This window comes from Cololabis saira, chromosome 4 (assembly GCF_033807715.1).
Source record: "Cololabis saira isolate AMF1-May2022 chromosome 4, fColSai1.1, whole genome shotgun sequence".
NCBI classification, from domain to species: Eukaryota; Metazoa; Chordata; class Actinopteri; order Beloniformes; family Belonidae; genus Cololabis; species Cololabis saira.
The window spans coordinates 1,332,956-1,393,903 of record NC_084590.1 but is presented as its reverse complement, the minus strand read 5'-3'; the positions used below and the strand labels follow the sequence as shown (position 1 = coordinate 1,393,903).

The following is a 60,948-nucleotide window of genomic DNA, read 5'->3' as shown; positions in this document are numbered from 1 at the left end:
CACAAGGAAAGATGAGAGAAACAATGGAAGTGGGGTAACGGAGTGGATGGGCATTAAAAAGCCTCGTCTGTTTTATAAATGAAAGCAAAAGAGACAAGATGAGAGAACAATATGACAGATAGAAGTGAAAAAGAAAGCATGATGAAAGAATGTCAGATGGAAAAGATATTTGCAAGTGTCCTGTGAGACAAGCTGAACTATATTTCTCTCTTTCTCTTTCTCTTCTAAAAAGGATTTTATTTAAAAAAACACTGGACTTAAAACATACTTAAAAACACAAGACGTTTCGGTGTTCATCCAAACACCTTCATCAGTTGTTTGGTCCACAGGAAGTAGCTCTGGCAGTTATAGACACAAAGGAGTCACATGACTAAGGTCACATGACTGGCCAATGAGTGAGCCAGAGAAGATGGTGTCCCAGGAACCTAAACAGATGCCCCTCCCCCCGCCTGTGAGGTGGAGCAAGTTGGTTGGTCTGTTAAGCGCCGGGGTAATGTCTTCAAAACAGCATGAGGACAAATTATGTCTCAGTCCCCCCCCTCTATTTAAAGAGGGTCACTCCACTTTCACGTAGATGGCTTCCCTGACGCCCCTCTCAAACCATCCATCCTCTCTGTCCAGGACGTGGACGTCCTGATCCCTAAAACTGTGTTTTTCTTTTTGTAGGTCGGTGTAGACTGCAGAGTCTTGTCCTGAAGATTTCTCTCTCCTGTGTTGCGACATGCGTTTGCTGAGCGGCTGTTTCGTCTCCCCAATGTAACGCCCTTTGCACTCCTCTGTGCATTTCACTGCATACACCAGGTTGCACCTTGCCTCTGATGTTTGGGAATCTGATCCTTAGGGTGGATCAACCGCTGTCTCAAGGTGTTTTTAGGTTTAAAGTACACAGGGATGTTGTGCTTGGAGAAAACTCTCCAACTCCAAACTTCTCAGACAATCCAGCAACATATTGAACGACAGCATGACATTTTCTGGGTTTTGGAGTTCTGGTGTTTCCTGGTTTTGGATCTTTCTGCTGGTTCTTTTGTGTTTTGGTGAAGGCCCACTCAGGATAGTGGCACTGTTTTAACTCTTGCTTTAAAGCTTGAAGGGCTTGGACCATTTATTATAATAATAATAATACATTTTATTTGAAGGCGCCTTTCTGAACACTCAAGGTCGCCGTACAATAGTTAAAAACAGTGTAACACAATAATAAAAGCTAGGGGGTAAACAAATACTCAGATTAAGTTAAAAAAAAACACAACAACGACACAGTGCAAGTGGGGTCAGAGGGAGAAGGCAGTTCTGAACAGGTGGTTTTTCAGTTTGGTTTTGAAGTGAGGGAGTGAGGTGGTGTTCCTGAGATCCGGTGGTAGGCTGTTCCAGAGACGGGGAGCAGAGCGGCTGAATGCTCTGCTCCCCATGGTGGCAAGACGGGCAGGTGGAACAGTCAGGTGGATGGAGGAGGAGGATCTGAGGGTGCGTGAGGGCGTGGCGACGTGGAGGAGGTCCGAGAGGTAGGGAGGGGCAAGGTTGTGGATTGACTTGAATGTTAGGAGAAGAATTTTGAAGTCGATTCTGTGTTTTATTGGAAGCCAGTGGAGCTGTTGTAGGACGGGGGTGATGTGGTTGATGGATGGGGTCCTTGAGATGATGCGGGCAGCTGAGTTCTGGACTAACTGTAGTTTGTGGAGGAATTTGTGAATGACACCGGAGAGGAGAGAGTTACAGTAATCAAGGCGAGAAGTGACGAGGCTATGCACAAGAATAGAAGTGGAAATGAAGGGCAGGTTTGAGATAGGATGGAAATTATTGAAGTTGGTAGGGTCTGCACCAGGTTGTTTCAGGATTGGGGTTATTGCAGCAATTTTGAATGATGAAGGAACGGATCCAGTGGTGAGAGAGGAGTGGATGATGGCAGAAATGAGGGGGACCAAAGAGGGGAGGCAGGATTTAACCAGGGCTGTCGGGAGGGGGCCCAGTTGACATGTGGTGGGCTTGGACCTGTGTATGAGGTCAGAGATCTCTGAGAAGGTGGGGAGCTCAAAGGAGGAGAAGGGGTGGGTGGGCGGGTGTCGATCGGAAGTGACGCTGAGGGAGGTAGAACAAAGGTCCTGATGGATTTGCAGGATTTTGGTGTTGAAGAAAGACAGTAGAGAGTTACAGAAGGCAGTTGAGTAGAGATGGGGTGGTATAGAGACTGGGGAACGGGTGATATTGTTGAACAATGAAAACAGTGACTTGGTGTTGCCTGCGTTTGAACAGATTATGCTGGAGTAGTAGTTTGATTTGGATTTGGCAATACAGTCCCGGTAATGCATAAGATGATCTTTGTACATTTCTTTGTGGACAGACAGACCAGTTTTATTGCGAAGCCGCTCGAGCTGCCTGCCTTCGGCTTTCATGAGCCGAAGGTCAGGCGTAAACCAGGGAGCAGAAAGGGTGAAAGAAACAGATCTGGTTTTTAGTGGAGCGAGAGAGTCGAGAATATCATGTAGTCCTGTATTGTAATGTGAAACCAGCTGTTCAGGGGTGGTTAAATCTGCAAAGTCCATGAAGTTGTCGACACTAGAGGAGAAAGAATCCAAATTTATGTCTTTAATATTGCGGAAGGAGATGAGACGTGGGGACTTAGTGGTGGACAGAGTGAGATCGATGTTGAATGAGAGGAGGAAGTGGTCGGTGATGGGGAGTTCAGCTGCAGCACAGTCAGAAGGGGTGACACCAGAGCAGCAAATTAAATCCAAAATGTGTCCTTTGGAGTGTGTGGAGAAGTGGGTGTGCTCAGAGCCGGATTAAATAAATGGACTACACTAGGCAGACTGTGATTTTCGGGCCCCCCTTCATCGATGTTATTTATGAAATCTTAAACTTACCAAAGTTACTAATAAAACTTAATTCACATTTTACATAGCAAAGTCATAGTCAAGTTGGTTCTTTGTATTCCAAAATAAGTCATGTGTTGTATATTAAACAGTCTATCAGACTATTTTTAGATTTTTATTATTTATACGCAGAGCCGGATTAAATAAATGGACTACACTAGGCAGACTGTGATTTTCGGGCCCCCCTTCATCGATGTTATTTATGAAATCTTAAACTTACCAAAGTTACTAATAAAACTTAATTCACATTTTACATAGCAAAGTCATAGTCAAGTTGGTTCTTTGTATTCCAAAATAAGTCATGTGTTGTATATTAAACAGTCTATCAGACTATTTTTAGATTTTTATTATTTATACGTTATTACAATGCTCTATTAAATGCTATTAAATTATCCTTATCTTATCGATTGTGAGCATTTTGCAGAAAATCTTAATTAAATGTGTTGATTAAATTGAATAGTTAAATAAGAAGTCAAATCTACAAAGACCAATACAATTTGCAGTAAGACAAAGTGTGCTGTAGTATGTACCGTATGTCTGTATGTGTATATGTATGTATGTGTATGCGTATGCAGAGCCGTTAGAGAGATTTGCGAGGCCCTGTGTGAAACAGCCAGGGTGGCCCTCGCGCGTGAGCGTAGCGAGCGCGCGCGAAATTTTTGGGTTTTTCGGGTCGGATCTGGTGTCTCTATGCGCAATTTTAACTCTCCAATTAGCAAAATACTGGATACCTTCCCCTGCCTCATCATCATCTGGGCTTACCTCGACGCGGGGCCCCACGGCTGCTTGAGACCCGAGCGGATCGGTGATTTTTGTAACAAATTTATCAAACGTGCCTTTCAGAGAGGCATTAAACTCTTCCATTGTCTTTAGTTTTTTTCTTTTTTCATCCCCTGATCGAAATTTCCTGAATCTGTCTCGTTTTCTCGACATTGTGTGACAGTTTGTTCCACCTCCACCCGTCTGGATCAGAGCAGCTTGTGTCTGCGCTTGGTCTGATCATTGGATTGAACAACAGACACGCGTCATCATTGCACATATATTTATTGATATGCACAGACTAGTACACATTTAGGTCTGTAATGGAACGTGACTGTTGATATTTATAAAGAAAAAAAAAAAAATAGGGGAAAAAAAAACGGCCCATAGCGCCAGGCCCCTTGGGGCGCCAGGCCCCTTGGGGCGCCAGACCCCTTGGGGCGCCAGGCCCCGTGCGGTCGCACGGATCGCACAGCCCTTGCGGCGGCCCTGTGCGTATGTATGCGTATATATATATGTATGTATACTAAATATAGTAATAATGCACATATATATATGCCTTAGGTTTTTACCGGCATGTTATCAACCATTAATATGTGTGCAGACAAAAAAAAAAAAAAAAAAAAAAAAAAACATTTTTTTTTTTTTTTTTTTTTTTTTTTTTTTTCCCCCTCTGTCTGGGCCCCCCCCCCTGTCGGGCCCTAGGCACGTGCCTACTCTGCCTCTCCGTTAATCCGGCTCTGGGTGTGCTGCTGAAATCCAGAGCTCTCAAGACAGAATGTAAAGTCTCTGGTGAGAGGATGGTTTATATTGTCCATGTGTATGTTAAAATCTCCCAGCAATATTGTGTTTGGTGAGAGAGTGGAAAGGTGTGTGAGAAAAGCAGCAAAGTCATTTAAGAACTCGCCATTTGGTTTCGGGGGGCGGTAAACGGTTGCAATGGTTGTGGGAATAGGTCCAGACAGTTGACATACTGTGGATTCAAAGGAGCTGAAGGCAGGGACAGACAGCGGCGAGACTTTCAAGGTCTCGCGGTAAATTATCGCGAGACCTCCTCCCCGGCCGGTACAGCGGGGTTGACAGATGTAAACAAACCCCGGAGGAGTTGAGTCATTGAGTTGGGAAAAGTCATTGGGCTGTTGCCATGTCTCAGTTAGACAAATTAAATCAAACTTACGGTCGCTGAGGAGATCCTGGATGAGATGCCCCTTGTTGGTGAGTGAGCGGATGTTTAGCAGACCGAAGTTGACAGCGGCGGTGCCGCGCTTGACAGCTGAGTTAGCCGACCGGGCTAGGCTGGCTAGGATGCTGTGGTTAGCAGATCGGCCGGTGTGGAGTGGGGAGCGATGGAAGTTGGACCAAATGGACTTAATTGGGTTCGAGGAATCCTCTCGGAAGCACCGGCCGGACCCCCGGTGGATGTATCTCCACTTGGGCAGGAAGGCGATGTCCGGGTGGAGGTGTAGTCCAGTCGGCGGAGGCTCGCGCAGATGGAAGCGCAGTCTCAGGAGCTCCACCGCTGAGTACTGGAGCAGTCTAGTCACGGGCTGGCGAGCGAGCAACAGGAGAATCCAGGCAAGCACGGACCAGATGTAGATCCCGTCAGACCACATTGTTGGTGTGGACTCGGGCAACGCGAGGTGAGCAGGTCCTGATGGGGCTCGGCAGCCGACGGAGCAGGGCAGGTGAGCAAGCGTTGCAAACACAGCCACGTAGGAGTGACAATCGAGCCGCTTAGTTGTTACGAGTAAGTAGTGAGGACTTTTACCCGAGTGACCACAGATGCACAGTCAGATGTGGGTCGTGAGACAGCGAAAAGACAAATAAATTTTGAAATGCCGGTGAGCAGCGGCAGCCAGTCGCGCCAGCGTTCACTCATCCGCCATCTAAGACCGGATCTAAGAAAAACAGTTTTCTGAACTTTATATGGTGCTGTTCTTTGTCCCTTGCCTCTGGGTTGGTGGGCACGGTCTCTGCCCGATGTTGTAGGGTGCGGATCACTCCCTGTTTGTGCTCCAGAGGATGGTGAGAGTCAAACATCAGGTACTGGTCGGTGTGCGTGGGTTTTCGATAAACCTCCACTTGAAGCTCTCCTTCTCTTCCCAGGCTTATACCACATTCTAAGAAGGGAAGTTGATTTTCCCTCATCTCCTCTTTTGTGAATTTGATGTAATTATCCACAGAGTTGATGTGGTCAGTGAAGGGCCCGATTTCATTGGTCTTCATCTTCACCCATGTGTCGTCCACATACCTGAACCAGTGAGTGGGACGAGCTCCACTGTAAGTCTCCAGTGCCCTCCTCTCCACTTCCTCCATATATAGGTTGGCCACAATGGGAGACACAGGGGAGCCCATAGCACAGCCATGCTTCTGTCTATAGAAGACCTCTTTATATTTGAAATAGGTGGTACTCAAACATAGCTCCAACAGGGTGCTCACCTGGTCTGGGTTGAGTTGTGTTCTGTCCCTTAATGTGTGGTCATGGCTCAGTCGTTCCCCGCACTGTCTCGACTGCCAGTGCTGTTGGTACGCATGTGAACAGGGATGTCACATCGTATGACACCATGGTTTCATCTTTTTGCATAGAGAGTCCACTGATTTTGTCCACAAAATCCTTAGAATTCTGTATGTGGTGTGGCGTGTTACCAACCAATGGGGCTAATACAGTGGCCAGGTATTTTGCAATGTTGTATGTAACTGAGTTAATGCTGCTGACAATTGGTCTGAGGGGGTAGTTGTCCTTGTGTATTTTCGGTAAACCATAAAGACAAGGTGTGGTGTCTCCTGGGTACAAACGATAGTATAGCTTGCGGTCTACAACTCCTTGTTTTTCAAAAGACTGTAGGCAATTGATTACCTGTTTCTTGAATTTGCTGGTGGGGTCTCTCTTCAGAAGTTCATATGTGTTATGGTCTCTCAACAGGCTGGTTACCCTGGAATGATAGTCGTCTCTATCCAGCAACACTGTACATCTCCCCTTATCTGCTGGCAAGATAGTGATGTTGTTATCCTTGCTTAGAGATGTCAGGGCCCTTTTTTCTTGTTGGGTGAGATTGGATGGCGGGGGTTTTGCGTTCAGAAGAGACATGGAAACCTGAGCACTGAGCTGTTCAGCCTCATCCTCAGGGATGTTATTGTTCCGGATAGCTGACTTGGTTGCTGTGATCATGTCTACCACTGGGATGTGGTCCGGTGTTGTGCAACTCGGGTAGCTTGGCTGGTCAGTTATCGAAGGCTAATGATAATTCTATTAAAGAATTATTAATAATTAATAAAGTTGACTATTTATCAAATTGAATTACCAAAATGATAATAATTCTCGTAGGGGCACCACCCCGGGGCCTTAATCCAGGGAAAAATGATAACTAAACAGCAGAAAATCAGTCTCATATGACTAGGATTATCCTGCATAACAGTAAATCTTACTATCACTTCCAGAATAACAATTGAAGGAGTGCAATTCGAGCTCTGGCTCTCTCAAACAATCAGTTCGTGACCAAATCTTGTATGAAATAACAGAAACCACTCATTAAAAATCAATCAGAATGTATTTACATACGGGTATCAAAGAAGATGTAAATAGATACCCAAATAATCCTGACGGCACACTACGTATTATAAAACCATTAATTAACTAAAAAAAACAACAATCAATAAAAATGAAATGACAGTTAAATGCATGGAATGAAAAGAAAAGAATCAAATGTAATAATAAACATGGTATCAACGAACATGTACGGTTTAAAACACTGTGGCTGCATAAAGATGGCTGCCCTATTTAAAGATGGCGGAACCCTCTTTAAGCCACGTGCAGATCTAGACCGGATGTTACTCCCGGTGTTTTAAACGTGACTACGGCAGAAAACAGCGCTCCAAAACATAAATGACTAGCAGGAAGTGGTGAGTACAAATTAATGACACCAGTCATGATGATAATGTTATCTCAGCTCTGAACACAGATTTAGCTCTGAAAACGTTCTTAAGTTACTGACAACCAGGGGTCACGACTTCACACAGTTCTGAACCGCTCTTAAATCCTACTGATCACTGCTCACGGGCACACGTCTCCTTTGGGATCCGGATCGGGTGCCTGCGGGTTTTATCGACTGGGTTCCCGGTCCCGCTGGGGTTTCGCAGTCAGGCTTTCACGTCCCGTCCCCTCCCCTGAAACGGATTAGACAGCGGCGGGGCCGCCTCGTGCCGGGCCGTGGTTCCGGACCAACGGAGGCTCACACGCATTCCTAGGCGCGGCGGGTGGACCGGTCTCTCCTGCCGTGCTTCCCTGCTCGCCGGTCGCCGACGCGCGGCCGTCCAGGCCCCGGAAGAGCTCACAACCGGGCGAGACGACGGCCGTCCGTCCCGATCCCTGCACGGTCAGCAGACAAGGGGCTCGGAGCGGGGAGGGGGGCTTCAGTCGGAGCGTTCAGTCGCAGCTGTGTCCCGATCTAATTGCCGGGAGCGCGTGGGCGTCGTGAGCTTGGATCTGTAAAACTTAAAGAGGACAGAGTTTTAGTGAGAGGTCGGAGCCTCCTGGGACCGCAGGTCCAACGGAGCGGGCCTTACACCTCCCCCCAGCCGGGGGGAGGAAAGGAGATGGGACCTTTGGCCCGGATCCAGAAGGTCCAGCAGCTGCTCAGGATGAGAGGTTGATCGGAAGAGAGAGAAAAAGGGAGAGAGGGATGCAGTGCCGCTGTCTGCGCCGTGGATCCTCGCTGATCCTCCGGCCGGACCACGCTGCAGACCTCCCCTCTTATCCCCCCCTTTGGGGGAGGGGGGGGGGGGTCGTGGTCCCTTCGGCCCGGAGCCAAAAGGGCGTGTTGACCCACCGGTTGATGAAGGAAAAAAAAGAGAAAGATGGAGGAGCAGCGCGGCGTTTTGATCCTACGCGCGCTGCGGTGACGTCATCGGTGCCTCGTTGCGATTGGATGCGCGCCGCTTGTAGGCGCCGCCCCCCCCCACGCAAGGCATGCTGGGGGTTGTAGTTCATGGCAAGGCGGCCATTTTTGGAGGCACATTACAGCCGATTTCCAGCTGAGCAGTTTCAAAGTTGAATATACACAAGAGTGAAATGGACCTGTCGTATCCTTTCATTTAATAGCTGTTTTTGTGCTCTCTGTAAAATACCTTTTGTTTTGTGGCCTTTGAGGGATGATCTGAGGCGCAAGCTTTTTGGTGTGATCCCATGAAGCCGGCATCTTAGGTGGAAGCGCACATGGTTCCTGTAATCTGCCACTCTTCTTGCTGTTTTCACAAATACTCCCTTAGCACCTTCAGGCTGTCCTTGCCAAAATGCTCAGTAATATGTCTGTGGAGATTCATTTATCCAGGTAGAAAGTTCTTCTAAAAAGGATTTTATTTTAAAAACTCTGGACTTAAAACATACTTAAAAACACAAGACCTTTCGGTGTTCATCCAAACACCTTCATCAGTTGTTTGGTCCACAGGAAGTAGCTCTGGCAGTTATAGACACAAAGGAGTCACATGACTAAGGTCACATGACTGCCCAAAAAGTGAGCCAGAGAAGATGGTGTCCCAGGAACCTAAACAGATGCCCCTCCCCCCGCCTGTGAGGTGGATCAAGTTTGTTGGTCTGTTAAGCGCCGGGGTAATGTCTTCAAAACAGCATTGTAAGATTCTCTTTCTCACTCACTCACTCACTCACTCACTCACTCACTCACTCACTCACTCACTCACTCACTCACTCACTCACTCACTCAGTCACTCAGTCACTTCATTTCAATTTTATTTATATAGCGTCTAATACAACAGATGTTGGCAGGTAAAAACTCTCCTAGTGGGAGAAAAACCTTAAGCCAAACGGTGGCAAGAAAGACTCCCCTTTAGGAGGGAAGAAACCTGGACCAGGACCTGGATCATAAGGGGGGGGGGGGGGGGGGGGGGTAAAAACTCTCCTAGTGGGAGAAAAACCTTAAGCCAAACGGTGGCAAGAAAGACTCCCCTTTAGGAGGGAAGAAACCTGGACCAGGACCTGGATCATAAGGGGGGGGGGGGGGCGTTGGGGGACCGCAGGCGCAGCTCCCGAAGCTCCAGCCTGCAAACATGCACAAAAGAGAAAAAAAAGGGGGGCCAGCACAAGAAACTACAGGGGCGATGGACAAAAATGATAGCTATGGGATACTTATGGCCCTTTTGCACTAGTCCTTACTCAGCCCGACTCGGCTCGTCACGCCTCTACCCGCCTCTACCCGTTTTGTCCCCGTTTGTTTTTCCACAGCCAGGTGAGAAGTGGGCAGGTTGGGGTGAAGGTGCTGTGACGTACTCGATTGCGCAACCCGCTTTGTTCATGTCGGCGCTGATCAGAAATCAGCTGGAGCCGCGAGCGGCTGAGAGTAAAACAGCCCGTCTACATCCCTTTTTTTTTTTTTTTTTACCTTGTCTGCACACATATTATTGATTGATACCATGACGGTAGAAACCAAAAGTGTATATATGTGCATTATTACTATATGTAATATATACATATATATACGCACACATATGCGTACACATACATAAAACACATACATGTGTGTGTGTGTGTGTGTGTGTGTGTGTGTGTATGCATGTGACTAAATGACTATATGTGTGTATGTGTGTGTGTGTGTGTGTGTGTGTGTGTGTGTGTGTGTGTGTGTGTGTGTGTAATAAACCAAACAAAGCTCCACCTGAAGTGTATCTATAGTGGGGGAGGGGGGGGGAGCAACCCAGCCACCCGCGAGACCAGAGGCCGACAAGGAAGAGCCCGGAACCCAGGCCACCGGCAACCCCACAGAGGGGAGAAGTAGGAGGGAGGCAACCCACCGCCTGCGAGGCCCCCCCCCCACCCGGCGGCGGCCGAGGGGGCCCGCGGGCGGGGCCCCCACGGCGCAGAAAGAAGCAGCCAGGGATCCCGCGGCGGCGGACCGCGACCCAGGCAATCCCCGGCCACCCGGTCCGGGCCGGACACGCGGCCAGGAGGCCCTCACCCTTCAGGCCAACGACCCCCACCCGGCAGGGGGCCAGCCTGCCCGGAGAGACAGAGCCGCCCCGGCCGCCGACGCGGGCAGGTGCACCCGTCCCCCACGAAAGTGGCCCTCCAAGACCAGAGGGGCGCCCTGCCGTAGAGGCAGCGGGGGGGACCGGAGACGGGCCCGGAGAGAGGGAACCCCCCAACAAGGCGACACCCGCGCAGGCCCGACAACGGAGGGCCCCAGACCCTGACAACATAAGACATAGATACCTGGGAATGGCGCCACCCCGCCGCCGCGCCCCGCCCCGTGCACCCCCCGGTCAGGGGAGGCCCGATCCCCGGACCCGGCCCCACCCCCCCCCCCGAGGCCACCCTGGCGGACACCCCAAGGGTCACGGAGTCCCCACATCCGCAGGGGCACTTGGCCCCCCGCCCAGCGACGGAGGACCAAGGCAGCAATGCCCCCCCAGCGCAGACAGCCACCCCCCACCCAGGCAGGACCGGGCCCTCCGGGTGGGACCCCCACGTCCACGGCCCAGCCCCCCCCGGGAGGCCCGGAGACGCCCAAGCCACCGCCCCCCGCCCGAGCCCTCCCCAGCCACCCCCCCCCACCGCCATGAGGTACCCCCCCCCACAGGCCCCCAAGGCCCCCACCGGCCAGGGACAGGACCCCGCGGCCCCACCCACCGCCCCCCAGGGGCCACCAGAGGCCTGCGCCCCAGACCCCCCAAGCCGACCCCCAACCCCAAGGGCTACGAGATCACCCCCCCCCCCGCCCCCACTAGGTAACGAGGCCAATAATCGGGGACCACAGAGAGTGCAATTCAGCCGAGTGTTGTTCAGTGGAGGCAGACATTATCTCACTACTAATATGATCTGATAAAAGATTCCTAAAATGGTTAATACATAAACTGGATTTTTGTTTCCAATTTACTAGAATGGTTTTCTTTGCGATACATAAAGCAGTGAGAACCCGGTGTGTCCAATTAGGTTTTATTTGAATGTCTCCCAGGTGACCTAATATACATACCGTGGGGCACACTGGGATTCTGTGGTCGATCCATGTGGATAAATCCTCACAAATCTCCTTCCAGAACCTCTGTACCGGTGTACAGAACCATAAAGCATGCATATAATTATCTGGGGTGTTCTCTGTGCACTGTGAACAGATATTAGAGGTGACAAAGCCCATCTGGAACATCCTTTGTCCAGTATAATGTATTCTATGAAGAACTTTATACTGTATAAGTTGTAAGTTTGGGTTTTTAGTCATAGTAAACGTATTTAAGCATATTTGTGACCAAGAAAGCTGGTCGGTATTCAGAGAGAGATCCGCCTCCCACTTGGAGATCGGGAGAGAGACTGACTCGTCCAGTTTAGACACTAACCTGTAAAGTTTTGATAACAACTTTAAATTGCTTAGATTTAATAAATCTATTATCTTAGCGGGAAGTTGTAAGTCTAATTGTCTAATTTTGTATGTTTTATTTATTATGGCCTTGAGTTGTTGATACTCTAAAAATTTACTCCTGCTAACTCCGTATTGAACCATAAGTGTATTGAAAGGTACAAACTGTCCTCCTACAATTACGTGCTGTAAATACCGTATTCCTTGATCTCTCCATTGAACGAAGTTAACCATCTTTTTATCATTTTTCACGATGTCTGGGTTGTTCCATATGGGTGTACGGTCACATGGAAAAAGTGAAATTTTAGCTACTTTAAGAAATTCCCACCAAGCTGATAAAGGTGTGCTAATATTAATGCTTTTGAAACATTGATGACGTTTGATACTTTGACTAATAAATGGTAACTCTGAGATTTCTAGTTCGTTGCAAAACACTTGCTCTGAGTCCAGCCATTGACTATCTAAAGGATGATCTTTTGACCATTTTACCATATACTGTAATTTATTGGCAAGGAAGTAATACTGAAAATTAGGTAGCTCTAAACCTCCATATTCTTTAGATTTCTGCAATGTCTTTAAACTAATGCGTGGAGTTTTATTTTTCCACAGAAATTTTGAAACACCTGAGTCCAGCGATTTAAACCAGGAAATAGGGGGTTTGAATGGTATCATTGAGAAAAAATAATTTACTTTTGGTAAAACCATCATTTTAATGGTGGCTATTCTACCCATGAGTGAAATGGGGAGAGAGCTCCATCTAGCAAGATCATCTTCTATTTTCTTTATAAGCTGAACATAATTTAATTTTATTAACTCTGACAGCCTAGGGGAGATGTTTATGCCTAAATGCCCTTTTTTAATTCTCTCCTCAGCCACCAGGCTTGTGAACATCTGCACCTCAGAGTTGGTTCACCAAACAGACGTTTTGCGCTTTATAATAAAATCGCAGCGAGCCGCGAGTCGGGCTCGCGCTGACTCCCGCTTCCTGATTCAAACGTCTGACGGCCCGGCCCCCCGACCAATCAGTGGCACGGAGGGTGATGACGGCCCCGCGCCCCGACCAATCAGTGGCGCGGAGGGTGGTGACGTCAGAAATAGTCCCGGCTCAGCCCGGATAGAACCTCGCCAGAATGGTTACAGAAAAAGTATCGGCTTGGAGCGGCTCTACCCGTCTCAGCCCCTAGTGCAAAAGCGCAAGACGGGCCGTGGCGGGTAGAACCGAGCTGAGGCAGGACTAGTGCGAAAGGGCCATTACAATAAATAGAAATGGAAATGGAGAAAAGAGGAAGGGAAGAGGAGAGGAGAAGAAGGGTGAGAGGCACTGCCCAGTGGATTATGTCGGTGCCCCCTGCAGCATAGGCCTATAGCAGCATATCTACCACGAAGCTATATTATATATAACTATTATAATCTTGTTCTATAGCTGCAACTATGACTACTGACTCTAACAGACTAGAGTTTACACTACCTAAAGATTTACCAACACCAGCTAGAGGTTTACTAAACACTAACTATAGGCTTTATTAAACAGTTTTGTTTTAAAGGTGGAGGTGGTGTCAGCCTCCTTAACCCAGAGCCAATGGAGCGACGCTAACACTGGAGAGACGTGGTCTCTATTGCTGATTCCTGTCAGTACTCGTGCTGCTGCATTTTGGATCAGCTGGAGCCTATTCAGCAAATTACTTGGACATCCTGCTAATAACACATTACAGTAATCTAGTCTAGAAGATACAAACGCATGAACTAGTTTTTCTGCATCACTCTGCGAGAGGATTTTCCTAATCTTTGCAATATTACGGAGATGGAAAAACGCTATTTAACAAACCTGATTAATATATGGTTTAAACGACAAATCCTGATCGAAAACAACACCAAGGTTTTTCACAGTTGCACTGGAAGCCATCGCAACACCATCTAATCCCTTCCTAAGATGCTCTGGACCAAGAATGATAACCTCTGTTTTATCTGAATTTAGAAGCAAGACATTTCCGGACATCCAGTCCTTGATGTCCCTAAGACATGCCTGAAGTTTAACGGTTCTGTTTCATCCGGCTTCATAGACAAATAGAGCTGCGTATCATCAGCATAACAATGAAAGTGTATGCCGTGATTCTGGATTATACTTCCCAATTGCTGCATGTATAAACTGAACAAGATTGGCCCTAGCACTGAACCCTGCGGAACACCATAACAGACCCTTGACTATTCTGAAGAAACCTCATGTACATGAACAAACTGGAACCTGTCAGATAGATATGATTTAAACCAACGTAGAGCTGTCCCTTTAGTATATAGTCACATAACTGGCTTGAAACTGCCTTTTCCAAAATTTTAGATACAAATGGAAGGTTGGAAATTGGTCTATAATTAGCTAAGGTGTCTGGGTCAAGAGAAGGTTTTTTAAGTAAAGGTTTAATTACTGCAACTTTGAAAACCTGTGGTACATATCCTAAGTTTAGGGATAGGTTGAATTGGTCCAGTATTGTCACACCAATAAGAGTTTAAACATTTTTGAATAATCGAGTCGGGATGGGGTCTAACATACATGTGGTTGACTTAGCTCTATTGACGAGTGAGGTCAGCTCAGGGAGGTGTATAGGATCAAAACAGTCTAGAGTCAAGTCAGAGCCTAGGGAAGTCGCTAAAGCTGAAGAAACGCCCACAACCGGCTGGTTGATTTCTTCTCTAATTCTCGTGATTTTACTGTTAAAGAAGCTCATAAAGTCTTCACTACTGAGAGCTGCAGGAATGCACGGCTAAACAGAGTTGTGACTCTTTGTCATCCTGGCTACAGTGCTGAACAAAAAACATGGGTTACTTTTGTTATTCTTTATCAACGTTGAATAATAAACTGTTCTGGCTTTGCGAATGGCTTTTTTATATACTATTAGAATATTTTTCCATTCACGATAGGAGTCTACAGACTTACAAGAGTACCACTTCCTTTCCATTTAACGCACGTTTTGTTTCAACATGCGGATATCTGAATTATACCAGGGAGTTAAGCTCCTGTTGTTAGAAACCCTCCTTTTCAAAGGAGCAACTTCATCTAAAGCTGAATGCAACAAATCAGCAGTGTTACTAGCAAGGAAATCCACCTGCCACCTGCCACCTGCCTGCTGTGCTGTTGCCGTCCCTGACCCACCAGTCTGGCCCTCGGCAGGAGGGTCCCCCCTGATGAGCCTGGTCCTGCTCAAGGTTTCTTCCCTCCTAAAGGGGAGTTTTTCCTTGCCACTGTTTGGCTTAAGGTTTTTCTCCCACTAGGGGAGTTTTTACCTGCCATTGTTTATGTAATAACTGCTCGGGGGTCATGTTCTGGGTATGGGTCTCTGTAAAGCGTCTAGAGACAACTCTGTTGTATTAGACGCTATATAAATAAAATTGAATTGAATTGAATTGAAATCAACATCAGAGGTAGAACCCAGATCACTGGCCTCGACTACATCACTATTTTCCACTGTCGTAAGATGAGTAATGGCCTCCTTGAATTTAGCAATAGCTTCATCAGACAAATATCTGCTAAAGTAATACCTCCTATTTTGCACTTCAACATCAACAATATTAAATTCAAACGTTATTAAATAATAGTTGGATAAAAGGCAGTTTACAGGTGAAACCAACAGATCAGTTTCAACACCGTAGGTGAGAACTAGATCGAGAGGATTAAAACAGTGCGTCGGTTTGTCCAATTTTTGTGAGATACCCATTGATTCTAGAAGAGAACTGAAAGCTAATTTAAGATTATCGCTTTCAACATCCATATGAATATTAAAGTCAACCACTATGATGAATTTATCTGTACTGATCAATAATCCAGATAGGAAATCTGAAAATTCAGACAGAAACTCTAGATAAGCACCAGCAGGGGGCCGGTACACTACCACTAACACAACTAGCTTCTCTGATTTCCAGCTCGGAAATTTCAGACTAAGCGTGAGGCTTTCAAATGTATTATAATTGCACTTAGGTTCAGTTTTTGTTTGGAGACTGGAGTTAGGAATTGCTGCGACTCCTCCGCCTCGGCCCATGCTTCTAGGAATGTGATGATTAAAGTAGCCGGGCGGAGTTGATTCATTCAAACTAACATACTCTTCCTCCTGTAACCATGTTTCTGTTAAACAGAAAATATTACCCCTGCTCTCTGTAATTATATCGTTTACTAACAGAGCTTAACGATCGTATATTTAAAAGTCTGCATTTAATTTTTCGGTCTCTTATTGGTACCAAATGTGCATTGATTTTAATCTTTACAAGGTTATTTTAGTTACCGCCTCCAAAACGCCGTACCTGGTGAACTTTTGGAGGGCGGGGAACTGCAACCACTTCTATTTTGCTAGACACCTGGTTAGAGTCGCCAATTACATCATGCAATCCTACAGTTTTAGAGTCGCCAATTACATAATGCAATCCTACAGTTTTATTGGCAGGCGTTGGTCCTCGAGAAGCAGCAGAGAAGTGTGTAAGACTGCAGCTTTGCATCCTGGCCTGGACCTGCCCCAAATTACTAGAGACAAGAGCTGCACCATTCCGGGTGGGATGAATGCCGTCTCTTCTAATCAGACCAGGCTTTCCCCAGAACGTCTCCCAATTGTCAATGAAGGCCACGTCGTTTTCTGAACACCACCGCGACAGCCAGCGACGGAGCGAGAGCATGCGGCTAAACATGTAATCGCTGGTCAGATTGGGGAGGGGACCAGAGAAACCTACGGAGTCCGACATGGTTTTGGCGTGGTTACACACCGAGACAATATTCATTTTAGTGACTTCCGACTGGCGAAGACGGGAGTCATTAGCTTCGACATTGATGATAACTTTACCAAATTTACGATTACTCTTTGCCAGCAGCTTCAAATTTGCTTCAATGTCGCCTGCTCTGGCCCCCGGGATGCACCTAACTATGGTCGCTGGAGTCGGCCTCACATGCCTGACTATGTAGTCGCCAATCACCATGGTCGGCTTCTTGTCGCTGAGTGGGGAAAATCGGTTAGACACGAGTGGTGGTGTTCCGTGCGCCCTTTAGGACTACGCTTCCTCCGAACCGAACCACTCACACACACATATAAAGTAGGGAGTGAATCCTAACTACATTTGACAGAGACTGTAAATATTCTGAAAATGTTCCCCTTATTTAACAGAAAAATTAATGTGTGATAGATAAGACCAGAACCATTTCAGGATCGTACTTCTAAAACCACACAACACAAAACACATGATAAAATAATGTTGTAGTAATTTTTTTTTTCCCATTCATCTTCTTCCGCTTATCCGTTCCCAGGTCGCGGGGGCAGCAGCCTCAGCAGGGATGCCCAGGCTTCCTTCACCCCAGACACTTCCTCCAGCTCCCAGCTCTTCCGGGGGGAGTCCGAGGCGTTACCAGGCCAGCAGAGAGACATAGTCTCTCCAGCGTGTCCTGGGTCTTCCCCGGGGTCTCCACCCGGAGGGACATGCCTGGAACACCTCCCTGGGGAGGCGTCCAGGAGGCATCCGGTACAGATGCCCAAGCCACCTCAGCTGACTCCTCTCAATGTGAAGGAGCAGCGGCTCGACTTCGAGTTCCTCCCGGGTGACCGAACTCCTCACCCTATCTCTAAGGGAGCATCCAGCCACCCTGCGGAGGAAACTCATCTCAGCCGCTTGTATCCGCGATCTTGTCCTTTCGGTCACTACCCAAAGTTCATGACCATAGGTGAGGGTAGGTGCGTAGATTGACCAGTAAATCGAGAGCTTCGCCTTTCGACTAAGCTCCCTCTTCACCACGACGGTAATGTTGTAGTCTATTGTGTCAATGGGCAACAGACAAGTCCAACAGCAGCAGGGTGGCTGAGTTACTAGAAGATACAGTTAAAAACAGGTCTTTAAAACTCTTAATAGGGTGATCATTTATATCATTAGGGCCCAGGCACTGACAGTGTGAAGGCCCTTTTTTTTATCCATTACAGTCATATAATTAAAGCTGCAAGCAGAGATGTACGGGCCCTTGCACCCTTGTGCACGTTCAGGCGTGCTGCAGTGGAAGCGCTTGTATGACTTGCATGTAGATTCTTCAGGCCTGGACATTTAGCGGATGACACCAGCCATGACTCTCTATGTCAAACCATTCAAAAGTTATGGCAGAAAGTAGGAACTATCAAATATGGACCAATCAAATGAAGGGGGGGGTGCGCTTTTTGGCGTCTAGCGTTGCAACGGTAATGCTTTTGACTGAGAAAAGTAATGTGCGTCGTCGCATGATCGAGACGCACATTTTGATGCACCTGGGTGCACGTAACGGTTCATTAACGGACAAAGAAATGGCATAAATTGCGCCAAAATTACACGATTAATTCAAAATGGCCGACTTCCTGTTCGGTTTCGGCCATGGCGCCAAGAGACTTTTCTTTAAAGAGGACCTATTATGAAAAACACATTTTTTCTTGCTTTAACATATATAAAGTTGTCTCCCCTCAGCCTGCCAACTCAGAGAAGGAGGAAAGCTACTAAATTTTGCAGTGTCTGTACAGCCCCCCGGATGAGCCATCCAGTCTGATGTGGCTTCTACGGGCCATTCAGATTCTGCTCATTTTCGTTACGTAACCAAAATGCAAACCACGCCCACAACTATAAAACCGTGTAACTGCATGCAAGCGTCCAACTATCGCGTAGCACTGCGTGACATCGGACGCTCTCTGTCCATCTCCTTCCAGCCGGCTGCCACTTTATTGAGGTTTTTGTAGTGAAATGAGGAGGTATCATAGAGATAACTTCTCATTTCAACTAACTGGATCAGCCGTTCCTCATCCGTGACCGTTTCCTACAGTGCTTTCAACCGGCTTTCAACGCGAGCGACAGGAAGAAAATAGAAGCAGGGCGTCCGACAAATGTTCAGCTTAAAACGTCGTGCTGCGACGCGTCGCACTGCACCGCGCTGCACAGCACAGCGTCGCTGCGGCCACTTAGGACAGTCCAATAGAAAATAAAGCAATGGAATTTATTTTGTCGCTGATGCAGTTATCACACGGTATAACTCCGCCGGCCGGAGCTTCCGCCATTTTTTCGTAGCGGTGTATCGCGTCATTCAGGCAGCCAATCAGCACAGTGCCTCATTATCATAGCCGCCCCAACCACTCAGAATCCGTCATAGAGAATGAGGTTAGAGAATGAGATGATAAAGACATGGTTTAGAGACTGAATTTCTAATTTATTTAGCAAAAACTGTAGGAAATGCAAGTAAACCTGCCCTCTGAGAACGGAGACCTCTGTTAGGAACTTAAGGTACTATCAGGTCTTGCAAATATCGCGGTGCTAGGCAGTTTTGGGCTTTATACTCAAGTAATACAATTTTAAATTGGATTCAAAGTTTTATGGGGAGCCAAAAGAGTGAGGCTAACACTGGAGAAACAGTCTCTTGTTGATTCCTTTCAGCAACTTGGGCTGCTGCATTTTGGATCAGCTGGAGCCTATTCAGCAAATTAATTGGTCTTCCTACTAATAATACATTACAGTAATCTAGCCTAGAAGATATAAACACGCAAATAAGCTTTTACGCATCACTCTGGGAGAGGATGTTCCTAATCCTTGCGATATTACAGAGATGGAAAAACCCTGTTTTACAAAACAGATTTAATATATGGTTTAAACGACAAATCCTGATCGAAAACAACACCAAGGCTTCTCACAGTTGCACTGGAAGCCATCACAAAACGATCTAATCCCTTCCTAAAAATGCTTGGGACGAAAATAATAACCTCTGTTTTTTCGGAATTTAGAAGCAAAAGATTTCCGAACATCCAATCCTTGATGTCCCTAAGACATGCCTGAAGTTTAGCTAACGGTTCTGTTTCATCTGGCTTCATAGACAAATAGAGCTGCGTATCATCAGAATAGCAATGAAAATGTATGCTGTGAATCTATACTTCCCAAGGGCTGCATGTATAAACTGAACAAGATTGGCCCTAGCACTGAACCCTGGGGAACACCATAGCAGACCCTTGACTGTTATGAAGAAGCCTCATGTACATGCCTAGTACGGATTTAGTTTTAGAGACCTGGAATGGTTGCTGTTTGTGTCTCTGCCTGATTTCTTTTTTTTTTTTTTTCTTGCAGATTCCAAAGGCTTGTGTGCGTATTGTGTATTTTCCTGTGTTTCTCTCATTTCAGACTAGCAGCGGATGCCGCCCCCCCGATCCCCCATCATATCTTCTTCTTCTCCTTTCGGCTTTCCCTTCAGGGGTCGCCACAGCGAATCAGTTGCCTCCATCTGAGCCTGCCTTCTGCATCCTCTTGTCTTACCCCAACTACCTTCATCTCCTCTTTCACTACATCTATAAACCTCCTCTTTGGTCTTCCTCAGTTCAAAACTCAGCATCCGTCTACCAATATATTCACCATCTCTCCTCTGGACATGTCCCAACCATCTCAGAGAAAACTGGCTTGTAGGCTTCTGGCCTGGTATTGCTGGTACCTCTGAGTAAAATAAAAATAAATAAAAATATCTCAAAACCATCTTCGTCCTCGTAGTTTGTTGGACTGGTCTGCCTCCTCCTTTTCTCTTCCATGCATGTTTGTAGGTCAAATTTTAAGGAGTTGCATGCTGTCCTGCAGTCCCATCCTCTGATCATCCCCCTGCTTGCTTCCACTTGTCTGTATGGATGTCTGGTGGATGCATGCTGAAATCCTGACCTGCAGTTCCGTCCTCTGAGACCTCAGTGTCTGCTGTCTTCACCTGTTTATATAGTCATACTTGTAGTACACCAGTTAGCCATTGTTTCGGTGTGTCTCTCCTTTCTCAGTTCTTCCATCTCTCTGTCTATTCTCTCTTTTGCTGTTCTACCCCGCTGGCCTCCGACAGGAGGTTCCCCCCTTAAGAGTCAGGTCCTGAGTTTTTACCTGCCATTGTTTATCTTATGTTTATGTAATAATTGCGCCTAGAGACAACTTCTTTTGTAACAAACGCTATATAAATAAAATTGAATTGAATTGAATTTCACATGTAACACCTAGCTCTGAGGTCTACATACCTGTTCATTAAGGATCAAGCTGAAGAACAGGAGATGGAGTTCTGACTGTTCTATATCTGCAGGGATTTCTTTGGGCCTTGAGGGGTGACATCTGCTGAAAATCTGAAATGAGAGTAAAACAGGAAAACACACAACGGGCCTTTGGAATCTGCAAGAGAGAAAACAAAGAAACAGAAACGACTTCAGTTCTCTAAAACTGAATCAAGACTAGGCTACTCCAATTATCTTTCCCCCAAAACTGTGGGGTGAGTATGTAGGTGAGTGAGCAGGTGTGTATGTCTGTGTAACTGTGTGTGTGCAAAATGAAAACAAGGTTTTACCTGAACTGCAAGTATAGTGGAGGAAAGAGGGCACAACCTTGCCACCCGTGAGACCAGAAGCCGACAAGGAAGAAACCCGAACCCGGGCCACCAGCAGCCACACGGAGGACCAGAAGAGGGCGGGAGGAAATCCCCCGCCAGCAAGCCCCGCTCTCTCTCCCAGCAGGCGACAGAGGGAAGCCCTGGGGCAGAGCCCCCTTGACCATGGGAGAAGGCAGCCAGGAAACCTATGGTGATAGACCAGGACACAGCCGAGCACCAGCCACCGGGCATAGGCCGATCACCTGGCCAAGAAGTCCACACCTTCCAGGCCCACAACCCCCACCCGGTGAGAAGCCAACCTGCCCGGACAGATGGGGCCACCTTGACATATGATCATGTCAGACCAGTGGTCTACTTTCAAGTTGAAACTTTTTGATTATGTCTGTCACTTTGTGGTAGCCAAGGATCCTGTAATCTAAAAGATTTTAAATATTTTAAAAAACTAACTGAGAAATAATGAAGACTAGTAAAAAAAAAATGATAACGCCAATTTACCAGCTCTTTGGTAAATTGCTCAGCTCTTACTTCGAAATTACCCAGTTATTCTGAGTTTGAGTGAGGGAGGAGATGAGCCATGTGGTGTTTTAGATAAACAGAGAATTCTCTCACAAGCAATTTCTTCCCAAATGATGCCTCTCAGCTGCCATACCTCACACACACACTCACTCTCGCAAACACACACATACACAAGCACAAAGAGAGGTTCAAACTCTTACAGACAAAATAAAATAAAATGGAAATAATCTTGTCTGAACCTTGTATGCATTCCCACAGCTTGTCTAAACCTAGTCATGCATGCACTCCCACAGTACACCTGGGATAGATCAGTCAGGAACTGCCGGCCATTTAGGTATTGATAAATCAATTTTTTTGTGTTGGTTTCCTGGTTAGCTGATTTAGACCAGAATCTTCTCAGAAAAGACTAAACAGCCTCATCTGCAGCTCTGATAAATAATATCTGTACAGTCTAAGATAAATAATGCCTCATCACACTATTGACTTAATGGTATGCCAATCTATTGTCCTCTTAATATTCAAATTTGCTGGCTATACTGTCATAATTGTTTGCTTCTAATTTCCGTGACCCATATCAAGCAAACCACATGTAACACTGCAACTCCATCTTTAACAAATAAAGCTGATGGACTCACAGTCCATGAGTTGGCAGTCAATGAATTGCCTTTGCAAGTGTGTGTGTGTGTGTGTGTGTGTGTGTGTGTGCGTGCGTGCGTGCGTGCGTGCGTGTGTGTGTGTGAGAGAGAGAGCGAGAGAGAGAGCGAGAGAGATCTCTGCCCCATGTGTGGCACTTTTATTGATGCAATTTATCATTTCCTCTCTCCAAAGTGAATATTAAAGCTCAGGGAACTTCCCAATCAATCTAAACTATGAAGGAGAGAAATATCTTATTTGTGAGAAAAAAAAGAAGTAATCGTGTGAAAGGATAAGAGGTAATCGTCGGTTATAAGGGAGTCAAAAGGGATTGTGTTCAAGGACTCAAAACCGAGTCCGATGACACAACCCACGACTCTGTATGTCTTACCACTCAAAAGATATAGCAGAATATAGGGACTATCAAATATTGACCAATCAGAAGAAGGGGCTAATTCAGGCAAATGAAGGTCAAGTACTCAATACCAAGTCCGATGACACCATCCACGACTCTTTATATCAAACCATTCAAAGGTAATGGCAGAAAGTTGGAACTATCAGATATGGACCAATCAGATGAAAGGGGGTGCTTTTTGGTGTCCATCGTTGCCACAGTTACGCACATTTAGATGTATAACACACCTGGGTGCACGTTACGGTTCGAGCCGCATTAACTTCCCAATGAAGAATGTCAGGACAGCTTCAATCACAGAGTGATAGAACATGGTCATTTTAAGTAAGTGCTCGGGCCCTAATAATCGAAATGATGAGCAAACTTGTGACGGAGGAAATAGTGAGACAAGTCGGGGATGTCTGGTATTCAATTAAAGTGGATGGCACACGGGATCCGGGCAGCACGGTGGCTTAGCGTTTAGCACTGTTGCCTCACAGCAAGAAGGTCCCCGGTTCGACTCCCAGGCCCAGCAGGGGCCTTTCTGTGTGGAGTTTGCATGTTCTTCCCGGGTACTCCGGCTTCCTCCCACAGTCCAAAAACATGCATACTAGGTTAATTGATGATTCTAAATTGCCCGTAGGTGTGAGCGTGAGTGTGCATGGTTTGTGTGTTTATGTGGCCCTGCGATGGACTGGTGACCTGTCCAGCGTGTAACCCTTACCTCTCACCTGAAATGAGCTGGGATAGGTTCCAGCAGACCCCCTTGACCCTGCAAAAGGATAAAGCGGGAATAGATAATGGATGGATGGCACACGGGATCCTTTAGGCCAAGAAAATATCTCCATCGTGGTGCGTTTTGTTGACGAAAACTGTGGTGTGTGTGAGCGCCAAGTCTGAGAAAGGTGATGCAGAGACTCCGACAGGTGTGATCATTGATGAACTCACTAGCGCCGGACTCAGCACAGACAAAATCTTGAGCCAGGTTTATGATGGCGCATCACTCATGTCTGACCGGCATGGTGGTGTGCAGAAATTGCTACAAAACAAGCTGGGTCGCAACATACCATATATTCACTGCTTTAATCACTAGCTTCATCTGGTTGTGATTCATGCTATGTCCAGTGAAGTAGCTGTGGAGGATTTTTTGGAGTATGCAACATGTTGTACAACTTCATGAGGAAGCCAACCGTCGCTATGTTGTTTAAAGGCGAGACCCTGAAACCCCTCTTGGACCAGAGATGGACTGGCCACTTGGTAACGGTCAAAGTTGTGGTGAAGAGTTTTCAAGACATCACATTACTGACCGAGGTGGAGAACATACGAGGCCTTGGAGCGGAGGTATGCGTCGAGGCAAGGGGGCTGTAAGTGCTTGGGCCCTAATTACAAACAGTTAACTATTCAGAAGAATCTACAAAGTTATAAAATTTAAAAATTACAAAATAAGAATGTACATATATTTAAAATTGGTGTAAAAAATATGGACTTAAATGTTAAAAATTGGTTTAAAATCCAGCGAAGACAAGGTGCAAAATTCATGCCTCAAAAAAATATTTTTACATACATATAGACCTATGCAGGCATTGCACATTTTCTTGGGTGTTATATTTCACCTGAAATACCATGGATGGAGGGAAAACTGAGGGATGACACGTTGCTAAAAGTAATAAATACTGCAAACTGCTGAGAGTTGATGAGACATATATATTGCTTAACAACAGTAGTTCAATTGTGCTATTGCTAAAGTGCCTTTCTGCTGTGGGGATTCAATTCAACTCAATTAAATTTAATTCACTTTAATCCAATTCAATTTTATTTATAAAGCTGTCTCGACGTGCTTTCCAGAGACCCAGAACATGACCCCCGAGCAATTATCACATAAACAAAGGCAGGTAAAAACTCCCCTAGTGGGAGAAGAAACCCTAAGCCAAACAGTGACAAAGAAAAACTCCCATTTAGGAGGGAAGAAACCTTGAGCAGGACCTGGCTCATAAGTGGGGGCCCTTCTGCCATAGGCAAGCTGGGTAGAGAAGGAAAAGGGACATAGGAAAGAGAGAATCAAGAACAGAACTTTTGACAAGGCTTTGTCAAAAGTGCAAAAGTCTAAGAAGCTCAGCGCAGTCGTGGAGCTCTACGGCTCCACGACTGCGCTGATCCTTCTTTGTTTTTTGTTTGTCATTACGTCGGCTACATATGTCTACAATCGACATCTGCTGGACATTGGTTTCAACATGAATATCCACAAAAATGGCAAAACGTATCACTCACGCCACATCCCAACTGAAATATCGAGACCACCGGGTGCTCCGTGGATTGTTGTTCGGCCTCTACAGGAGGTGAAGACGGAGAGGAGAGAGGAAACCAAAGAGAAGTTGCCGCCCCGGCCTGCTAATGCGACTCAGGAGAGACCCACACAAGCCTCCTCTACCAAGCACGTTTATCAGCAATACAAGATCGTTGAACCACAAGATGGACGAGCTGGAAGTACTCGCCAAGGGAAACTGCAACGTATGAGACGGCTGTGTTTCTATCGTAACGGAGACCTGGCTTCACCCGCTGATCCCAGACACAGCTGTACAGCTAGAGGGCTGCACCGTCCACTACTGGGACCACAATAAAGACTGTCGTGGAGAGGTCGTGGAGTGTCCATTTATGTGTTGGGCCACAGTCCTATGTGAACAGGGGAAGGTTTAATTTCAACTTTAAGGCCCAGCTCTAAGGCCTTAGTCTGAGACCAGCCTCAAGTTTTGTTACAGCTTACCGCATGGTTTTGAAACAAAGGAATTAAGGAATGACTACAAAGCCCAGCAGGGTTTGTAGTCCACCGCCAGGGGGGGTGTCAACCCTTCATCTGATTCATCTGATTGGTTCAGACAGAAAAAACTTTGTGCCCCAAGCCCCACGATACGGTTTGACGTACATGCACGAAAATCAGTACACACCTGTATCATGGCGCAACTTAAAGAAAAGTCTCTTGGCGTCATGCCCGAAACCGAACAGGATGTCGGCCATTTTGAATTAATCGTGTCATTTTGGCGAAATTCATGCCATTCCTTCGGCAGTTAATGCGGCCCGAACCGTAACGTGCACCCAGGTGTGTTATACATCAAAATGTGTGTCTCCATCTTCCGACACCACGCATTACTTTTCTCTTTCAAAAGCGTTACGGTGGCGACGCTAGACGCCAAAAAGCGCGCCCACCCTTCATCTGATTGGTTCAGACAGAAAAAACTTTGCGCCTCAAGCCCCACAATACGGTTTGACGTACATGAACGAAAATCGGTACACACCTGTATCATGTCGCATCTTAAAGAAAAGTCTCTAGGCGCCATGGCCGAAACCGAACAGGAAGTCGGCCATTTTTTATTAATTGTGTAATTTTGGCGCAATTTATGCCATTCCTTCGGCAATTAATACGGCCCGAACCGTAATGTGCACCCAGGTGTGTTATACATCAAAATGTGCGTCTCCATCTTGCGACTACGCGCATTACTTTTCTCTTTCAAAAGTGTTACCGTGGCGACGCTAGACGGCAAAAGGCGCGCCTCCCCTTCATCTGATCGGTCCATATTTGATAGTTCTCCAAAAGTCACCAAATTTTGCATGCAAGCAAGGCCTGGCGATACATTTGATATTTCATGGTTTGCATTAATGGGCTTGGCCTAACGGCTCAACAGCGCCCCCTAGAATACTTTTCTCTACCATAACTTTTGAAAGGTTTGACATAAAGAGTCGTGGGTGGTGTCATGGGACTCGGTATTGAGTCCTTGACCATAATTGGTGAAAATTAGCCCTGCCCCTTCTTCTGATTGGTTGTCCCTATTTCCTGCTATAACTTTTGAATGTTTTGACATAGAGAGTCGTGGGGGGTGGACTTAAAACCAATTCCAATGACACCACCCACGAGTCTCTATGTCAAACCATTCAAAAGTTATTGCAGAAAATAGGAACTATCACATATCGACCAATCAGAAGCAGGGGCGGGGCTAATTCATGCCAATGAAGTTCAAGTACTCAATACCAAGTCAGATGACACCACCCACGAGTCTTTATGTCAAACCATTCAAAAGTTATGGCAGAAAGTAGGAACTATCAAATATGGACCAAGATACTTTTCTTTAAGTTTCGACATGATACAGGTGTGTACCGATTTCGTCTAAATACGTCAAACCGTATTGTGGGGCTTGAGGCACGAAATTGTATCTGTATGGACCAACCAGATGAAGGGGCGAGTGCGCTTTTTGACGTCTTTGACGTGCAAAATTTGGTGACTTTTGTTTAGGGGGGCAAAAAGGCCGTCATTTCGTCGGAAAAATAAAAACTAGATAAAAAAAAAAAAAAATGTAAGTGCTCGGGCCCTAATTAGTTTTGGCTGCAAATGTTGCCAATGTTTTAAAGAGCTGGAAGGAAGAAGAAGAAGAATACTAGAAAATTTCAGGAAATTTTGATATGGGCATGCCCTACCGCCCATTCGTCCCCTCTTGCTGCTTTGGTTTGGGGCTGTAGTGGTTGTGTTCGGGGGGGTTCTATGTCAGTTTGAGGTGTTTACGGTTGTATTGCATTCATTCTATTGCTCCCCATAGTTATTAATGGGGCGTGCTTTTTGGCGTCTAGCGTCGCCATGGTAACGCTTTTGACTGAGAAAAGTAATGCCCATCGAGGCACGATGGAGCCGCATCCAACGATGCATGCCATGCTTGGGTGCACATTCCGGTTCAGGCTACGTTAACAGATAGGTTTTTTTTCACCATGGTAAAAAACCCCATCCGAATGAATGGGGCCATTTGGCATGGATTTTGACAAAAAATTTCCTTAAATCACAGCGTCATGAAATTTGAACATGTTTAAGTCCACAGCGTACCGAGTCGGGAAACATTTGTACGATGTCTCTACGATAACCTATTGCTTAACAACAAGTGCCCAAAGTCAAACGGAAAAAAAAAAAAATGAAAGGTCAATATCGCAAAAACTGTAATAATTTGCAAAATCAGGTTGTACGTTCCGTTAGTGTCAATCGGGCCGAGTGATTGAAAGTTTGAACGATGTCTCTACGATAAAGTTCGGCCGAGCAATAAGCATCTGAATTTTCGCCTTTTTTTTTGCTTTTTGGCAACTAGCGTTGCTACGGTAACCCCTATTACTGAGAAAAGTAATGCCCCAGGATGCTGCAACATGGACAAAAGAGAGAAAAGGGAGGAGAAGGGGGGGCCAGCACAAGAAACTACAGGAACGACTCTGGCACACTAGAGTTTACACTACCTAGAGATTTACCAACACCAGCTAGAGGTTTACTAAACACTAACTATAGGCTTTACTAAACAGAAATGTTTTAAGTTTAGTTTTAAAGGTGGAGGTAGTGTCAGCCTCCTTAACCCAGATTGGAAGTTGGTTCCATAGTAATGGTGCCTGATAGCAGAATGCCCGCCCTCCAAATCTACATTTGGATACTCTAGGAACTATGAGTAAACCTGCACTCTGAGAACGGAGAGCTCTGACAGGAACATAAGGCACTATCAGGTCTTGCAAATAATGCAGAGCTAAGCCGTTTTGGGCTTTATACGCAAGTAATAACATTTTAAATTGGATTCTGAATTTTACGGGTAGCCAATGGAGCGACGCTAACACTGGAGAGACGTGGTCTCTCCTGCTGATTCCTGTCAGCACTCGTGCTGTTGCATTCTGGATCAGCTGGAGCCTATTCAGCAAATTACTTGGACATCCTGCTAACAACACATTACAGTAATGTAGTCTAGAAGATACAAACGCATTAACTAGTTTTTATGCATCATTCTGCGAGAGGATTTTCCTAATCTTTGCAATATTACGGAGATGGAAAAATGCTATTTTACAAACCTGATTGACATATGGTTTAAACGACAAATCCTGATCGAAAATAACACCAAGGTTTCTCACAGTTGCACTGGAATACATCGCAACACCATCTAATCCCTTCCTAAGATGCTCTGGACCAAGAATGATAACCTCTGTTTTATCTGAATTTAGAAGCAAGAAATTTCTGGACATCCAGTCCTTGATGTCCCTAAGACATGCCTGAAGTTTAACTAACGGTTCTGTTTCATCCGGCTTCATAGACAAGTAGAGCTGCGTATCATCAGCATAACAATGAAAGTGTATGCCGTGATTCTGGATTATACTTCCCAATGGCTGCATGTATAAACTGAACAAGATTGGCCCTAGCACTGAACCCTGCGGAACACCATAACAGACCCTTGACTGTTCTGAAGAAACTTCATGTACATGAACAAACTGGAACCTGTCAGATAGATATGATTTAAACCAACGTAGAGCGGTCCCTTTAATCCCAACAACATGCTCTAACCTGTGCAGTAAAATGTCATGATCTATAGTGTCAAAAGCAGCACTGAGGTCCAGTAGAACCATGTGCTTTGTGAATCTGGAGAAGGCATTTGACCGTGTCCCTCGTGCCATTCTGTGGGGGGCGCTCGGTGAGTATGTAGTCCTGGGCCCTCTACTAAGAGCTGACCGGTCTCTGTATGATCGGAGCAGGAGTCTGGTTCGCATTGCCGGCAGTAGATTAACATATATTGCTTTGCCTGTAATGAGACTATGTATAATGTACATGTATTACGTGGTCTGATAACCATCTCCCGACGAATATTTAATTCTCTGCGCATTAATTCTGCACCTTCATCAATTGTGTCTTCATCAAAAGGACATGCCATGTTCGTGACAATGGACTTCTAATATTTATACTGACTCTGTTTTTAATGACAGACAGCAGAACTTCGCCAAAACTCGCCTGCTGACTGAATGAATGAGGAAATCAAATGTGCGTGCGTCTCTGAAAGAGGCGGAGACGCAGAAAAACTCCAGGTTTGACGATATAAACCTGGTCCCGACCAGGTTAGATTCAGAGACTCTGTTACTACGGTAACTGACCGAGAGCTTAAGTTACCTCTCTTTGGCCCGGTTTCACAGACAAGGCTTATATCAAGCCAGGAGTAGGCCTAAGTCAGACTAGTAAAGCTAGATCATTTAAGTGGCTTGCATGAGCGTGGCTTATATTTGTTTATAATATGGAATTGAGGACAGTTTTGCTGGAGGGAATTTTGACACCAAACATGGCTGAAGCTAAAAGAACACGCTCAAAGAACTATACTATGTATGAAAAAAAAACTCTACTTAAACACATTTTGGGAAATCATGCTGTTATTGAAAGTAAAGGGCATAGTGCTGCTGTTGAACATAAGAAGAACAATGCTTGGGCTGCCATTTGCAGTGAATTCAATGCAAATGAAAATGTAACCACACTTTTGTATCAAAAAGCGTTCTTTTCCCAGAGGAAATTATTCTATCCCTGGTGGAAGAGCCAGTGCACAGTGACTGTGCACCCTCCACATCTGGCATGGCATCCCAGAGAAAAGATGCTGCCACCACCTTCCAGCAGAGACCAAAAAGGATGTCCATACATGAAAAGTTAGCCTTAGAAGTTCATGAGCAGAAAATGAAATATCTGATAGAAGAACATGACATGAAAATGAGAATTCTACAGGTCGAATTGGATATGAAATTAGAAGAGAGAGTTGTTCAAAGAAAGATGCATGAGATAGCTATGTAATGTAATGAAATACACTTGACAAGAGTGTGAGTATTGTAGTCACCACAACCTAAATTTTAGGACAGCCTTGGTTGAGTTTCTCATTTAATTTTTCAGCACACTATTGCCCTGCAATGTGAAAGCAGCTCTGAGTGCAAGTCCTCGTTGGACTGGCATGGGCACATCTGAATCATTCTGGTCTTCCATTGGAGGGTCAGGACAATTATACTGCTTCAGGTAGTTGTGCAGCTTCAGGTAGTTGTGCAGCACAGTTGTAGCAATGATCACCTTGCAGCATCACTTTGTGCAATACACAAAGTGTATTGCATAAACACTGGAATTGATTTTTCCACACTCCAAACATACGCTCGACCATCCCTCTAGTGCGAATATGAGCTTTGTTATATCTTTGCTGCTCAGTTGTTGTGGGATGTGGCCAAGGCGTGAATAAATAGGAACTATGCGCATATGCACTGTCACCAATTAGTATTCCGCTATGTTGCCCTCTCATAAACTGAGCACACAATGAAGAGTTGTGAAAAATCCTTGAGTCATGTGTTGCTCCCTTCAAACGGGCAACAATGTTTGAAAACTCTAAATTGGGAGTGCATACAGCCTGAACATTGATGGAAAACCAGTTCTTACGGTTCCTGTACTCCTCAGCATCAGGAGTTGATGGACACTTGATTTCAATATGACATCCATCATTACAGCCAATCACTCCTGGGAAGTTCCCATATTCGTAGAATCGCGATTTATAGTTGGCTTGCTCAGCAGCATCAGGGAACTTAATGTACAGATTTCTCAGTTCACAAATGGCACTGCAGACATTGTGAACTATTCTACACACTGTTGCTTTGCTGACACCACACAAATCACCAGTTTCACAATGAAAGGTTCCAGATGCCAAGAATCTCAAAGTGATCAGAACTTGGAGAGAACTGGGTACAGGCCTTCCTCTTTGAGACATGGAGGAAAGTCTAGGCTCAAGCAAAGTAATTATCTCCAGTACATCTTCTTTGTACATACGAAAGCGGTCTCGGAAATTAATTTCATCAAACTGATTCAATGGATGACTCCTATCCACAAGTATTTGTCAGGCTGGCCTCTGTAGCGAATATTGGTCTTCATTTAGATATTCCAAATACTCCATGCTCCCAAACCATCTGTGCTCCCTTTCACAAACAGTACTAAACTGAAGTTAAACCTGCCTCTTTGCAGGATTAATATAAACTTCAATTTAGTCCTAGAGTAGCTCTAATCCACCCTCTTGCAATTGGCTTTGTTTAATCCAGAACAGACTAAATCTATGACTATTTTAAGATATGTCTGTGCAAGTGACTTAAAGTTAAGCCAGCTCAAACAGCATTTTAGTCCGAGACTAGGCTTAAGCCTTGTCTGTGAAACCGGGCCTTTGTGAAACAGGTTAGAGTTACTCCTCTTTCTCTGGTTTGAGTTACCTCCCTTTGTGAAACGGAAAACTCATGAGTTTCCCTCATTTCAGGGTTAACAGACTCAGAGTTTTCACTAAACCTCAGGTTTGATTAAAGTGGATTAGCTGAATGACGATGCACTGGATATACTGTAATTGAAAATAATTTAAATGAACTGGATTGTCTTTGAGGGACTTGGATTTGTGTTCTGTGTAAAGTACCTTGAAATTATTTTTATTGTGAATTGTTGCTATAAAAACGAAGGAGAACTGAATATGGCCAACTCAAGAACCACTTTAACAGACCTAGATATTTCCAGTCTCACCTCAAAAACTGAAGACAAAAAGATTCTAAGAAAATCAAGGAGTACGTTTAAGGACATTTTCCAGAGAAAGGGTGTAGCAGTGTGAGTGCCACGGGGGCCCGACCGACAGGATGGAGAGACACAGAGTTCAGTGCAGAACCCTCTTTATTTCGTTAAATCACCACACACAGTGCAGAAGCACCTTCACACAGCGTCTCAGGAGAACCCTTGCTGCTGTGCAGCTATGCCTTATGAAGGCTGGCAGGGTGGAGAGGCTGATTGGGCCCACCTGTGCCCTAATCAGCCTGAGTGGCTGCAGCTCCTCCACCCTGCCACAAAGGGATTATATTTTTGTCACTAGAAAAATACAAGAGTTGGTGGATCTTGTTTAGGCTGCAGAGCAAATTATGTGGCTAATACAAGATCTGAAGTTATACAATGCCACAAAATAATACAAGAAAGGAAAGGAATGTACAAGACAGGTCAGAGTCGACTCCACCTGCTGAGGAGACTGAGGTCCTTTAGATTCTGCAGGACTCTGCTAAAGATTTTTCATGACTCTGTTGTTGCATCCACCCTTTTCTATGCAGTGGTCTGCTGGGGGCGCGGATGCACCGACAGTGTCAGGAACAGAATTGACATACTGGTGAGAAGGTGTAGCTCTGTGCTGGAATGTCCTCTGGAGTCTGTGGTGGTGCTGGGTGAGAGGAGGATGTTAGCAAAGCTAACGTCCATCATGGACAACCCACATCACCCACTTTATAAGACCATGCTGAGCAGCTCCTTCAGTCAGAGACTAAAACAGCCCCACCACAGGTCATTCATCCAGACATCGGTTAGACTCCAGAACACATCTTAATGTCACGCATCACTTGGTCACTTGCATGTCCTGTATGTATGTCCTATTTATAGTTAGATCTAGGTTATTGTTAGATATTATTTATTTAGCATATTTCCACAACCCTCCAATCATAATACATACTGTGTATGTTTGTACATAGAATACCAGCTACCATTGTATATAGTATTGTACTGTATTTTTCTCATCTAATCATTTTATCTTTTTTCGGTTTACTCTTCTGTCTACTATTCTGCCATCTATCTATCTATAACTTCAGATTCACTAGTAGCTGTTTATACAGTGTATGAACAGTGAAAACATTACATTTAAGTCAAATTATACCTTAACAACTAAATCCAGCCAGCCAGCCAGCCAGCCATTTTCCATTGAATTTGGTTTGAATTTGGTTTGACATTGTGGCCTTGGTTGCCTATTGATTACTGGTTATCAGTTACTGGTTGGGCGTTTGTAGTCATAAGAGTTGTGGTGAAATGGATCCTGTGAGGGAATTTTTGGGAGCCCCATCAATTAAGTTGTTACAGCAGTTAAAGGTTGAGGAGTTGTGGCGAATTATTGAGCATTATAAACTGAGTCTTGATGTTGTGCCTGGTCGGTCGAAGAAGCCGGTAGTGGTGGCGGCCATACAGAGGGACTTTTGGTGTCAGGGACTTTTGGTGTCAGGGACTTTTGGTGTCAGGGACTTTTGGTGTCAGGGACTTTTGGTTGTCCCGGACTTTGGTTGTCCCGGACTTTGGTTGTCCCGGACTTTGGTTGTCCCGGACTTTGGTTGTCCCGGACTTTGGTTGTCCCGGACTTTGGTTGTCCCGGACTTTGGTTGTCCCGGACTTTGGTTGTCCCGGACTTTGGTTGTCCCGGACTTTGGTTGTCCCGGACTTTGGTTGTCCCGGACTTTGGTTGTCCCGGACTTTGGTTGTCCCGGACTTTGGTTGTCCCGGACTTTGGTTGTCCCGGACTTTGGTTGTCCCGGACTTTGGTTGTCCCGGACTTTGGTTGTCCCGGACTTTGGTTGTCCCGGACTTTGGTTGTCCCGGACTTTGGTTGTCCCGGACTTTTTGTGTCCCGGACTTTTGGTGGGCGTCGCACTTGTGGTGGGCTCTGCAGCATTTTGATGTGTATGTGGGTGGGGGAGTCCATCCAGTAGTCGTGTATTCAGACCACAATCCCCTAACCTTCCTTCACTCTTTGCAGAGTCCGAGACAGCGGCTGATGAGGTGGACGCTTTTTCTACAGCCTTACAACCTGAGCATCCGGCACATACGTGGTGTGGACAACGTAATAGCAGATGCGTTGTCACGTGCGCCCGAGGGGTTGGAGTGAGCCGGTTCCTCCCCTTTCAGTTGCTCTTCACAATATCCCATCTAACCTTGTCTTTCCTCCTTAAAGATGCTCTCCCGGTACCAGGAGTTGCGGGTGGCTGGGCAGTGGTGGGTGGAGGTGTGTAGGGGTGAACCAGCAGGGTGGAGTCCGACCCCCAATTGACCATGAGTTCTGTGTACATAGTCAAACTAGTTACCACCAGAACTGGTAAATGGTAATAGTGGGTCATGTTTTTTTTTGTTGGTGTAGGCAGTACCGAAAGCCTTATTTACAGAGGCCACGGTGTGGGGCCTCTGTTTTAAGGGGGGGGGTGTTATGTATCTTTGTATTGGGAATAGCTGTCCTCCTCCTGTGTGGTGGGGGAGGCGCTGTTTTCCTGGTGCCTTGGTGCTTTCCTCATTTTTGCCTTTCAGGTCAGGTCCAATCCAGGTGCACAGGATTGGGTGTGATTACCTGGGAGGGTATTTAAGGAGAGGGTTCCAGGGCTGCCACGCTCTCTCTCTTCCTCCCTGCCTGTGACAACAATGGCCAACCATTTTTCCCTTAGTTGTTTCTTGTTACTTTGCACATTATTATCTTTAGTTACCTTGTACCTTAGGGCCTTCTTTTTAATAAATACATGAAGTGGTTTACCTGTGTGGTCTCCCTACTTGTTGTGATCTACCGTGAGCCAGGTGGTCATAACAAATGGGGGCTCGTCCGGGAAAATTGGTAAGGTTGTCAGTACCTTACTAATGCCTGGATAGTTCGGTAGTACTTGTGTAGGAGACTCACAGTGTTTGGTTAGTTTGTTTGATTGCTCAATAAGTGGTTTGGTTTGCCTTAGTAAACTTTGATTTGCTTGGCTTGCAGCAGGGGAGGACTGTGGCCACTTTCCTCCTTTGAGTGGTGACCTGGTTATCGGTTATGATCCTCAGCTGGATGGTGAGTAGACGGGGTTACTGTTGTCGCCCACCTTTTGTCTGAAGCGTGTGGTTTAAATACCATGAGCTACGTGAACCCCCGTGGTAGGAGAAGCGCTTAACGCTTGTTTGTTTTCTTTGTTTGTTGTTTTAGTTTGTTGTTTTTGGTGTGCTGTAAGCCGGGGCGCTATTCAGCAGTGCCATTAGGGTACTGTTGGTAGTTAAGCTGCTATGAGCGCACTGAAGACTAGGTTGTGGTTAGACAGGGATTTTTTTTGAGTTAGACGCGGGGCAGCTCTTTCGCTTCATTCTCTCGCTAAGTAAAGCTACTCGCCGTCCCATGTTGGGGTATTATAGTTGATAACAGGGTCTTTTGTCTATACTTATGATAGTGATGGCCTGGTAAATGGTTTGAATTTGGTTTGAATTTGGTTTGACATTGTGGCCTTGGTTGCCTATTGATTACTGGTTATCAGTTACTGGTTGGGCGTTTGTAGTCATAAGAGTTGTGGTGAAATGGATCCTGTGAGGGAATTTTTGGGAGCCCCATCAATTAAGTTGTTACAGCAGTTAAAGGTTGAGGAGTTGTGGCGAATTATTGAGCATTATAAACTGAGTCTTGATGTTGTGCCTGGTCGGTCGAAGAAGCCGGTAGTGGTGGCGGCCATACAGAGGGACTTTTGGTGTCAGGGACTTTTGGTGTCAGGGACTTTTGGTGTCAGGGACTTTTGGTGTCAGGGACTTTTGGTTGTCCCGGACTTTGGTTGTCCCGGACTTTGGTTGTCCCGGACTTTGGTTGTCCCGGACTTTGGTTGTCCCGGACTTTGGTTGTCCCGGACTTTGGTTGTCCCGGACTTTGGTTGTCCCGGACTTTGGTTGTCCCGGACTTTGGTTGTCCCGGACTTTGGTTGTCCCGGACTTTGGTTGTCCCGGACTTTGGTTGTCCCGGACTTTGGTTGTCCCGGACTTTGGTTGTCCCGGACTTTGGTTGTCCCGGACTTTGGTTGTCCCGGACTTTGGTTGTCCCGGACTTTGGTTGTCCCGGACTTTGGTTGTCCCGGACTTTGGTTGTCCCGGACTTTGGTTGTCCCGGACTTTGGTTGTCCCGGACTTTTTGTGTCCCGGACTTTTGGTGGGCGTCGCACTTGTGGTGGGCTCTGCAGCATTTTGATGTGTATGTGGGTGGGGGAGTCCATCCAGTAGTCGTGTATTCAGACCACAATCCCCTAACCTTCCTTCACTCTTTGCAGAGTCCGAGACAGCGGCTGATGAGGTGGACGCTTTTTCTACAGCCTTACAACCTGAGCATCCGGCACATACGTGGTGTGGACAACGTAATAGCAGATGCGTTGTCACGTGCGCCCGAGGGGTTGGAGTGAGCCGGTTCCTCCCCTTTCAGTTGCTCTTCACAATATCCCATCTAACCTTGTCTTTCCTCCTTAAAGATGCTCTCCCGGTACCAGGAGTTGCGGGTGGCTGGGCAGTGGTGGGTGGAGGTGTGTAGGGGTGAACCAGCAGGGTGGAGTCCGACCCCCAATTGACCATGAGTTCTGTGTACATAGTCAAACTAGTTACCACCAGAACTGGTAAATGGTAATAGTGGGTCATGTTTTTTTTTGTTGGTGTAGGCAGTACCGAAAGCCTTATTTACAGAGGCCACGGTGTGGGGCCTCTGTTTTAAGGGGGGGGGTGTTATGTATCTTTGTATTGGGAATAGCTGTCCTCCTCCTGTGTGGTGGGGGAGGCGCTGTTTTCCTGGTGCCTTGGTGCTTTCCTCATTTTTGCCTTTCAGGTCAGGTCCAATCCAGGTGCACAGGATTGGGTGTGATTACCTGGGAGGGTATTTAAGGAGAGGGTTCCAGGGCTGCCACGCTCTCTCTCTTCCTCCCTGCCTGTGACAACAATGGCCAACCATTTTTCCCTTAGTTGTTTCTTGTTACTTTGCACATTATTATCTTTAGTTACCTTGTACCTTAGGGCCTTCTTTTTAATAAATACATGAAGTGGTTTACCTGTGTGGTCTCCCTACTTGTTGTGATCTACCGTGAGCCAGGTGGTCATAACACAGGCCTTCCTCTTTGAGACATGGAGGAAAGTCTAGGCTCAAGCAAAGTAATTATCTCCAGTACATCTTCTTTGTACATACGAAAGCGGTCTCGGAAATTAATTTCATCAAACTGATTCAATGGATGACTCCTATCCACAAGTATTTGTCAGGCTGGCCTCTGTAGCGAATATTGGTCTTCATTTAGATATTCCAAATACTCCATGCTCCCAAACCATCTGTGCTCCCTTTCACAAACAGTACTAAACTGAAGTTAAACCTGCCTCTTTGCAGGATTAATATAAACTTCAATTTAGTCCTAGAGTAGCTCTAATCCACCCTCTTGCAATTGGCTTTGTTTAATCCAGAACAGACTAAATCTATGACTATTTTAAGATATGTCTGTGCAAGTGACTTAAAGTTAAGCCAGCTCAAACAGCATTTTAGTCCGAGACTAGGCTTAAGCCTTGTCTGTGAAACCGGGCCTTTGTGAAACAGGTTAGAGTTACTCCTCTTTCTCTGGTTTGAGTTACCTCCCTTTGTGAAACGGAAAACTCATGAGTTTCCCTCATTTCAGGGTTAACAGACTCAGAGTTTTCACTAAACCTCAGGTTTGATTAAAGTGGATTAGCTGAATGACGATGCACTGGATATACTGTAATTGAAAATAATTTAAATGAACTGGATTGTCTTTGAGGGACTTGGATTTGTGTTCTGTGTAAAGTACCTTGAAATTATTTTTATTGTGAATTGTTGCTATAAAAACGAAGGAGAACTGAATATGGCCAACTCAAGAACCACTTTAACAGACCTAGATATTTCCAGTCTCACCTCAAAAACTGAAGACAAAAAGATTCTAAGAAAATCAAGGAGTACGTTTAAGGACATTTTCCAGAGAAAGGGTGTAGCAGTGTGAGTGCCACGGGGGCCCGACCGACAGGATGGAGAGACACAGAGTTCAGTGCAGAACCCTCTTTATTTCGTTAAATCACCACACACAGTGCAGAAGCACCTTCACACAGCGTCTCAGGAGAACCCTTGCTGCTGTGCAGCTATGCCTTATGAAGGCTGGCAGGGTGGAGAGGCTGATTGGGCCCACCTGTGCCCTAATCAGCCTGAGTGGCTGCAGCTCCTCCACCCTGCCACAAAGGGATTATATTTTTGTCACTAGAAAAATACAAGAGTTGGTGGATCTTGTTTAGGCTGCAGAGCAAATTATGTGGCTAATACAAGATCTGAAGTTATACAATGCCACAAAATAATACAAGAAAGGAAAGGAATGTACAAGACAGGTCAGAGTCGACTCCACCTGCTGAGGAGACTGAGGTCCTTTAGATTCTGCAGGACTCTGCTAAAGATTTTTCATGACTCTGTTGTTGCATCCACCCTTTTCTATGCAGTGGTCTGCTGGGGGCGCGGATGCACCGACAGTGTCAGGAACAGAATTGACATACTGGTGAGAAGGTGTAGCTCTGTGCTGGAATGTCCTCTGGAGTCTGTGGTGGTGCTGGGTGAGAGGAGGATGTTAGCAAAGCTAACGTCCATCATGGACAACCCACATCACCCACTTTATAAGACCATGCTGAGCAGCTCCTTCAGTCAGAGACTAAAACAGCCCCACCACAGGTCATTCATCCAGACATCGGTTAGACTCCAGAACACATCTTAATGTCACGCATCACTTGGTCACTTGCATGTCCTGTATGTATGTCCTATTTATAGTTAGATCTAGGTTATTGTTAGATATTATTTATTTAGCATATTTCCACAACCCTCCAATCATAATACATACTGTGTATGTTTGTACATAGAATACCAGCTACCATTGTATATAGTATTGTACTGTATTTTTCTCATCTAATCATTTTATCTTTTTTCGGTTTACTCTTCTGTCTACTATTCTGCCATCTATCTATCTATAACTTCAGATTCACTAGTAGCTGTTTATACAGTGTATGAACAGTGAAAACATTACATTTAAGTCAAATTATACCTTAACAACTAAATCCAGCCAGCCAGCCAGCCAGCCATTTTCTATACCCGTTTAATCCTTTCAATGGTCACGGGGAAGGTGTGTGAGCTAAAACATCTTGGAACATGCTTTTCACAAAGGCAGTTACAAGTTACAAGTGCTGCTGTCCCTGCAATCTATAAGCAGAGATGGATGGATGGATGGGTGGGTGGATGGATGGATGGATGGATGCTATAGCATCCAAGCAACATGGTTAGGGTTAAGAAAACATTGTGCCCTGCCTTTGTAATAAACCCGCTCTTGAAGTCTCTTACATCTCAGAAATCTAATTTTTATAATGTCTGTGGTGATCACTCCTGTTCAAGGTGTCATGCATGATCTAATAGAGCAAACAATTGAAAATACATTACTTTGAAAGTCATTTCATGTGTCATAAAAAAGTAAAATTTCACATTTTAACATCAGGCCAGGCCATCAAAGTGTAGACTAATTAAAATGTATCCTTCATTTTCTATGAAATGCAGCAGCGTGCAGTGCATGATTTGCATATTAAAACACTCATATACTCATGCCTAATGTATCGCTTCTGAAAGATAAACTGCAAATCCTTACATTTGTAAAGGTGGAATTAGCATATGTATGTTTTTCAAAAAAGATAAGTCACACTGTCATTTCTTTTTTTTCTTTCTTTCTTTCATTTCACTTGGTTTGCAAATATTTCATACTTCAGTGGTATGTGACTATGGTGAGGTTTCATTTTGATAGCAGCCAAAACATGTGCATGTACTGCCTAATCTTTGTTTGGTTTTGCTTGTTGCAGGACCAATTTTGACAAATATCAAATACGATATAGTGTGTCTTTGCGTGTCATTATAGAATTACATTCACAATACACAGCAGTAGAGAGAAAAGTTCAATTTACATAGATAACAATATAGTATAAGTATAAGCTCTTTTATGTCAGCAAAAGTAAAAGACCACACTGTATAGTGTAAATCCATTAACTGGCCATTTTCTTTCTAAACTTTCATCATTCTGCTCAGGGTCACTGTTGGGCTTGAGCTTACACCGTAAACAGTTTGGCAGTTGTTGAACATTTTGATCAAAATCTTTGTTATGGTTGTGGTTATTTTGATTATGGGTCAGTCAAAAACTGTCCTAAAAAATGTTATAACTCATAAAGTGTTTTCATAACCGAGTGGTGTAAATATGTTATCTGGCATAAAGAAAATCTTTGAATTGTCACAGTAGGTCAAATAAAGATGGAAATTTAGCAAATAAAGGTTTGCTTTGAACAATTATTTGTGCATATCATATGTATGTATGTATCCTGTATGTAGCACAAGAATGGTTTCAAAGTCAACTATGCTACCATTTTAGCTGTTTTATTTTAGTATTAATGAAATGCATGAAAAGTGCAAAATCAAAAAAATTCAAATACACATCTGTCCACTGTCAAAGGAAGATAAAAAATAATAATAAAAAAATAATCACTCCAGCGTTTACCATCAAATTAAGTCATTGTAATCTCCCTGCCTCATTCAAAAATGGACTCCACCAGGATATGTATACCATTCTTCAATTCATTGCCAATTTGAAATCCAAAGAACTGATTATGACATGAAAATCAAAAAGTTGAAAAGCCTTTGTGAGTTTGCAAAAACTTGAGGACAATCAGACATATCGTAATTCACATGAGGAAAGAGAGGCATATCTGATGGGGAATGTTTACATATTCACCTATTTATATTCTCCTTCAGCTAACCAAGCTAATTATTAAGTAGCCAAATTCAAAAACAGTCAGTTTTAAGAAAACTGTCAAGGTACCCCATGATGCTTGAATGACTAGCTCCAGCTTTTGAGGCATTTGAAAATCATTGCAGACATGTACAATTCACACAACTCTTTTAAAAGTTTATAACCCAAATAGGTAACACTTTACAATAAGGGTCCCTTAATTAAAGTTAGTTAATGCATTATTAATGATTAATTAACGGTTTAATAATAGTTAAATTACCATTATGTATTACTTAACATTAATTAGCATATTAGTTAATGCATTAATAAACAGTTAATTAATGTCTACTGCTCAGAGTTAATTAAAACATTAGTAAGCATTAATAAACGTTACATTATGTAATTATTTATCCTTATGTATGCATTAATTAATACATTAGTTAATATACAAGTAAAACGTTCAAATAAACACCATTAGTAAATGATTACTAGGGACATTATTGAAGATTAAGCATTAAGTAACAGCTACCTAATACATCTACTAATCATTCACTAATGGTGTACATGTTACCTGGTTGGGCATTAATAAACTATTTAGAGTCTTAAAGGTATAGTCCCTGATTTTGGAGAGCTAGCAAGATTTGAAAGTGGCACCTCCTCTAAGCCCCGCCCCCTCCTCCTCCTCCAGTCAGCGCTCTGTCCAAAGCCACGCCCCCACAAACTTTGGGGAACGCGCATTTGCAGGAGTCGAGTTTTCCAGGACATTTTGAACAGCACATTTTCAACAAAACTACCCCATGTCTCATTCACCTGTAAGCGAGGCTGGTTTTAGGGGGGGGCAGGGGTGAGCTGTTCCCACCCAAACGTGCATCCTGCCCACCGAATCAAAGTTATGGGGATCCTTTGTTTTTTTATAATTTTATTTTTTTATAAATATAAAAAAATATCACAGAATATCTGTACCGTTTCTGATTGGATGGGCACTGCGCATCATTTTTAGACACAACAATGAACGCAAACCGCAAAAGTTGTGTCTCGGCGGAGGGACCCGACGTCCCAGCAAAATGAGCAGAGAACAGAGAAGTTCAGAACAGACTGATTTATGGTTCCGCATTACACCAACGCAGAATGGTGCGTGTCGCCGCGCACCTACCCGCAGGAACCCTACGGCGTAGCCGTGCCTTCATAGCCTGCAGGGCACCGCAGCCACCGCCACCCACACCGGCGCACCTGCGCTCCGCTACTGGGGGTCTGCCACGGACCCCCATACTGGGGGGTCCGTGGCAGACCCCAGTAGCGGACAACCTGCGGCGCAGAATCGCACTTTGGCTTTCTTTTTTTTAGCCTTTTTAGCAGGGCGAGCATTCGAAGTGACCCCCCGACCGCGAGCCGGCAGTGAAGCCGGGAGCGGCGGGGGCCCTCCGATGTCAGGCCGCGGTTGCCAGTCGGTCTGGAGGAGGGGGGGGGGTTTACACTGGGACACTCTGAGCCGAGGAGAACCCGTGGGAAGTGGACACGGGGGCTGGAGGCAGAGTGCAGGCTGGAAGCAGAGTGCGCGCATGGGACGGAGGGGGCGTGGGCGAGACTTAAAATGAAGGCATCTGATTGGTTCTTTCCCCCCTGCCAATCCTCTGGTCCTCTGACCAATCCGTGCGCAAATAACAGATTCGTCAGAGTTTTTACAGGATTAAAGCTGTCAGATAGGTCGGATGTTTTTCTTTCCATTTTCTGAACACATTCACTGGCTACTCTCAGGATGGAAGGACCATTTCACCCGGTATAACAATAAATGTTTTTAAATACGATTACAGACTATACCTAATAATTTCCTAATGGTGTGCTGTGTATGTTATCAGGTAGCTTACCTAACCTTATGAACGGTAACCTGACATAAACCTTAATAAATGTATAGGAGTGCCTCATAACCATTACTTAACCATTAGTAAATGCTTTCTGGACCCTTATTGTAAAGTGTAACACATGTATCCCTTAGGTAACACATTATTAATGCTTAACTGCCTCATAAGCATTACTTTACCATTGTTAACCATTAGTGAATGAAGCAATCAAATATAAAGAAGTTTACACTGTTTATTTAAAACAAAATAAAACAGATTGTAACAGATAACATCTGTTATATGTATACATCATATATATATATATATATATATATATATATATATATATATATATATATATATATATATATATATATATATATATATATATATATATATATACATACACATCTGTGATAACAGATAACAACAATTCGTACAGAGGAGAGCTTTGAACAAACAATATTTAGTAACATGACAATATGGTAGGCTGCCCTCTGTTTACCTTCCCTGGAAATGTCCGCTCCCTGTAGATCACTCTCCCCACTGTGTGTCTGTCTATCCCCACCAGTCTCCCCACTGTGTGTCTGTCTATCCCCACCAGTCTCCCCACTGTCTGTCTATCCCCACCAGTCTCCCCACTGTCTGTCTGTCTATCCCCACCAGTCTCCCTGCTGTCCCCCACCTGTCTTACAGTCTTCCAATGTCTGTTAGTCTCTACACTGTCTATCAGTCTACCTGTCTGTCCATAAGTCTACCCCCCTCCCTTGTCTATCTATCCGTCTCCCCACTGTCTATAAATCTAAACTTTCTGTGTTATGCGCAGGAGCTTTCTATCATCCTTCATTTTATTTATTGTAGCAGAAATGACTTTGTTGGCCTTTATAACCTCCTCGCATCTTTTAGCAAAGTCTGCCACCGTCTCCGCCTTCTCCACCTGATCATATTCTTCTGGAGCAGCTATTGCGAGCTCGGCAATCGCTGCAGTCCTCACAATAGTAAGTCTGTCTACTCCATACTTCTCGAAGGATTTGGCCATATTCTTCCCCGTCTGGAAAATGGCAAGGACTTCCTTGTACCTCTTCACCACATCACCTGGTCCTCCAACTAATATAAACACACAAGAACAAGAAGGAATGTATCAGTTCAATCATGAGATTGATGAGAAGAAAAAAAACTAATAATTGTATTATACTGTTACAGTAATGTTCAATGTGCCCGCGAGACACACTAATCTCATATGTGACACCTCAACACAGTGTAGAAGGATTTTCTGGCACAACTTCACCAAGGTACGTGGATAGTAAGGAAACACCATGACACACACAGGGAATTAGCAAGGCTAAATTGGGAGAAAAGGAGGGGGAAATGCTAAATAAAAATGGACAATGGTGAATCATTTTTGGAAATTAACATTGATTTGGACCGTACTGGTCCTTCTAGTACATCCCTCTATCTATAAATGTTAAATTTTTTTAACACTATATTTATTGACATTTTTTCAATTATTACAACAATACAGTTATCTGTTAATAAAATGTACAATAAAATAAAAAAAAACAATAAAAAAACAAAAAAAACACACAAGCATAGCAGACATAAAGATACAGAGACAAAAACAACAAAATAAAAAAAACATTACACACAAAACTCAAAACAAAAGAAAGACAAAAACAAAAACAGAATCCTCCCTACATTATCATTCAACAGATTCATCCGGTACAGGTCCCAATGGATTACTCCTCATAAAACGCATAAACTGTCCCCAGATTTCCCAAAAGTCAACAGATTTCCATTTCATGGCATATGTCAATTTCTCTAATGCAAGACAATTTGAGAGTTCTTTGTACCGTTGCTTGATGTCTGGTTTGGCTGGGTTCTTCCAAAACAATGCTATTGAATGTTTAGCCTGGAGAAGAGAGTAAGTTATCATACTCTTCTTTTTACTGTTTATTTTGAAGTTATCAGGAAATATACCTAAAATACACAATTGTGGACAAATAGGAATATCTTCTGAGACAATCTGGGATAAGATACCAAGTACGTCTTTCCAAAACTTTGCGATCTCTGGGCATTGCCATAAGCAGTGACATAATGTACCCCTCTCCACGTTACACTTTACACATTGGTCCGGAATATTAGGATCAAAACGATTAAGTAGAGAGGGAGTAATATACGTTGGCAAAAGCCATTTGTATTGTAATAACTTGTACCTGGTATTAATCGTCTGTGTTTGGGCTTTGTAGCAAGCCCTCTCCCAAACTTCAGCACTTATTTCTATATTCAGATCGTTACACCAGGCCAATCTTCTACACTCTGAAGATTCCTCAGACAACCTCACAAACATACCATAAACTAGAGATACTTGACCACGACCTTCCGAATAGTTTACAATCATATTATCTAAAACTGATAGAGACGGCAGCTGGTTTGAGTTATCCTGGGAACTTAAAATAAAACTTCTTATCTGTAGGTACTTAAAAAAATGGTTTGATGGAATATCATATTTCCTGCGAAGTCCGTCAAAAGACATCAATACATGATTCTCATACATATCAGAGATTTTAGCAACACCCTTGTCTGCCCATGATTTAAACCCCCCATCATGGCTTCCTGGTCTAAAATTCTGGTTACCCCATAATGGAGAAAAACGTGAAAGTTTATTATCTGACCCAAAGTACTTTTGAGTTTTAAACCCAATTTCAATTGTGTTCCTAACAAAGGGATTTTTTGTCTTTTTTTGTAATTTTTTAAGGGAGTCAGAATATAAATAAAGGTTCAAAGACAAGGGAGATGTTGTGTTACGCTCTATTTGTACCCAATGCATGTTCCATCAGAATACCAGAACATTGCTGCTCTTATCTGCGCTGCTATATAATACAGTATAGATTGGGAAGTAACCCATCTCTCTCATATGGCAAGAAGAGTAGTGACAATCGTAGCCTGGGTTTCTTTTCTTTCCATATAAAATTAGTAAAGAGTTTTTTCATATTAGCAAAAAATGAGAGGGGTGGTTTCAGGGGTAGTGACTGAAATAGAATTTCGGTAAGATATTCATTTTAATAAAGTTTATGCGGCCAATCAATGACAAGGGAAGTAGTGTCCATCTGTTAATCGATTCTGTGACTGAGGTTATAATAGGGTCATAGTTTGATTGGATCAACTCTCCTACATCGAGGGTTAACTTTATTCCCAGATACATAAATCCTTGTGGTGAATTTTGAAAAACTTAAATGTTTACATTTACAATTAAGTAGGCGACTACTGAAATACAATTTTACAAGATCACATCATGCAATCTCATTTTCTACCAATATTATAGTAGTACACTACTGAATGATAATTGTAGCGTATAGAAAAACAGGATGGCTGTAATATGGTGGCTGCTATATACTAGTGATGTAGTGACTAATAAAGCAACGTTTTGGTTTTGGCTAGTAAAAAATCTGTTTGGCTAATAACTTTTTTCATCTACTAGCCACTTGGCTAGTAGGTCAAAAAGTTAATTTCAAGCCCTGTCAGCTTTTTATGAGTGATTGATCTACTTGCTTCAGAAAGAAGCAGCCCAAACACACTCAGCTGCATATCAACAACTCAGCAGTGGAGGTGGTGGAGAGCACAAAGTTCCTGGGAGTGCACATCACCAACTCCCTAACCTGGACAGAAAACACAGGATCTCTGGTGAAGAGAGCACAGCAGCGCATGCACTTCCTACGCAGGATGAAGAGATCCTGTCTCCCCCCTCCCATCCTCAGCATCTTCTACAGGAGCACAATCCAGTCCATCATGACCAACTGTATCTCTGTGTGGCGCAGCAGCTGCACAGCAGCGGACTGGAAATGCCTCCAGAGAGTGGTGAGGACGGCAGAGAAGATCATCGGGACCTCTCTGCCCTCCATCCTGGACATGGGAAACATGCGCTGTCTGACGAGCGCAAACAGCATCATCAGAGACTCCACACATCCACACCATGGACTGTTCACACTGCTCAACTCTGGCAGGAGGTTCTGCAGCGGGAGATGCTGAACAGCTAGATTCTGCAACAGCTTCATCCCCCAGGCCATAAGACTGTTGAACTCAAAAATGAAAGGATTATAATAACCAACAAGCAGCGATGAACGGGCCCTCGCACTCACTTTAAAAAGTAATGCGCGTAGTCGCAGGATGGAGACGCAGATTTTGATGTATAACACATCTGGGTTCACGATACGGTTCGGGCCGTATTAATTCTCAAAGGAATTGCATATATTGCTCCAAAATTACGCGATTAATTCAGAATGTTCAAAATGGCCGACTTCCTGTTCGGTTTCGGCCATGGCGCCAAGAGACTAAGTTGCGACATGATACAGGTGTGTACCGATTTTCGTTCATGTACGTCAAACCGTATTGTGGGGCTTGAGGCGCAAAGTTTTTTCTGTCTGAACCAATCAGATGAAGGGTGGGCGCGCTTTTTGGCGTCTAGCGTCGCCACGGTAACGCTTTTGAAAGAGAAAAGTAATGCGTGGTGTCGGAGGATGGAGACGCACATTTTGATGTATAACACACTTGGGGGAATGTTACGGTTCGGGCTGAATTAACTGCCGAAGGAATGGCATAAATTTCGCAATTAGCGTCATTTCCGCTTCCAAATTCAAAACAAATGCTGCTTCGTGCAACTTTTCGCTCACCTTCTTGTAAATCTCGCTATCCCGGTACTTTCTACCGTCTACAAATGCAGAAATGTTCATATCCTTCATTACATTTATGAAGTGATTAGTTTCCTCCTGGTCTTGCGTTTCGCCGTGTTTTATAAGAACTTTCTGGACTCAAAAGACCAGGATTCCTTGCGAACAGAGCATGCGCAGAAAACAAATTCCTGTTCTGTTTGATGGGGATATCCCGAGTTTACATGACCCAATATTTGGGTTTTAAAAGGAGTAACCCAGGGGTCATATTGGGGTTTTTAAAAACCCGAATATGAGCAAATTCGGTTATTCAAAGGGGTTATTGGTGTTTACATGGCCGTGCAAATTCGGGTTATTGCCAATATTCGGGTTTTAAAAGGGTTATTGAGTGCATAAACGCAGTCTATGACACAACTTTCGCACCCACAGCGTACACACCCATCATTCTTTAACCCTCGAGCATCCCTTAAAATTAATATACACTTTTTACCCTTATGTCCAAATTTGCCTCATTGACTACCCTCTCATAAAAGTGAAATAAATTTATTATAATCTTTAAATATTCTTTTTTACAACTCCTGATTTTTTCAATAGGAAAATCACAAAATATGCAATATTTTCAAAAATGAGGTTCAAAGTGAAACATATTACAGCATTGACTAAGTCAATAATTGATAACATTGATTTTGATGCATTATTATTTTTGGAACAATGAGAGTTCATTTAAAAAATTAAAAAAACTTAAAAACACTCTTTACCTTCATGTCCAAATTTGCCCCATTGACTCCCATTATAACCACATATTTTTGATGTACTGTAATTCTTACCTATTATAATTTTTTTCACACGAATTCCTAATAAATCTAAGCGTCTACCTTCAAAATACAGAGAAAACAGGTTTTATGTCTGGTGACACCCTCAAAGCTAGCAGGGGCAGCAGAGCTTCATCACGTCAAGTTTCAATTCAATTCAATTTTATTTATATAGCGTCTAATACAACAGAGTTGTCTCTAGACGCTTTCCAGAGACCCATACCCAGAACATGACCCAGTGAAGGTCTGGATCTCTTACGTTGCAAAATGCATAGCAATAATAAAGCTGAACACCATAAAATGGTCTTGGTATTTGTGTGTGAAAATCACAGTTTTTTCTTGGTAAAAAGAAAGCCTCCGCTCAACTATTAGATGAGTGGAATGGCATGATTTTTTTTTTCTCTCAGCCATATTCATACTCACTCTTTTATATCAGTGCTAATATACCAAGACCATTTTATTTAAGTATCCTGAAAGTAGCCTAGAATGTTCACTCACCACCAGAGAGCTGAGTCCTGCAAATATCACGTTCTGATGTGACATCTGAAAGTTTTTCCTCCAGGAACTCAGCACGTGCTTTCCACTTGTCCCTTTCTTTTCTCAGGGTGTCCACGGCAGCTTTGACAGTTGGGGCCTCTGTAGTCTTATCATCTATTTAGAACAGAACATAGCAATTCCAAAATCATCTAAATTTGACTGGTTAAATTATGGCGTATAGCCCAGCTTCCTTCCCTAATGTTAACATTAGCAGTAACACTTTATTTGTACCCCTCCTTGAACCGCCACCTTACTGTGGTGGAGGGGTTTGTGTGCCCGAGTGATCCTAGGAGCTATGTTGTCGGGGGCATTACGCCCCTGTTAGGATCTCCCATTGCAAACAGGTCCTAGGTGACGGGCCAGACTAAGAGCGGTTCACAAGCTTGACATGGTGAAGAAAAAACAAAGGACCGTTACGTCGCCCGGATCGGTATCACCAGGGCCCCGCCCTGGGGTTGGGACTCGTGGGCGAGCGCCTGGTGGCCGGGTCTTTGCCCGTGGGACCTGGCCGGGCTCAGCCCGAAATGGCGACGTGGGCCCGCCTTCCCGTAGGCCCACCACCCGCAGGAAGTTCCATGACAAGCTGGTGCCATGTGGACTGGGTAGCAGTCGTGGCGGGGTGCCTGGACGACCCAATCCCTGGACCGAAACCCTCACAGTGGGGACATGGAATGTCACCTCGCTGGGGGGGAGGAGCCGGAGCTTGTGCGTGAGGTTGAGGGATACCGACTAGAGATAGTCGGGCTCACCTCCACACATAGCTTGGGCTCTGGAACTCAGCTCCTTGAAAGGGGCTGGACCCTCCACTACTCTGGAGTTGCCCAGGGTGAGAGGCAGCGGGCTGGTGTGGGCTTGGTTATAGCCCCTCAGCTCAGTCGCCATGTGTTGGAGTTCACCCCGGTGAACTATAGGGTCACTTCCCTGCGCCTTCGGGTCGGGAAAAGGTCTCTCACTGTTGATTGTGCCTACGGGCCGAACAGCAGTGCGGTGTACCCGGCCTTCTTGAGGTCCCTGGGAGGAGTACTGGATAGTGCTCCAAGTGGGGACTCCATTGTTCTACTGGGGGACTTCAACGCTCACGTGGGCAATGACAGTGATACCTGGAGAGGCGTGATTGGGAGGAACGGCCTCCCCGATCTGAACCTGAGCGGTGTTTTGTTGTTGGACTTCTGTGCTAGTCAGTTTGTCCATAACGAACACCATGTTCAAGCATAAGGGTGTCCATCAGTGCACGTGGCACCAGGACACCCTAGGCTGGAGGTCAATGATCGACTTTGTTGTTGTTTCATCTGACCTTCGACCGCATGTCTTGGACACTCGGGTGAAGAGAGGGGCTGAGCTGTCAACTGATCACCACCTGGTGGTGAGTTGGATGCGCTGGCGGAGGGGGAGGTTGGACAGACCGGGCAGACCCAAACGGATTGTGAGGGTCTGTTGGGAACATCTGGCCGAGCCCTCTGTCAGGGACATCTTCAACTCCCACCACCGGGAGAGCTTCTCTCAGATCCCGGGGGAGGCGGGGGACATCGAGTCCGAGTGGACAATGTTCTCTGTCTCCATTGTCGATGCGGCGGCTCGAAGTTGTGGTCGCAAGGTCTCCGGGGGCCTGTCGTGGCGGCAATCCTAGAACCCGGTGCTGGACACCGGAAGTACAGGATGCCATCAGGTCTGGGAGGAGCCGTTCGGTGCCTCAGAAGGGGGAAGCAGTTCTCTGACGGCACCGTTTACGTTGTGGGTGGGGAGCTGTTGACCTCGACTGGGGACATCGTCGGACGGTGGAAGGAATACTTCGAGGATCTACTCAACCCGACTGACATGCCTTCCACTGAGGAAGCAGAGAGTGGGGACTCTGGGGCATGCTCATCCATCACCCAGGCCGAGGTCACTGAGGTGGTTCATAAGCTCCTCAGTGGCACCGGAGGTGGATGAGATTCGCCCTGAGTACCTCAAGTCTCTGGATGTCGTAGGGCTGTCTTGGTTGACAAGCCTCTGTGACATTGCATGGAAGAAGGGGACAGTACCGCTGGTGTGGCAAACCAGGGCAGGGGTGGTCCCTCTGTTTAAAAAGGGGGACTCGAGAGTGTGTTCCAACTATAGGGGGATCACACTTCTCAGCCTCCCCGGGAAAGTCTACGCCAAGGTACTGGAGAGGAGAATACGGCCGATAGTTGAACCTCGGATTCAGGAGGAACAATGCGGTTTTCATCCCGGTCGCGGAACACTGGACCAACTCTATACCCTCCGCAGGGTGCTCGAGGGTTCATGGGAATTTGCCCAACCAGTCTACATGTGCTTTGTGAATCTGGAGAAGGCATTTGACCGTGTCCCTCGTGCCATTCTGTGGGGGGCGCTCGTGAGTATGTAGTCCTGGGCCCTCTATTAAGGGCTGTCCGGTCTCTGTATGATTGGAGCAGGAGTCTGGTTCGCATTGCCGGTAGTAGATCAGACTTGTTCCCGGTGCATGTTGGACTCCGGCAGGGCTGCCCTTTGTCACCGGTCCTGTTCATAATTTTTATGGACAGGATTTCTAGGTGCAGCCAGGGGCCGGAGGGGATCCGGTTTGGGAACCACAGGATTTCGTCTCTGCTTTTTGCGGATGACGTTGTCCTGTTGGCTTCATCGGACCGGGACCTTCAGCATGTGCTGGGGTGGTTTGCGGCCGAGTGCGACGCGGCAGGGATGAGAATCAGCACCTCCAAGACCGAGGCCATGGTTCTCCACCGGGAAAGGGGTGGAGAAGTCCTGCCTCAGGTGGAGGAGTTCAAGTATCTCAGGGTCTTGTTCACGAGTGAGGGAACGATGGAGTGGGAGATTGCCAGACGGATCGGTGCAGCGTCCGCAGTTATGCGGTCGATGTACCGGACCGTCGTGGTGAAGAAGGAACTGAGTCGAAAGGCGAAGCTCTCGATTTACCGGACAATCTACGCATCTACCCTCACCTAAGGTCATGAACTTTGGGTAGTGACCAAAAGGACAAGATCGCGGATACAAGCGGCCGAGATGAGTTTCCTCCGCAGGGTGGCTGGACGCTCCCTTAGAGATAGGGTGAGGAGTTCGGTCACCCAGGAGGAGCTCGGAGTCGAGCCGCTACTCCTTCACATTGAGAGGAGTCAGCTGACGTGGCTTGGGCATCTGTATCGGATGCTTCCTGGACGCCTCCCTAGGGATGTTTTCCAGGCATGTCCCCCCGGGAGGAGACCCCGGGGAAGACCCAGGACACGCTGGAGAGACTATGTCTCTCGGCTGGCCTGGGAACGCCTCGGACTCCCCTCGGAGGAGCTGGAGGAAGTGTCTGGGGTGAAGGAAGTCTGGGCATCTCTGCTGAGGCTGCTGCCCCCGCGACCCGGGAATGTATAAGCGGCGGACGATGGATGGATGGATGGATGGATGGATGGATGGATGGATGGATGGATGGATGGACTTTATTTGAAGGGTGATGAGACTGACATGACACCATCATTGACTTGACAGAGCATGTGAAGGAATCTTGATGAATGTTGTCATTAATGTTGTTAAAAACATCATTTCATGTTATTAGTGACATTTAAGCTTACAGATACTGTATTATTACTTTCATTTGTGCACAGTGATTCTCTTTTTTTGTGACAAGTATATTTTTCTAAAATGACAGGCTGAAATTTAAGTTTACTGGTATGAAGGTGATAATTTCAAATTTGTTCTATCTTTTGCTATATTATTTTTGTAAGGGAAAAAGGGTATGTGTTAGAGGGTGACACAGGAGTGTATTTTCACTCCTGTCCCATCCAACTCCCACTAAAATAATCCTGTCCCATCCCAATCCCATGACCGAGTTTTAAAAAAATGCCATCCCATCCCAATTCCAGAAGAATGACGTCTCATCCATCCCACTCCCCTGTTTAGTTGGAGTCTTTCATTTAAAAACAATTGTAAAAACCTGACCTATTGTTATTACAATTCCCAGTCCTGCCCGCTCCCGTTGACCTTTTTTCCTGTCCCGTCCCAATCCCATGATGACCAGTGAACTTGATTCCCATCCACGGGATTCCCAAAAAATGTCAGCATTAGCTTCTACACACACCCTTTCAGTTACATGACCGAGAAGTCAGTCTTTCAAATTTACCGACGTAAACTTCTTTTTCTCCATTATTCAAGTGTTACTGAGTCAAATATGCAGCATCTTTTTGAAAAGTTTACATTTTGTCAGAATGGTGTATTTGTTATGACAACTCGAATTGTGAACTTTGCAAAAAAAGTGTCATAAAGTGAATTCAATTGATTCAATTTTATCTTGTCTAATACAACAGATGTTGTCTCTAGACGCTTTCCAGAGATCCAGAACATGAACATGAACATAAACATAAACCCCCGAGCAATTATTACATAAACAATGGCAGGTAAAAACTCCCATAGTGGGAGAAAAGCCTTAAGCCAAACAGTGGCAAGGAATAACTCCCCTTTAGGAGGGAAGAAACCTTGAGCAGGACCAGGCTCATAAGGGGGGACCCTCCTGCCGAAGGCCAGACTGGGGGAGTCAGGGACGTCAGCAGCACACAGCAGGCAGGTGGAAGCAGCAGTGGGATGACCAGATTTGGGGGGGGGGGGGGGGGGGTCAGCAGCACACAACAGTCATGTGGAAGCAGCAGCGGGATGACCAGAGGGGGGGGGGGGGGTGGGGGGGGTGCAGGCAGGCGGAAGCAGCAACAGCAGACATCCACGTAGGCAGGTGGAAGCAGCAGCGGGATGACCGGGGATGGGGGGGGGGGGGCGGGAACACAGGCCAGAACGCAGCTCCCGAGGCTCCAGCCTGCAAACATGCACAAAAGAGAAAAAAGGGGGACCGGCACAAGAAACTACAGGAACGATGGACAAAAATGATAGCTATGAGATATTTATAATAAATAAAAATGGTAATGGAGAAGAGAGGCAGGGAAAAGGAGAGGAGAAGAAGGGTGAGAGGCACCGCCCAGCGGATCATGTCGGTGCCCCCCTGCAGCATAAGCCTAAAGCAGCATATCTACCGCGAAGCTATATTTGAGACTATTTATTATAGTTTTGTTCTATAGCTGCAACTATGACTACTGACTCTAACACACTAGAGTTTACACTACCTAGAGATTTACCAAAACCAGCTAGAGGTTTACTAAACACTAACTATAGGCTTTACTAAACAGAAAGGTTTTAAGTTTAGTTTTAAAGGTGGAGGTGGTGTCAGCCTCCTTAACCCAGATTGGAAGTTGGTTCCAAAGTAATGGTGCCTGATAGCAGAACGCCCGCCCTCCAAATCTACATTTAGATACTCTAGGAACTACGAGTAAACCTGCACCCTGGGAGCGGAGAGCTCTGCCAGGAACATAAGGCACTATCAAATCTTGTAAATACTGCGGAGCTAAGCCGTTTTGGGCTTTATATGCAAGTAATACAATTTTAAATTGAATTCTGAATTTTACAGGTAGCCAATGGAGCGACGCTAACACTGGAGAGACGTGGTCTCTCCTGCTGATTCCTGTCAGCACTCGTGCTGCTGCATTCTGGATCAGCTGGAGCCTATTCAGCAAATTACTTGGACATCCTGCTAACAACACATTACAGTAATCCAGTCTAGAAGATACAAACGCATGAACTAGTTTTTCTGCATCACTCTGCGAGAGGATTTTCCTAATTTTTGCAATATTACGGAGATGGAAAAACGCTATTTTACAAACCTGATTAACATATGGTTTAAACGACAAATCCTGATCGATAACAACACCAAGGTTTCTCACCGTTGCACTGGAAGCCATCGCAACACCATCTAATCCCTTCCTAAGATGCTCTGGACCAAGAATGATAACCTCTGTTTTATCTGAATTTAGAAGCAAGACATTTCTGGACATCCAGTCCTTGATGTCCCTAAGACATGCCTGAAGTTTAACCAACGGTTCTGTCTCATCCGGCTTCATAGACAAATAGAGCTGCGTATCATCAGCATAGCAATGAAAGTGTATGCCGTGATTCTGGATTATACTTCCCAACGGCTGCATGTATTTATAAACAAGATTGGCCCTAGCACTGAACCCTGCGGAACACCATAACAGACCCTTGACTGTTCTGAAGAAACCTCATGTACATGAACAAACTGGAGCCTGTCAGATAGATATGATTTAAACCAACGTAGAGCTGTCCCTTTAATCCAAACAACATGCTCTAACCTGTGCAGTAAAATGCATTGATCAACAGTGTCAAAAGCAGCACTGAGGTCCAGTAGAACCAATATGGACACTAATCCCTTATCTGAGGCCATAAGAAGGTCATTCGTGACTCGAACCAGTGCTGTCTCTGTGCTATGATGCATTCTGAACCCTGACTGAAAGACTTCAAACAGATCATTTCTATACAAATAGTCACATAACTGGCTTGAAACTGCCCTTTCCAGAATTTTAGATACGAATGGAAGGTTAGAAATTGGCCTATAATTAGCTAAGGTGTCTGGGTCAAGAGAAGGTTTTTTAAGTAAAGGTTTAATTACTGCCACTTTGAAAACCTGTGGTACATATCCTAAGCTTAGGGATAGGTTGATTTGGTCCAGTATTGTCGCACCAATAAGAGAAAAAACATTTTTGAATAGTCGAGTCGGGATGGGGTCTAACATACATGTGGTAGACTTAGCTCTATTAACGAGTGAGGTCAGCTCAGGGAGGTCTATAGGATCAAAACAGTCTAGAGTCAAGTCAGAGCCTAGGGAAGTCGCTAAAGCTGAAGAAACGCCCACAACCGGCTGGTTGATTTCTTCTCTAATTTTCGTGATTTTACTGTTAAAGAAGCCCATAAAGTCTTCACTACTGAGAGCTGCAGGAATGCACGGCTCCACAGAGTTGTGACTCTTTGTCAGCCTGGCTACAGTGCTAAACAGAAAACGTGGGTTACTTTTGTTATCCTCTATCAACGTTGAATAATAAGCTGTTCTTGCTTTGCGAATGGCTTTTTTATATACTATTAGAATATCTTTCCATTCACAATAGAAGTCTACAGACTTACAAGAGTGCCACTTCCTTTCCATTTTACACACGCTTTGTTTCAACATGCAAATATCTGAATTGTACCAGGGAGTTAAGCTCCTGTGGCTAGAAACCCTCCTTTTCAAAAGGAGCAACTTCATCTAAAGCTGAGTGCAACAGATCAGCAGTGTTACTAACAAGAAAATCAACATCAACATCAGAGGTAGAACCCAGGTCACTGGCCTCTATTGCTTCAGTAGAGGCTTCACTATTTTCCACTGTCGCAAGATGAGCAATGGCCTCCTTAAATTTAGCAATAGCTTCATCAGACAAACATCTGCTAAAATAATACCTCCTGCCCTGCACTTCGACATCAACAACATTCAATTCAAATTATTAAATAATGGTCGGATAAAAGGGAGTTTACAGGTGACACCGACAGATCATCAGTTTCAACACCGTAGGTGAGAATGAGATCGAGAGTATGATCAAAACAATGCGTCGGCCCGTCCACTTTTTTGTGAGAAACCCATTGATTCTAGAAGAGAATTAAAAGCTAATTTAAGATTATCGCTTTCAACATCCATATGAATATTAAAATCACCCACTATGATGAATTTATCTGTACTGATCAATAATCCAGAAAGGAAATCTGAAAATTCAGACAAAAACTCTAGATAAGCGCCAGCAGGGGGCCGATACACTACCACTAACACAACTGGCTTCTCTGATTTCCAGCTCGGAAATTTCAGACTAAGCGTGAGGCTTTCAAATGTATTATAATTGCACTTAGGTTAAATTTTTGTTTGGAGACTGGAGTTATAAATTGCTGCGACTCCTCCGCCTCGGCCCGTGTTTCTAGGAATGTGATGATTAAAGTAGCCGGGCGGAGTTGATTCATTCAAACTAACATACTCTTCCTCCTGTAACCATGTTTCTGTTAAGCAGAAAACATCACTCCTACTCTCTGTAATTATATCATTTACTAACAGAGACTTGGAACTTAACGATCGTATATTTAGTAGTCCGCATCTAATTTTTCGGTCTGTTATTGGTACCAAATGTGCATTGGTTTTAATTTTTACAAGATTATTTTGGTTAACGCCTCTATAACGCCGCACCTGGTGAACTTGTGGAGGGCGGGGAACTGCAACCACTTCTATTTTGCTAGGCACCTGGTTAGAGTTACCAGTTACATCATGTAATCTTATAGTTTCGTTGGCAGGCGTTGGTCCTCGAGAAGCAGCAGAGAAGTGTGTTAAACTACAGCTCTGCATCCTGGCCTGGACCCTGCGATGTCAGGGAGAGGGTCTAATGAAACAGGCCAAATTACTAGAGACAAGAGCAGCACCAACCCGGGTGGGATGAATGCCGTCTCTTCTAATCAGACCGGGCTTTCCCCAGAACGTTTCCCAATTGTCAATAAAGGCCACGTCGTTTTCTGAACACCACCGATACAACCAGCGACGGAGCGAGAGCATGCGACTAAACATGTCATCGCTGGTCAGATTGGGGAGGGGGCCAGAGAAACCTACGGAGTCCGACATACTTTTGGCGTAGTTACACACCGAGACAATATTCATTTTGGTCACTTCCGACTGGCGAAGACGGGAGTCATTAGCTCCGGCATGGATGATAACTTTACCATATTTACGATTACCCTTTGCAAGTAGCTTCAAATTTGCTTCTATGTCGCCCGCTCTGGCCCCCGGGATACACCTAACTATGGTCGCTGGAGTCGGCTTCACATGCCGGACTATGGAGTCGCCAATCACCAGGGTCGGCTTCTCAGCGGGTGTGTCGCTGAGTGGGGAAAATCGGAGACACATGAAGCGGGTGGTGGTGTTCCGTGAGCCCTTTAGGACTACGCTTCCTCCGAACCGTCACCCACCGGTCCTGACTGGCCGGCTGCTCGGGAGCTGCAGGGGAGCGGCTACCTTCAGCTGCTATGGGCCGGTCCGCCGCTAGCTTAGCCTGGTTAGCTGAGGAGGCTATCGGACTATGGTCAAATTGGCAGAACCGGACCTCTAACTGACTGAGCCTCGCCTCCAGCCCTGTAAATAAACTACATTTTAAGCACTTACCGTCTTCAATAAAGGAGGCAGAGGAATAGCTAAACATTTCACACACTGAGCAGCAAAGAGGTGAAACGGTGGGAGACGGAGAGGTCATGCTAAGATGTTAACGGAGGCTAACGGACAGAAAATGTATCGGTGATTGGTGACAGTGAAAGTTACGAAAGAGAAAATGAGCGAGTGTTGAAATAAAGACAGTAATGTACCAGATATAGTGCTATTTTACCAGAAAACAGTCTAAGTTAAGTTAACATTAAGAGCTAACAGTTTAACGTAGTTATATTAATCTTATCATGTTTTCCAGATGAATTTCCCTTTTCCGCTTTTTCTTCTGCGTGGTTAGCCTGGTCCTGTGACGAGGTGAGACGTCAAGCTCATCCATCTTGAGGCGCTTCTGTACCCTGGTGCCGCGGCCAGTGACGCGAAGAAAAAAGTTATATGCGGCGTTCAATCCAATTCGGAACTAAGGCTTTTTTTCTTTCCCATTCTTGCTTGATGAATCGCTTCAGTTGTTCAAAGGTCTGGGGTCTTCTCTGTCGTAATTTACGCTTCATAATGCGGCACACATTTTCAATGGGAGACAGGTCTGGACTGCAAACGGGCCAGGGAAGAACCTGGACTCTTTTACTTCCAAGCCACGCTGTTGTAACACGTGCAGAATGTGGCTTGGCATTGTCTTGCTGAAATAAGCAGCGGCGTCCATGAAAAAGACGTGGCTTGGATATGGTGCCCTTTCTCAACCTTTCCCCGACCCTGAACCTGACCTGAGGCTTGCTGATTGGGCTGGAGCTTTGGGAGCTGCGTGCTGGCCTGCGGTCCCCACCCCCGGTCATCCCGCTGCTGCTTCCACCTGCCTGCGGCCCCCACCCCCGGTCATCCAGTTGCTGCTTCCACCTGGGTCCCCCTTATGATCCAGGTCCTGGTCCAGGTTTCTTCCCTCCTAAAGGGGAGTTTTTGTTGCCACTGTTTGGCTTAAGGCTTTTCTCCCACTATGGGAGTTTTTACCTGCCATTGTTTATGTAAAAATTGCTCGGGGGTTTATGTTCTGGGTCTCTGGAAAGCGTCTGGCGACAACTTTTGTTGTATTACACGCTATATAAATAAAATTGAATTGAATCATGGTACCCACCTGTTCCCAATTAGCCTGATCACATGTGGGATGTTCCAAATAGGTGTTTGATGAGCTTTTCTCAGCTTCCTCAGTATTTTTTGCCACCTTTCCCAACTTCTACTGGACGTGTTGCAGCCATGAAATTCTAAGTTAATTATTATTTGGCAAAAAAAATTACATTTATCAGTTTGAACATTAAATATGTTGTCTTTGTAGTGTATTCAATTGAATATAGGTTGAGAAGGATTTTCAAATCGTTGTATTTTGTTTTTATTTACATTTTAAGCAATTTCCCAACTTCAACCGAATCCGGTTTGTAGTTCAAATTCAGATCATTTAAATATTTTTAGGTGAAAAGTAAGAATGAAACGCCACCCTATCCTAAAACTGTATACAATCATGTATTGTCCTATTGGCTTTTCAACTGTACTCAGAGGCTCTAAATCTCCAACAGTCCATTATCAATTTGTCTACCTGTGGCTGACTTCCTGTTCGGTTTCGGCCATGGCGCCAAGAGACTTTTCTTTAAGTTGGGACATGATACAGGTATGTACCGATTTTCGTGCATGTACGTCAAACCGTATTGTGGGCTTGAGGCACGAAGTTTTCTAAGGGGCGCTGTTGAGCCATTAGGCCACGCCCATTAATGCAATCCATTAAATATCAAATTTTTCGCCAGGCCTGGCTTGGTGCAAAATTTGGTGACTTTTGGGGCACGTTTAGGGAGGCAAAAAGGCCCTAATTTCATCGGAAAAATAAAAATGAGAACGAGGAAAATAAAAAACATCTCCTACAGATACAATAGGGCCTTCGCGCTGTAAGTGCTCAGGCCCTAAAATACACAACTGATTGTGGCAACAGACGAACAGGTAAGTTATGAATTTGCAAGGAGTTATAAACTGGGTGTATAACTATTTATAACTATTTACTACCTGATCACAGTAACAACATTAGTGTGTATTAGCCTGAATTTAAGCATAAGTTAAAGCTCAGTCTTGTAAAATGTGTCTTTATTACAACAACATCGTATTCATGTGAGTTCAAATCAGACCGACCTGACTGGTTTTGTAATTAATCAGCCATGGAGCTTGATGAATGACTAATAGCAGGCATACCGCTCAATGGTCTCGGTGATGTGTCTCTGCTTGTGAGTACACTATTGCAAGAGGAAATTAAATTTCTGTGTGATGAGCTAAAAACATTAAGAAACCCTTGTGTGGATTTGCTCTACAATGAATTTGAGGTTAATTAATTTTTGGAAGTGGGTGAGTTCAGTCTGCTCACTCCTGGCAAAATATTGATGCCATTGTTTTGTTCTTGATGGTTTCCAGGAGACATATGGTGCATGTTATGGTCTAGACCTGGTCTGCCAAACCCATCAGTGTTGTTGAACTCAAACAGCAACCTGAGAAGAGCCCATTCTGCTCTGCTCACTCTTCTCTTTCCTGTGTATGTATGTGTTAAAGAGATTGTGTGTGAGTGTGTGTGTAAGAGGGAGAGAAGGAAGGCAGATCAGATTGTAGCTATCTGTGAAACTCAGTCCATCAGTCAGACTCAAATCTGCTCCCGAGGAGCACAGTCTAGGTGTGTGTGTGTATAGTGTGTGTATTGTAGGTGAAATAGCCAACATGTGTTATACAACTCAAGTGTGGGTGTGAATATGTATGACCAGTGTAATGTGAATATCAGAAAAGACGCAGAGTGGGTTTATAATCTCAACATCAGAAATATGCGAAGTCTGCTGCAGCTCCCCTGCCCGCCTGTCTTCCATTTCCTTTAAAGCGGAAACCACAGAGCATCTGGTGAAGTCATCACACATGCAAAGTATGTGTATCCCAGACCTTATTGGTCCTTAAAGCCCTGAACGTATCTGTAGTCATTTCTTTAGAAACCATTTGTCAGGATATACTGTTGTGTGGAGCAG

General features: G+C 45.0%; 1 pseudogene; it reads right to left on the bottom strand.

Moving 5' to 3' along the window:
* Positions 1-345: 345 nt before the first annotated feature.
* LOC133442185 (uncharacterized) lies at positions 346-23,902 on the bottom strand (annotated as a pseudogene).
* Positions 23,903-60,948: the final 37,046 nt, after the last annotated feature.